This window comes from Petaurus breviceps, unplaced genomic scaffold (assembly GCF_028583685.1).
Source record: "Petaurus breviceps papuanus isolate PSGF00001 unplaced genomic scaffold, PetGlider_PUasm1.0 174, whole genome shotgun sequence".
NCBI classification, from domain to species: domain Eukaryota; kingdom Metazoa; phylum Chordata; class Mammalia; order Diprotodontia; family Petauridae; genus Petaurus; species Petaurus breviceps.
The window spans coordinates 30,007,634-30,079,722 of NW_027185761.1; the positions used below are offsets into that span (position 1 = coordinate 30,007,634).

At 37.6% G+C, this 72,089-nt stretch overlaps 1 long non-coding RNA gene across 1 annotated transcript; it reads right to left on the reverse strand.

Annotated features, from left to right (window-relative positions):
- Nucleotides 1-2,387: 2,387 nt before the first annotated feature.
- On the reverse strand, nucleotides 2,388-40,641 carry LOC138158098 (uncharacterized). Its single transcript, XR_011167552.1, has 3 exons — nucleotides 40,239-40,641; nucleotides 7,452-7,526; nucleotides 2,388-2,641 (listed from the first exon to the last, which is right to left on the reverse strand). It is a non-coding gene; the product is annotated as an uncharacterized lncRNA (long non-coding RNA).
- Between the last annotated feature and the right edge of the window lie 31,448 nt (nucleotides 40,642-72,089).

Consider the following 72,089-nt stretch of genomic DNA (forward strand, 5'->3'; position numbering starts at 1 on the left):
TGAGGACTGGTGCTCTATTCACTGCACCAAATAGCTGCCCCCTACATGTTTCTTGAATTAGATTAAATTGAAATTCCAGTGGTAGAAAGAAGACCTAAATTATTATATGGTCCTTATCTCAATCTATTAATTACTATTTGAGCATGTTGACCTTAAAGCGATTAACCTTTTTTGCCTTTTGTATTTAATGATTCAAATAAAATTATTTCATCTACTGTTGTAGAAATAAAAAATAATATCCTAATCATGAAAAAAATAATCTGACCAGTTGTCCCTTATTGCTAACTTTATATTATACCGTTCGTTTCTGAGACTGCATCCCCTTTCTGGCATCCTTGTTTCAGCTTTCTTCTCTTACTTCAACTGTCTCTGGAGTCCTTGTATCTTATCTATGGGTTTGTTTTCCAAATATCAAAGTGAATCTACTTATCTGTTGAGTAAGACCCTTATTTCATATTACTACCACCACCATGGTGGTAAACAACCCTAGAACAAGCACATCAGTAGTTTCGTTAATATTAACACATATTTCAGTATAAAATTCTTTTTCACTCCTTATTATGAAATATGTCTAGCCATATATCTAGCCTATCTCCCTATAATGTGCCCTGAGGATGGTGTCAGAGTATTTGTCAATTTCAAGCCTTAAATCTAAGTATACTATGACATCAGCATTCTCATAATCAAGCTGTCAGCCCTGAAAAGGGAAAAGAAAGAAATGATCTTAATATGTGTTGACCTGTGTTTATGACAGAGCTTTTTAGAGATCAATGCTTCCCTTTCTTAAATAATTAAAAAAAAACCATTTCTTTACTAAGTTAAAAAAAGTGAGGATCATAGAAATAGAGCTAGAAAAGACTTTTGAGACCATCTCATCCAACTATCTTATCTTACAAATGAAGAATCTGAGGCCTAGAGAGGATACAGGACTTGTCCATGGTCACACAGGTAGTAAGTGGAAGAGGAAGGATTTGAACACAGGACCTGACTCCAAAGACAACACTTTTCCCATAAAAACTGGCATAAAAATGGAAGAATAATTTCTTTGTTTTTCCCTGAACTGAGATTACACTTACTAAGGGAAAATCTCTACCTTTAACTAACATCTACCCAGAACTAGGAATTGTGCTGATTAGAAGAGCTGGAAGGATACCTTTTTTTTTTTTAAAACATATTCCTCCTCCACACCAGCTGCCTAGACTATTTCCATAATTCTGAAATTTTATTCTTCACAATTAACTTCAACAACACCACTGCCCAAATATCAGGTTTCTTTAGCAACAGCATCCAATGTTTTAGAACTTGGGAAGATGAGAGGGATTTAACTCATTTCATAAGAAGAGCCAAAACATAGTCAGCTTAGGTAATCGGTGTTGATAAGGGATGTTTATGCATAGGGGACATCTTAGCTGGCATCATTAAGGATAGGAAATAAAAACAGGAAAACTTCCAATATGTAAAATCTTACCAAACAGAATTCCTCAATGAATCTATTTCCTTGGCCTCCATTTTCAGAAGAAAAATGCAAATAAAAAAGAAAATTTTAAATGAAGAAGTGCATGATAAGATATGTAAATGTAATAGAGAGTGGATATTCCATATATGTAATAGGACTTAACTATCTATCTATAGTTAAGATATATAACTATCTATAATTTATTTATATGTATAAATATATTTAATATATGCATATGTGAGTGCATACTTTGGAATGGTGTGAATATGTTCTCCAGGGTTTGCTATTTTGGAAGTTTTAATATGGCATCAAATCCTTAGTCTCTCTATGCTCTTGGGTAAGTGATTTAAATTCTCCAGTCTCAGTTTTCTCATTAGTAAAATGAGTACAATAATAGCATCTGTCTCATAAGGTTATTGTAATAATCTGATAAGATAATATAAATGAAATGCTTTACAAACATAAAGGTAATATCTACATATCATCTATGTTTATAACCTGTAGCATCAGACTTTGATAATGAGCATTGATGTTCAAAATACTAAACCAGGACACTTGAATATCCTCAGCCATGAACCAGTCATGGTGGAACATGCCTGTGATCCCTGCTGATGGGGAGGTTGAGGCTGATGGCTCACTTGAGCAATAGAATTGTGAACTATAGTATTGCTAACTTATTCTGATATTTTTACTAAATCTGGCACCAATGAGGGAATCCTCTAAGAGGAAGAACCCACCACACTGCCTAAGTAGAGGTGAAATGATCCTGGTGGGAAATGACCAAAAAAAGGTTCCAAGGTTGATAAGCAATAGATAGGGCTTATAAAAGGCCATACCATTAGCCTGCGGGAGATAGGGAGACCCAATCTCAAAACAAAAACATTACAACAGAAAGAATCATTAAACATGAAAGCAAGTTTTATTAATGTTACAATGCTGCCCTTAATTGGGCAAGAAAACAATCTTCTCTAGTTTTGGAGTATCTTCCCCATTCTCCACAACTTTTCAACAATTACTGACAGTGGTTCAGCAATTATATCTACCTGCATCCTTTCATAAATCACTATGTATTTAATCCGGTCTTGGTGGCTTAAATATAATTATCACGTGAAGTTAGATATGCTCTTATTTTGGGTTTCTGACCTCTTGTTGATTTTTGTTCTTTTCAATTCATAGATCATTCTCCTTGAAATAGAAAAAAGCAAACTATGAGTTTTGTAGCTCAACATTTTTCCTGTCATCCTTGATTGTTATTTTCTTTCCATTCTGAGTAACAGTACAATCACATTTGTTATCCCCCCTCCCACTGGCTATATGTTTTTTTTTTTAAGAACACATCTATTTCCCTCAGTTTTCTTCATCAACCTCATTTCACTTGGAGATTTGTTTTTCCTAATATTCTTCTTATAAACCACAGAATGCTTTTGTGTTAGTCTTCAGCTGCAAGTCCTTGCTTCTATTACTATACCAATCCTTTATACAGCTAAATTTCTTGATCAATTTCTTGCATATCCCAAGATATGGGCTGCATGGGGTATTGGGGAAGACTAGCATCTGTGGTATGAGGGCTTGCCCAGTCCTTTTCAAGGCTGTTCCTCCACCTTTTGTGTCCACCTGATTCACCCAATTCTCACCTGGGACCCCAAAACACTGAAGCATATTCAGCAGCTGCAAAGTGTCTTAGAAGATGGTCTAAACCAGGTTGAGACTAACCAACATGCTCAAACCTGTCAGTGAGTTAGGGGAGGTCTACCCCAAGCATGTAAAGACTTTCCCTGGTAGAAGGAATGGATGAGAATAATTTTTTCCAACTGCCATAAAGGTGGCTGAGGCAGGCACTGTGGATCACTTAAAATGTGGTCAGACATCAAAGACACAAAAGTCATCCACTGCATCCTAGGCCATCACTAGTCATCTTGATTTTTTTTATTACTGCTAGACTTCAATGATTCAGGAAGAGAGAGTAATGCTGACAACTTTGTTTAACTCTGTCTCACTTCAATTCAATTCAAGACATCACCCCATGTTGACACTGGTCCTCTTCAATAACTAAGGACAAACGACAACATCCAAGTTGTTTGATCAATTCCTTGTATATTGTAAGATATGGATTAACTAGAAAGATCAAGTGTCCTTGCTCCTAAAAGAATTTTGTTTATATAAATAAACTTAACTCTTCATTCATGTAAATAAATATTTTGACAAATTATCAGAAATATTATGCAAATGGCTCTCCATGTGCAATTCTCATGGACAGGGATCTCCCTTCCACAGTAATCCTGATATGGGCTCAGCAGATCTTTTAAGTTTTTTAGTATGTACTTTCACTTCTTTCAATATTCTTTCTTATTTCAATCCTTCTGTTTCTTTTTATAATTTCCTCTTGAGAAACTGAGAATGAATTTTGCTTAAAATAAGACTCTGGCATGCAAAATAGCCTTTGTGAACAACCCTCTTTAGCATGGTCAGGTATGGAGAAAATCCAGCTGAATAAATTTAGTCATTTCATTGTTTCATTTCCAAGTCATGATTTTTAGTGATCCTCAGTAAGTCAGACTTTTTTTTATGAGTCCAGCAAGACACAGGACTTACTTTTTAAGCATTTGAATCTTCAAATATGAATGGCATTTTTAAATGCTATAACCCTGAGCGAGTATAGTTAGTCTATGATATAGGTTTTTCATTTATTATTTCTTCATCTATAAAATAAAAGGGTTAGAATCAGAGGTGGGAAACCTACAAACTTGAGGCCACATATTGTCCTCTAGATCCTTTTGGCTGAGTCAAAGTTTTACAGAAAAAATACTTTTATTAAGGGAATTTGTTCTACTAAGTTTGAATTCATTCAAAGCGTCATACTTGAGGAAAAAATCAGTTTGTTTTTTTTTCATTATTTGGGAAGAGGCAAAATTGAAGCAAGTTTTGTTTTGTATTGTTTTCATTTCATGACCACAGTGATACATGAGGCCAAGACTAAAGCCTATGCATTGGTAAAGGACATCCTTTTTATCTGAAACACTGACTTGAATCTCGCTATGAAATGTCAAGAGAATTTTTATAGTCACTCCTCTTTATTGAAAGGATAAACAGAGAACTGTGGCAAATAGCAAAATACTCATTTTGCAAAAACACTTATTTATTACTTCTCAAGTCTTCACATTCATTGTTTTATGAAGTTTTGTTTAAGATTCTCATTTTCTTCTCATTTTGGAATAAGCACTAAGAAAAGACTTGTGTTGTTTAAAATATGTGTTTAGCTGCTGAAAAGAGACAGAAATTGCTAGAAACATGAACACATACAATGACTCATCCATCATTTATGGGGGTGTTAACCTCCACACTTCTTTGAATAAATGGCATATATGGTATTGTACACTATATGGTAAGAGAATCTGCACTTCATATCATAAATGTTGTCTTGTCCTTTGATTCATGTATCTTCTTCCATGTCCAAAGTTCTTTTCTCTTGTAATTCTAGTGTTCTATATATCAGGATTTCATCAGACTTTTTAAGTTTTCTTTTGCTTTTTTGCAAAGATTTTACTACTTGTAGTCAATATTTTGCTTTCAGATTATCAGAAGGAATCAACTGTCAACAAGAGAAATTGTAATAGATCAATTTCTGAGCTTAGAGCTGCTTCTAATTTATTATCTGTAAGGGCCCACAATTCATAGGTGGTCTGATATCCAATCAAACTTTGTGTACAGAGCATGGCATTAGACACTGTGGGGAGACAGGTAGCTGCCACCTGGAAACTGAAGACCTAATAAGAAAGGAGTAAGCCCATGGGAACAATCCATTCAGAAATGAAGCCAAAGGCAAAGAAGTGAGTGCATAGGGAAAGTGCCTGAGGTAGCATCAGAAAAAATTGGGTCACCCTAACAATTGCCAGGGGTGTAAACTAAGGTAGATATTCTAACCTCTCAGTTTTGCTTTCTTCACCTCTTAAATGCAGATGGGGGTGCATGCTCTGCCCAGCTCACAGTATATTATGAGAGAAGTGCATTCTAAAGGCAGGGATGCTATTTCATGCTAAGCTAATATTATGCATAATCAATCAGAATTTATTTTACATATTATAACAGTAAGACTCCTTTTACCTCTTTATATTCTTAAAACAGTCTAGAGTTCATGCATCTGAATAAGTAAATTTCCCTTCAAAATTGTCATATTGGAAGGATGGATAATAATTACAAAGATGGAAGCATTAGTACAAACATTTTTGGAGCTCCTTTCTCAGAATCAGGGTATGCAGTATACAAGAAACTCAATCTTCCAATTTTACAATTGTCTTTTTTTTCCCCAAAATTCATTACCAATTTTTAATCATTCCACTTTATTCCCAAGATGAATATCTTCTGAATATCTCCCCAAATCATGTCCAGGTTCAAAAGATAGCCAAGTGCCATTACTGAGGACATTTGAACCTCAAACTCAAATCACATCCACCTCCCAAAACCTGAATGAATAAGTGAAAATTTCTGGCCAATTTTTTCTCTCCTCCTACTTCCCTCACTCATTCTTCCTGTCTGTCATCCTCCCTCTTCCTAATCTCCAGTTTCTTCATTTTTCTCTCTTCTCCGAGGCTTTGGTAAATGGGGGGGGTGGGGTGTCCTCTCCCTGGAGGTCTTCAAGCCAAGACTGAATGACTGTTTGAGGGGTGAGGTATGTTGAAGAAGGGAAGCTTTTTTGGTTTTGTTTTTGGTAGCCACTGAGATGTCTTCCCCACTCTGAAGTTTTCTAACTCTGTTATTCATGCTCATTATTGTTTCTCTTTGTGTACCCAGGATACAAGAGCTAGTATGCATTTGGGATGCGACTAGAGCTCAGGTTTTTCTGCCTGCAAGGCCAGGGCTCTATCTCTGATATTCCACTCATTTCCCATGGTATATTAATCTTGTTGGCTATCCAACTCTTGCTCCATTTTTCTCCCTTCCTTCATTTCTATTTTTATAAAAAGAATAGTCTACATTCACTGACTATATTTCATCAATCATTATATCCCCAACCTCACCCTTGCCATCACTCGAAATTGATTTTCAATGCTTGAAACAATTGTCAAGTCTTTTCTTAGCCTCCAAACTTTTTTGAGTATTTTGTAAAGGTGAATATTCACCTCTCCCTTGGTTTTCATGACTGTTCTCTCCTGATTCTGCTCTTACCTGTCTATCTACTCCACTTCAGTCACTTTCATTGATTCATTTCCCTTCTCTTCCCATATACCACACTCCAGTCTAGATATGCTCTCACTCTTTACTCACTACCTTGATGAACTCATTCTCATGGCTTCAGTTATCACACCAGAGTAGGGATATAGGCTAGCATAGGGGCAGGATCTGCTATTTTATCTGTATAAGGAAGCCCAGATAAGGAAACTTGTTCTACTAATGAAGTCAGACACCGCTTTCTTAGATAGTTAATCCAGGATCACTGAGAAGATAGGTGACTTATCCAGGGTCACATAGCCAGTTTGAAATAGAGATGGGATTTGAATTTAGTTCTTCCTGATTCCTAAGACAGCTTTATATCATTTCAAAATCCTCCAAAATCCATCTCTGTTGACAGTTCTTCCATGAAGTCATCTATAACTCCCTTCCCCATCTTGGTTGGCTGAAAAGGATTTTCCCTGTTAAAATTTCTTAGAGTGTTTTGTCTAGCCTTTTTTTTAGCCCTTTTTCTGTTTATTTTGTACAATATGTATCACTGTCCATCACTTTCCATGACTTCTATTTCAATGTTTTGTTTTCCAAAATGTTTAGTAAAATTTAGTCTTACATTTTAACTGAGAAATATTTAAACTGATTTTCCAGCACCATTTGCAATTCAACAGTTAAACTGAGCTCACCAAATCACTCCTCAAACCTGCATTTTGTCTCAATTACTTATTTCTACTTAGGTCCCAATCACTGAGGCTCAAATCCTTAGTCATCTTTCATTCTTAATTCTCCCCCATTACTCCCATGAAAATCAGTTGCCAAGTCATTCTGATTTTACCTTTAAATATCCTTCTTCTCTTTCCTTTACTGGACTCAAAATCCCCATCAGAGTTCATGCGTGGACACCTCTCACCTGGGGTAATGTGAAAGAAGAGTGTAAGTAGACTAGTCTCCCTGCTTCCTCTGTCTTCCTGTTCCACTTTATCATTCTTACAACTACCAAAACTGATCATGAGATTTCCCTGTTTGGAAGACTACTGTTCTTTGAATAGGAGAATTAACATCTTCCATTACTTGCAGAACAAGATTAAAACTTCCCAGGTTGGGCTTTATGGCCTACACCATCCATTGATAATATTTCAACCTTATATCATCCCATTCTTTCTACACTCTACATTCCAAATTCTCTATACTACTAATTCCTCTTATCTCACCTTAGAATCTCTGGTCTACATGAAGACTTGAATATACTCCCTTCACATTTCTCACTTTTGAAATATCCCTTTTCCTTCAAAATCCATCTCTATTGATACTTCTTCCAAAAGCCTTCTATAACTCCCTTCCCCTTCCTGCTTGGCTGAAAAGGAGTTTCCCTATTAAAATTTCTGAGAGTATTTTGTCTTGGTCTCTTTTGCCCTTATTCTATTCTATTTTGTCTTAATTTTTTTTGGACATGCCTTTTCTCCCATATTAGGCATGCTATTTTTCATATTTGTATCCTGAGCACATAGCATCTTATACATAGAAGTTGCTATATATATATATATGTATATATATGTATATATGTGTGTATATATATATGTATATATATGTGGAATTAATGTGAATATACCGAAGGCTAGCTCTACAAATTAATTCACAACTAATAATCTTGGAGAAAAGCATACTGGTGGGACAATGGACCAATTGAGACAATGGCATTAGACATTTACCCTCGTCTCCTCAAGACCCACCTAGAACTCTTAGGAGGAGATGGGGAACTCATTCTGGGAAACTGACGAATCACTGGAAGTTGTAGTTGGAATAAAAAGCCCCCACATCTCACTTGAGCATGAAGAATACATAAAAAACATGGGAAAATGTAGATGAATTGATGAAAAGCGAAGTAATCAGAGCCTGGAAAACATATAAAAAATGACTAGATACTAATTAGAGGGAATAAAAAATAAAAGTAAATTTTCTGTAATAATAATGACTAAAACATGATCAGAGGATATATGAAATGATACATGTACTTTCACTCACTGAAGCCATCTCATTGATAGGTAATATTGCATATTCTGTAAGACACATTTGTCATGTTGGTTTACTGGAGCTGGTATTTTTCCCCCTTTGTTGTAAAGTAAGGTAAGGGGAAGTAAATAGGCTATGTTCAAAATTTATTGTGATTTAAAGACAAAAGGGAAAATTATAGTATGATTGCTTTAAATAATCTCATCTAACTCTAATAGGACATTTATTTTAAAATGTCACATCAAAGTATACTTAAAGTCCATAGAGTCACCATCAGTTTCTAAATTTCTGATAGAACTGATACCAATAGATTTGGCTTCAAAGAGTAGTATTCTGGTCATCACTGGAAGTGTAAAATCAGAGTCTAGTCAACCATCTGTTCAATACGAAAAATCCTATGGTTCTATGTCATAGAAATGATTTCTGTATTGGTTTGGAATTTGAACTAAATAACTTTTAATGTCCCTTGTGATACAAAATTATATGCTTCTTTTAATCAGTAGCTAGCTCGCATAGTGGTTACAGTGCTAGACTTAATTGTGAAGAGATCAGAGACTAAATCCTGCCTCCGATATCTACTAGCTTTATGATCATGGACAAGTCATTTAACCTCTCTTAGTCTCAGTTTCCTAATCTGTAAACTGGAGGAGATAAAAGCATATCCCTCACAAAGTTGGTGTAGGGATCAAATCTGTAAAGTTCTCATAGACTTTAAGTGCTACATAAATATTAGCTGTCATTATTTTTAATATCATCTTTGGGATTGATTATACTCTTCCTTATATATCAGATACCTTATTTCTCTTTCTTACTTTCTAGGCTTTTTCAACTCAGTTGCTCATTCATACCTGTACCAAAGAGTATACATTTACAGAACTAAAACTCATTTCGTCCTAATTAGCACTTGGGTAAAAAGTATAATTGAGGAGAGAGTTGACAGTCCCACCTAAAATAATGTCTTTTATTACAGATTACCTGAAGATGAATTTGCCTTTATTATTCATGGGGTCTATCCCCTAATTTCCCTCTGTAATTAAGAGTCAATTATGTCAATTCACACCAGGGCATGTTTAAAAGTCTTTTCTGGCCAGCAGTTTAAATTCTTCAAATAGAAAATCAAAATCATTCTAATTTGCCTGCCTCCCTCATGAAGCTAAGTCGTAGCATAATGAATAAAATTAACAGGTGTTTTTCCCACTTGCATGCCATAAATTATAATTCATCCTGCGTAGGGATCGTTTTTTCTCTTTGCTGTCAGTGCCCTCATTTGTCCTGTAAAATAAAGAAAAATGTCCCTGTGACTTTCCTTAGAAAGGCTTTTGTATCTTGACCTATGAATGTTATGTTATCATCCAAGCCTCCAGACCTTCTATGTTAAGAATCTTCAGAGAAAATTCCAATGCAACCTCTGCAAAATATTTTAAACCTGCAGGAAAATGTATTGCCAGTTAATGAAGATGTGAATAGTTTCCCATCCACACCCCCCCCTTTTTTTTTTTTTTAACAAATTACAGCTTTTTAATCCCATTTGAGAGTTCTCGTATTCTCTAGTCCTACACAAAGGATAAAAAGATGCCACATCCATTTTTAGAAGGCTCTGTAATGTCATATATCCCCCTGGAAATGCTCTCAACATCACCTCCTCTCCTCTCAGACTAAACAGCCACATGGCAGAAGTGGAAAATGGCAGTAGGATCCAGCTCAGCACAACCTCTGATATCTGATCTTTCTTCTTTGGACATTTGGGGCCTATGTACGCTGTTTTGGCTACAGATCACAGATCTGTGAAATAATTATCTTAAACAATGTTTTATGAGCCTCAGAAGTATCTTCTACCTATGAAGGATTCTATTTGAAGCTGTGGTACAGCACAATGCATTGGGGGGAAAGAGACCACTATATTACCTCACCCTACCAAAACGAATAAATAATGGCCAGGGCACTAGTCCTAAGCACTGCTCTTAACATGCTGGACTTTATTATTTTGATTTGTAACCTTGGACAAATGATCTCTGAGCCTCTATTTCTTTTTCTGTAAAATAAGTCCCTTCAAACTCTGCTATTTTGTATTTGTTGTTATTGTTATTTAGTCATTTTCAGTCATGTCTGGTTCTTCATGATTCCATCTTGGGTTTTCTTGGCAAAGATACTGGAATAGTTGGCCAGTTCCTTCTCCAGTCCATTTTACAGATAAGGAACTGAGGCAAACAGGATTAACGTGACTCTTCACCAGAGTCATGCAACTAGTAGGTATCTCAGGCTAGATTTGAACTCAGGGAGATGAGTCGGTTTGACACTCTATCCACCACACCATCTAGCTGCTGTTCTGTGGTTATTTAATTATATAATTGTTGTCTAAGTCTATGCCAAAAGTTCTGAGATAGAAAGATCACAATCTCAGCTACACAGGCATCCTGGAATCTACCCATCCTCAAAACTTAGAAGGCAAAAACAAGCAAAGGGTAAAGTTCATTATCCACTTAATTTAAGTACAGTACCTAATAATGAAAGCCCTAATATCACCTGAGTTCAATGCATGAACTTTCAGGTGATGTCACTGTATTATTAGTTTTACTTTTTTGACTTTCTTGTTTTGCTTTCTTATAATTGACCTTTCACACTGTGTAGATAACTTGTAGAGGCTTATAATGTTAAAAACACATAATAAAAAGTGGTGTGTTTGTGTGTGTGTGTGCACTTTTCTTCATGTCAGTTTCCAAATCCCAGCTGATGGGACATTTATTACTTGTCTCAGTAGATGAGTTTTATCACTGAACAGAGACAGCAAGGTGTTTCTGAGAGCAGGCCTAAGTCTTTCCATGATTCTCATCCCATTACTTCTAGTTAGACCCTACTGGATGATTTTAAATACTTTTCAATCTCATCTGTTTTTATGCCTTTCAAATATTCATGGGCTGTCATTATTTCCTCTATATTTGTCCCTGAGTTCTTTTAATCTTTTCTCATAGGTTGATCCTCCTATTCACTTCATCATGGTTTTTTTTTTTCCTTTTTTTCTGAAGACATGTTATAAAGGTATAAGGGTCCTTTTCATTTTTCTTCATTCTGTGGAATAAATAGGGTTCATTTATAATAGTTCTCTAGGAGATAAATCACTGAGATCAAGAGGTGCTGGAAGGTTTTGACAGTGCATTACTTGCCCTGAAAAAAAGCAGCTTTTTGGTTTCAGGGCCACTCTCCATCTCAGTGGTGTCATTTCTCAGTGTCCATGATGTGGATTCCTATGCCCCAGTTGATAGACAGTTTGGAGGACTGCCCAACCAGTAAAAATGAGTGACTGTAACTCTATGCTCCAAGGCAAATAGTGGTATAGCCATCCTCAACATGAGAGAAATTGTATACTTAAGGAGAATAGTAAGTGTGCAGTTGGTATTTTCTGGCATAGGTACCTTCAGTTACCCAAAGCTGCTTAAAGTTTAAGCAAATTAACAAAATGGTAAAATGTAGGAGTTTGAAGCATCAATTATTCTTTCTATCTTTTGGTAGGGTTCAAAACAGAGGTTCTCAACCCAGGGTCCACAGAGTGCTTTTTTTCCTTAACTTTTTTTTTTGCTTTTTGGAGGGCAATTGGGGTTAAGTGACTTGCCCAAGGTCACATGGCTAGTATTTGTGTTAAGAATCTGAGGCCTGATTTGAACTCAGATCCTCCTGACTCCAAGGCTGGTGCTCTATTCACTGTACCACCTAGCCACCCCCTTTTCTTAACATTTTGATAACCATTTCAATATAATTGATTTCTTCAATAAGTCGATGTATTTCATTTTCTGAGGAGTCCATAGCCTTCAATAGATGGCCAAGGGAGTCCATGGTACAAAAAGGATTAAGAACTACTGGACTACAGGAAGGTAGGAATTTAATCGTTTGCTTCTTCTTGAGTTCACAGTTCAATGAGCCCTATTCTTTATAGTATCAATGATCAAGGTACCTTAGAGGAATGTTTAGTATAACCCTCTCATTTTAAAGGTGATTAAACTGAGATCAGCAGAAATGAGGTGATTGTCCAAGATCACATATGTAACAGGTGGCAGAACTAGCATCTGAACATGGATCCTCTGAGTCCTATACAATGACTTATTGCCTCTCCCCCAAACATGCACCCAGGTCAAAGGTCTCACACAAGTCAGGATAGTTACTCCATAACTACTCCCTCAGTAAATTAAACATTACCCTTACTTTCAAATTGTTTAATTCTGAGATATATTTCTTTGTATGCTGTGGATGCTGTAAAACTTATATGGACCTAATTTGGGGTATATGCCATAAACCAAAATGAATGATCTCCAAGTAAAGATTATTGTTGTTGAAATTTTAAATGCAAGTGAGATACACTGACTTGTCTATACAACTGACTACCATCTCTAAAACATATCTGGGAAGATGGCTGAGAAAAGGCAGGGACTTGCTTAGGCTCTCCCAAATTCCCCTACAGACAACTTTAAATAATGCCTTAAAATAAATTCTAGAGATGCAGAACCACAAAAGGCTGAAGTGAAATATTTTTTTCAGTCTATGACAGCTTAGAAGGTCAGCAGGAAAATTCTGTTTCACTTGATTGAGAGTGGAATTCAGTCCAACATAGGCCTAGCAACCCAGCAGCTTGCTTTGGGAGCAAATAAATTGGCAGCAATACTTTCCAGAATTCTCAAAATACAGACACAGGGGTCCAGACACCTGATCAGAAAGAGATTACAAGGGTCCCTTTGCTGGCATTAGATAAAAGACTTGGTTGCATTGCACATAAGGGGCACAGTCTTGGGTCACAGTTGCAGGGCAAGGAAAAGAACTAGAACGCCAAGCTTTGTAACCACACTGTAGCAGAGACACTGGTTACAGTTCCAGGGGGGGAAAGAGTGTTTGTTGTCACTCAGAGACCAAAGTACTGGCCAGGAGAGTAGTAAACACACCTCTTTTTACATCATACCCCCTTGGAAGAATTGAAAACTTATAGACCCTCTAGAACTAGCTCTGAAAATAGCTGAACACAAACTTGAAGATTGATGTAATGCCATCTATACCCTTAATAGGAATAGAAACTTTAATGTAAAGTTAAAAGTCAAGAAATGGACTGGAAGAATGTGCAGCAAACAACAACAAAAGAACCTTACCGTAGAAAATTACTATGGTGACAGAAAAGCTTAAAAATGAACTCAGAAGAAGAAAACAAAGTACAAATTTGTATAGACAAAGTCTCAAAGAAAAAAAATGTGAATTGGTCTCAGGCCTCAAAAGAATCCATGGAAGAGCTCAAAAAGAATCTTAAAAATAAGAGAAGTAGAGGATAAATTGGGAAAGAAAAGAGAAAATCATTAAAAAGGAGTCAATAACTTGATAAAGGAGGCACACAAAAAATACTGAAGAAAATAACACCTGAAAAAAAACAGAATAGGCCACATGGTAAAAGAGGCATAAAAATCTGCTAAAGAGGAGAATTCATAAAAAAGCAGAATTGGCTGAATGGAAAAAGTTGTCCAATATTTCATTGAAGAAAAAAGATCCTTAAAAAGGAGGTATAAAAGCTCACTGAAAAGCAATTTCCTTAAATCTTAGAATTGGGCAAGTAGAAGCTAATGACTCCATGAGATATCATGAAACAATTGAGTTTTTTTAAATGAAAAAATAGTATAAAATGTAAAATACCTCATTGGAAAAATATCTGAATTGGAAAATAGATTGGGAAGACACAATTTAAGAATTGTTGGACTATCTGAAAGCTAAGATTTAAAAAAAACGACATCATCTGTCAAAAAATTATCAAGAAAGAGCTCAGGAGGTCTGGGTTCCATAATTTTCTATCCATGAGATTTTGAGCAGTCACTTCTCTCTAGGTCTCAGTTTTTTCCTCTATAAAATGAGGGAATTTAACAATGACCTCCAAAGTCCCCTAACTTTACTTCTCTGCAACTTCTATCAATGACTCCTAAGTTTGCCATCTGGGGAAGCGGAGAACAAAACTGATCATTCTTCCACACAATAATTTTTCAGGAACTTAAAGACAGCAATGGTAACAATGATTATAGTGATGCTCCCCTAGCTCTTCTGTTATACAGTTTTAATTACCCCTAACTACTAGGTAGCTAGCATTGGGTTTGGAATCAGGAAAAATAATTTTCCTGAGTTCAAATATGGCCTCAGGCACTTCCTAGCTGTTTGACCCTGGGTAAGTCACTTAACCCTATTTTCCTCAATTGCTTCATTTATAAAATGAACTACAGAAGGAAATAGCAGACCATTCTAGTATCTTTGCCAAGAAAGCCCAAAATGGTGTCATGAATAGTCAGGCACAACTGAAATGACAGAACAACAACAGGTGCTACTTTTATCAACCTCAAATGGGATAATCTCCAGGAGCTTCATTATCCTGGCTGCCTCATTATCCATCTGCCAATATGATGTCGAATTGCTCAATAGAATGTGAGTTCCTTGGAAACAGAGAGTGTTTTATTCTTTGTGTTTGTATCTCTAGCCCATGGTACAGTGGTTGGCACATGTTTATTTAATGATTGCTTAATAATTGCTTATTGGTTGATTGTCAATGACTTTCCTAGAATATAGTGCTCAGATGGCCCAATGATATGTCCTTGACTCACTTGTTCCTTACCCTATTGGGTCTATTGTCTAAGATTTCCCCTCTTCCTCAAGGAAAATGGTTAGACAAACAAACAAAAACACAATCTTAGTATCAAATGGAAAAACAAAAAACATTTTTGAATTAAATAAAAATCATGGGAAAAATTATCAAGGAACACTGCCCTTATATTGTAGAGCCAGAGGGCAAAATAGAGATTGAAAGAATTCACCAATTACCTCCAGAAAGAGAGCTGAAAAGGAAAATTTTCAGGGAGATTATAGCCAAATTCCAGAGCTCCTGGGTAAAGGAGAAAAAATTGCAAGCAGCAATCATGGAGCCACAGTCAGTATAACACAAGATTTTGTGGCTTCTACAGTATAGGATCAGTGGACTCAAAATATGAAATTGCAAAGAGCAAAGGAGTTAGGATTACAAAAGAATCATTTACCTAGAAAAACTGAAAATAATTCCTTCAGAGGAAAAAATGGATAGTTAATTAAATGGAGAACTTTCAAGCATTTCTTATGAAAAGACCAGAGGTGAATAGAAAATTTGACTTCCAAATACAAGACTCAAGAGAAGCATAAAAAGGTAAACAAGAAATGGAAATGGTAAGGGATTCAATAAAGTTAAGCTGTTTATATCTCTACATGCAGAAATTATACTTGCAATTCCTAATAATGTTATAATTATTATGGCAATTAGAAGAAATTTACACAGAGGGAACAGGTGTGAGTTAAATATGATGTGATGATACCTCAAAAATAAAATGAAGGGACAAAAAAGAGGAATGAAAGGGGAGGAAAGTAAAGGGAAAGATAGAATGGGGTAAATTTATGTAAAAGATGCATAGAGGTAAAGATGGAGACAGGGTGAAAAAGAGCCCTTAAACTTCACTCTCATTAGAATTGGCTCATAGAGGGAATAACATACATTGTTAGTTGTGTATGGAAATCTATCTTACCCTACAGGGAAGTAGGGGGGTGAGGTGACTGACAGAAGGGAGGGCTGATGGGGGAGGTTATAGTCAGCAGCAAAACACTTCTGAGGGCAGAGAGGGTGAAAGGAGAGAGAGTGGGATAAAGGGGAAAATAGAATGGTGGGAAATACTCAGTGATAATAATTGTGAAAAAAAGTTACAGAAAGTTTCTCTGAGCCTAATTTCTCAAATATGTAGAGAACTGAGACAAATTTATAAAAATAATAGCCATTCCCTAATTTTGATAAATGATCAAAAGATATGAACAGGCAGTTTTTAGATGAATCAAAGCTATCTATGATTATATGAAAAAATATTTTAAATTAGTATTGATTAAAAATGCACATTACAGGGCGGCCACGTGGCTCAGTGAGTAAGAGCACCAGCTCCAGTGTCGGGATGACCTGGGGATCGAATCTGGGCTCCAACACTTAGCACCACACCCAGAAATAACTGGCTGTGTAACCTTGAGCAAGTTACTTAACCCCGATTGCTCATTTAAAAAATGCACATTACAACAACTCTGAGATAGCACCCCATACTTATCAAATATGCTAACATCTCAGAAAAGGAAACCAACAAATGTTGGAGAGATGTGGGAAAATTGAGGCATTAATGTACTGTTGGGAAATGGTATATTGATTCAACAATTCTGTAGAGCAATTTGGAACTATGTCCACAGGACTATGAAACCATGCATAACTTTTGACCAAGTAATATCACTACTAGGTTTGTACCCCAAAGAGATTAATAAAGAAAATGAAAAGGATATATATATATATATATATATATATATATAATATATTTATAGCAGTTCATTTAGTGGTAGCAGAATATTGCAAATTGAAGGGATGCCCATCAATTGGGGAATGCCCCAGGTTTTAGTCCCAGCCCTATAACATACTATGTGCCAAGAGCAATCATTTAATTCTAAACCTCAGTTTTTATCTTCTGCAAAATTAGGATAAGGGCATTAATACTCCTTTCATCACCTAACACACAGAATGGGTAGAGGCCCCAGCCTGGATTCAAAAAGACCTGAGTTCAATTCTGAATTTAGACACTTACTAGCTATGTGAACTTTTGCTTCCTCAGCTGTATAATGGGAATAATAATAGTACCTGACTGCCAGGATTGTTGTGAGAATCAACTGAGATAAAATTTATAAAGCACATAGTATAAGGACTGGTAGATATTAGGTCCTTAATAAATGGCTGTTTCCTTTCTTCCTCCAAAGGTAGCTGTGAGTATCACACATGAAAAGGTATATGAACATAACCTGTACTCACTAAGTGCTATGAAATCTCAGTGCTGCTATTATGAAATATGTTGACACTGCTATGATGAACGTGTAACTGGAATCCATCTGCTCTGCCTCAGCATTTGTCAGGGTTGGGCCATGGGAGGGGAAGAGAGTGACACATTCTTTTTATTTGAGTAGCAGGTAGGTAGGGGTTATAAGAACCTTAATGTGATTCAGAGCTATGAGACATATGACTGACTTATTGAAATGGCAATATCTGAAGTAATTTACATTACTCAGAAGAAGAAAGTGCCATTGCCAGGGTGAAGAATGTAGCAGAAACATAAAACATGGTTCATCCTGAGATCTGGAAAGAGGAAGAGTGGCATGATGGGGAGATCAGTGGATCTAAAGTCAGATTATGTAGGGTCTCACCCCCAGCTCTGGCACTTACTATCCATGTGACCTTTGGGAAGTTCATGGACTCCACCTGGGGCTCAGTTTCCTCATTTCAAACATGAAGGTGAGACTTAATGACCCTGGAAATCTGCTGAACTCTAAAGCTATGCTGTAGTTTGATTTTAATTCTTAACAGATTTTTAAAGAATTATGAGGTCCACAAAGAAAATGAAACCATAATTAGTCTTCCTCTCTCCCCCTTAAGCTTTTTATTCTCAACTGTCTAGGTCATATTTTAAAAAGTGAAAATTACAACTGCTTTGCCTTGTAAATTTAAAAAAAAAAATAGACTTTCTTCTTTTCTGTTTTGCTGTGTTCAAGGAAGTACTGTGAAAAAAGAGACCTTGTGCCTTTTCTCCCACCTGCATTGCTTCTATAGAGCTCACGGGTCCATTGTCTTTCTGTGATTTCTGTCTCTGATAGGTCAACTCTTTTATGCCTTAGGTAAAATAGTGTTAGATATAGAACAGACTAGGCTGTTATCTTGTGAGTTTGGAAAGGTATGGAAAATGATCCACTGTGAGTCCAGGAACATGAGTCCAGACTAGAGTTTATGGTCCTTCACCTTAGCCTCAATGAGCAATCCAGACATAGATTAATAGATTGACCCCCAAAGCCAAGATACTGAGTATTATAAGACAAGGGACTGATTGTGCATTGATCTTGTGGAATTCAGAAGTAAACTTGATAGGGAAAATGTTTTGTAGCAGTCAAGTTTGATCCCGTTCTATTCAGGGACCAGAGTGGTATATGGGAGAGCACCCCCAGATGATGATGGGGAGGAATTTTTGTTTTTTTTGTTTGGTTGCTTTGTTTTGTTTTTGCTGTATGTTCTCAGTAACTAGCTCTTTGTAAAAACTGAAAAAAAAATAATTTAAAAGGATTGTTTCTCTCACAATAATCTAGTGGGGTTGGTAGTACAAGCATCAATAATCAATAGAGGGGTAGTTTGTACCTCTTAAGTGCAAGTATTATCCACATTTCACAAATGAGGAAACTTGATTGATTCTTATCTAGGATCTAAAAGTCCCTCATTAATATGTCATACCTCCTCTCCTTTAGTGAGGCTTTTCTGAGGCAAAAATCTGAGTATTTTTACTATATTTTGAGAGGCCCAGAAAGACCTATGGAAAAGAGATCTGCTAGTGGGCTGTGGGTCCTTTTTGAATCACAGGAATATTTATTAAGTTTAGTGGCATACTAAATGTTCTATGCAATACAGAAGTAGAATAATAATCAGAAAAACACCAAGTATTTATTAAGCAACTATTGTATATCAGGAAACAAAGAAAAAAGATGAAAATACTTCTTTTAAGGGTTTACATTATTCTAGGAGAGACAACATGTATGCATATAAGTATATGAAAGATAAATAAAAACTATATAGAGTTAAGGAGGTAGGAATTAGTCATTAACAGATCAAGAAAAGATTCACAGAGATGATGGCACATGAATTGAATCTTGAAGGAAATAAGGGATTCTGTGTGGTAAAAGTGAGGAAAGAAAGCCTTGTAAGGAGACAGCCAGTACAAAGGTATGGGAATGGGAAATGAGTTATATACCTGTAATATTTGAAGAGGGGAATAGAGTGTAGGCTAGGCAAGACTGGAAAATTAGTCAAGGAAAGCATGGTAAAGGTATGGTATGGTTGTTATCCTTTGTTCTTGAAGAGGACCAAAATAGCATCACTATGTTAGAGTCAAGTTACAGTGTGCATTTTTTTTGAGCTACTTGAATTCTGTTTTGCTCATAGAACAGCACCTTCTCTGATAAGGGCACATCATGCTAGGTGGACCTGTGCCAATGGCTCACTTGTCCTACAATCAATTGCAAAGTTCTTAGGACAGACCTTGAGTGTGTCTTTATATAGCTTTTTCTGACCACTGTGTGAGTGCTTGCCTGTTATGAGTTCTCCATAAAACAATATTTTTTGGCAAACATACATTTGGCATTCAGACAACATGGCCATCCCATCAGAGTTGCAGTCTCTGTGGTAGAGTTTGAATGTTTGGCAGTTTAGTTCAAGCAAGGACCTCAGTGTGTGGTATCTTATCCTGTCAGATGATCTTCATAATCTTCCTAAGACAACTCAAATTGAAGTGATTCAGTTTCCTGGCATGTTGCTGTCCATGTTTCACAGGCATACAACACTGAGGTCAGTATCATGACTCTGCAGACCTTCAGTTTTGGAATCAAATACTTTTTTCCCTACCATGATTTCTCTTTAGAGCATCTTAAACACTAAGCCAAATCTAGCAATGTGAGTCAACCTCAACATCATTGTGTACATCCCTAGAAAATATTCTGGCAATATAAGAGAACTTAGCCACAGAATTCAAAATTTCTCTATTTATTGTAACCAATGCCTCCAAGTAACAATGCTACAGTGCTAGTTCATGCGGCACCTGTGGTTTGGTTATTTTTAGTTAATTATTAGGTGCAAATTAGCACAAACTGAAGAAAATTGACCCATACTTTGTTGCATCTCAGCTTCAGAGGCTGCACTGAATGCACACTTGTTTGCAAACAAAAAATGATGCACCAATATTCCCTCCTCTTTGGCCTGGGTTTGCAACCTTTATAAGTTGAAGAATTTACCATCAGTATGGTAGTTTATTTGATGGCATGTTCATCTTCATTGAAGGCATTGACAACATGGCTGAAAACATCATGCTGAAAAATATGGGAGCAAGCACACAGCCTTATTTCACTCCATTGGTGACTGGGAAAGCATGAAAGCATCATTCATTATCCAGAACACGGGCAAACAAGCTGTAATGAAATTTGCATACAATACTGATGAACTTCTCCGGGCAACCAAATTTAAACATAATTTTCCACAAGCCCTCATGACTGACAGTATCAAAGCCCTTGGTCAGATCTACAAATGTATACAGACTTTTGTCTCCTCTTGGCAATTCTCCTAGAGTTGTCAGGCATCAAACACCATATCAACCATTTCTCAGCGCTTTCTGAAGCCATACTAGCTTCACACATTCTTGATCATCTACCACGTGAAGGAACTAGTCTATTAAGGAGAATTCTGGCAAGAATCTTGCCAGCAATGACTAAAAGAGAAACATCCCACCCCCATAATTGTCACATGACATTCTATTTCCTTTACCTTTATAGAGAAGGACAATGGAGACATCCTTGAACTCCTGGGGGATAACTTTCTCTTGCTATATAAACTGGAAAATTTCAGTCAGCTTCTGCATGAGCAATGGACCCCCCCACCTTGTTAATCTCAGCCAGAATAGATTAGCACCAAGCGTTTTGCCACAGGAAAGGAGAGTAATGGCATGCAAAACCTCTATTCAGCTGGAACTTCAGCTAGGGAGGAATTGACTTCAACCTGAGGTAAACAGCCAATGGCTTTAGCATTGATTGATGATGGTCTGTGGAGAACATTATGGAAGTGTTTAGCTCATCACTCTAGGATCTAGTCCTTATCTCTAATCAATTTGACTCAATCAGCACTAAGTAGCTGAGATGTACCACAGGTCTTTGTCCCATAAATAGCCTTCAGGGCACCATAAAAGCACTTTGGATTGCTATTATCAGCATAAAACGGAATTTCATCTGCTTTCTTACCAAGCCAAAAATTTGGCATCTCTATAAGTTTTGCTTGTACTTTGCTTTTGCCCCCTTAGACATGTTCATATTTCATCTCTACTGGATTTTGTGTTGTCTATAAGGTTGCAATATGTTGTCTATAAGGTTGCACTATATATTCCATTTACTGCTGGAGAATAGAATTATCTTTTCAGAAGTTTTTCTACATTTTGTGTACTTTGACCACAGGGTGGGATCCCCACCTGCTAAGTAATTAGTCCAGGGCTGGGCAAGCAGACAATTTTGGGGGCACCTTTTCCAGCCCCTTCCTCATACCAGAAGGTAAGCAGTGTAATCCTTAAAAAAGGCTTCTCAGAGACCCAGAGGTGGCTGAATGCCACTGCTACTTATGTCTTGAGCTGCCTGCACAGAGTTGTGACTATAGTTTCCAGTATATCTTCACCTGTTGCTTCATCACTTGCCTGTCACCACAGGACTTTGAGATAGGTAAAAGTGATATGGGTGTTGTCTTTTTATTTGTAAGTTGCATTTAAGTGAGGCAGAGTGGCATGAAATCAGCAGCCTCACTTTCTCTTCTAGAATCATTGCAGTCCAGTGGCAAGACAAAGTCAAGATGACTGGAGATGGATCGAAATGCAGTGGATGACCGCGGTGTTTTCAATGTCTAACCAAGCTCTAAGAACATCTAGCACCTGCTTCAGCTGCCTTCACAGCCATTGGAACAAATTGTTCTCATCCATCCATTCCATCAGGGGAAGTTTTCACATTCTTGGGGTAGACATCCCCCTAACTCACCATCGAGTTTGGATTACCTTAAACCTAGTATAGCTTACCTGTGCTTAAGGGAAATGACTTTGGTAACTTGTGTACAATTAGATAGCTAAGTGGCACAGTGGGTAGAACACTGGGCCTAGTATCAAGAGGATTCAAGTTAAAATATATCTTTAGACATTTAGTAGCTGTGTCACCCTGGGCAAGTCATTTAACCCTATTTGCTTCAATTTCCTCATCTGTAAAATGAGCTGGATATCAAAATGGCAAACCACTTGAGTATCATTGCTAAGAAAACTCCAAATGGGATCATGAAAAGTCAGACATGACTGAAACAACTAAATACAATAAAAATAAAACTATTTGTAGGATAGACCGGAAACCTCTAAGACCAAGACAATATATTTGTGCATATATTTCCTTTCCGATATTCGCTAATCCTCCCAGGATACTCCCTTCTCTGTCTGTGCGTCTATACAGGTTTCCTCCTGGCTGAAATGTACCCCATCCTCACCTTTACCTCTTACAGTGCATAACTTTTTTGAATCCTCAGACCAAATATCTTCTACATGAGGTATCTTACAGTCTCCCCTATCTGCTAGTGACTGTCAAAATTATTTGAATCCACCTGTAGTGACAATGCAATATTTATAGCACCAACGGTGACTATAAATATTCCCATATAGTGCTTGATCACAAAATATAGAATATCCTCCATATTAATGACAGAAATTAAGCATTTATTTAGATACCAGAAAACCAAATCCCAAAACCAGTAAGCTGATTCTATCATAATAGCAAAGAAATTAAGAAGCCATAACAACACAGAGAGCCACAGCATCCTTTAGCCTTCCCACAAACCAATATAAGATCAATATTAACTCACAAACCTCTCTCTATCCTTGCCTGAGTGTCCTTCCTCTCCCACATGTCTCTCTGGTTCTGACTCTCACCTTCCTTTGGACTCTGCTCTACCCTTCAGCAAACTTCTCCCACTACAGGATCCATGTGATTACATTCAGCCTATTAGGGGGGTTACTTTCAAAGCAGAGAAAGTCTTCAAACTCCCCTAGGCTTAATAAGGGGCAGGGAAGATTTTCAAATTCCCATTACCATTACTCAGCCTTAAATATATTTTGTAGTTATTTACATGTGTATGTTATTCTTACTGATTTAATGCAAGATTCTTAAGGCAGGGACTATTTCATTTTGTCTTTAATGCCTCCTCCCAAGCTCCCAGAACACGGTTAACATTTGTCTCGCTATGAATATAGCCTCTCCCCATAATGACTTATTGATTGATTTCATGAAAAAAGGAATTGTTTCATTTTGGTTTTGTATTTCCAGATCCGATCACTTAATAAGTGGTAAATAAATACTAATTGATTGGTCGCTTTTGATTTTCCTATTTTCATCTCAAACTAGCTGAGTTGAGGATTAAGGAACAGGATGAAGAATGAAATTTGAAGGACAATGAAAAGAGAATTAATATTTGGCTTTATTGTCTCCCTTCAAACCACCTTGAAATATGACCCCACGTTAAAAAAAGACATTAAAAAACAAACACTATTACATAATAAAAAAAATTCTCCCATTAAGAAAAGCGTTTGTCAGATCAAAATTAATGATTTTCAGCCAATAACAATGCCACTCTTTAGTTGTCAAGTTCACTAAATTTCAATTTAACTGAGCCACTCTGTCTTCCATATCAGATGAACAGACAGAGATGAATTAAGGAGATGCACAGTCTGTATAGACTTGGAAAATGTGAACTAGATTTGAATTAATAGTGGTAAATGTTTTGATCTTTCAGACTTCTCTCTCTGCTAAATGTCTCCTCAAGAGTTATTATCTTTCTTAATTGCAATGTTGACAGCATTATCAAAAGTTATTTTAGTCAAGTGCTGAGGTGTTAATTTTCTCAATAAAAAAATCTCAGTTAAAATGGCACATGTACTGCAGACCCAAGTGGTCCACTGTGGGTATAGATCCTTTTGTTTCAATTCTGTTTGGCATTTAAAGTTCTTCACAATCTGGTCTCTTCCTACTTTTCGAATGTTCTTATGCTTTCCTTCCCTACACACTAACATCTCCAAACTATGGTCTAATTGTAGTTCTAATAAGTCACTGAATCTCCTTTCTGTATACCTTTGAACTGGTTGTCTCCTGTGTCTAGAATGTTCTTCCCCTTCCCCAGACATAGCTAGATGGCACAGTAGATGGCCTCAAGCCAGGAAGACCTGAGTTTAAATTGAACCACAGACATTCCCTAGCTTCATGAAACTGGGTAAGTCACTTAAATAAGTTTTCTCCTCTATAAAGTGGTGATATTAATAGCACCCATACCCAACAGGATTATTGTGAAGATTAAATGAAATAATATTTATAAAGCACTTTAAAGTGTCTGGAATATGGAAGGCACTTAATAAATGTTAGTTTCCTGACCCGTTGTGTCTTGGTTTACCTAGACTCTTACAAGACTCAGCTCAAATTCTATCCTGTACAGGAGTCCTCTCCTGATCACCACCCCCCAATTACTAACACCTTCCCCTTCCAGATTCCCTTTCATATATGCTGTGTACCTCTAGGGTATACTTAGTTATTTACATGTTGTCTCCCCTATTAAAATGTAAGCTCCTTGAGGGTAGAGACTGATTTTTCTTTTCTTTGTATCTATAGCATTTAGCAGAATGCCTGGTACATACTAAGCCTTTAATATATGTGTTTTAGCTGGCTATGAATCTTGTTGCCTCTGACATTTCACCCACATATATCATAAAAACACTGTTTCTAACATACATGCTAAATTGATTCTCTTATCTCCCCTCTAGCCTCAATGCACATCATAGTCTGACTTTAAAGAAACTCAACCAGTGTTGTCTAAAAGATTAATTTGTAAGATGTGTAAGGGCTGGCTCTGATTTGGACTAGGCTGGTCAGATACTTTGGAGAACTCCCCTGAAACTTAGATCAGCCGTTTTATTAGCGATCTCATCTTTCCCCATTGAAAGAAGTAGCACATAGTTGACCTACCTAGTTCTGGGGTGCATTCTTTCTGCCACAAGAAGAGAAGAATCAACTGTTAAGCACAGATTGAGTATATGACAACTCCTGTCCTCAAACATATGTAATAACAAGTCATCTAACCACACTGGGTCTCACTTTCCTCATCTATAAATCTGAAGAGATAGGACTAGATCATCCCTCAGTCTCCTTCTAGCTCAAGAGCTACTAGCCGTTGAACCTAAACCTAGACCTAGTTAGAGATAAGATTTAAGCACGTGAAGTAGCATCGAAAAATACAAGTTGTTATTGTTCAGTTATTTTATTTGTGTCTGACACCAATGATCCCATTTCTTGGCAAAGATACTAGAGGGGTTTCTCATTTTCTTCTCCACCTCATTCTACAGAGGAAGAAACTGAGGCAAACAGAAATTAAGTGACTTGACCAGAGTCACAGTAAGTAAGTAAATATCTGAGGCTGGGTTTCAACTCAGGTCTTCCTGACTCCAGACTTGATGCTCTATTCACCTTGTTTCCCTAATAATACAAAAAGAAAAATAATTAATATTCCAAACCCCAAAGAACTATAGTATTTTTACTTGTGTATATATTTATGTTTGTATGGAAATATATGGTATTGGTGTGGTTTGGAGGACAATAGGGTTTAGAGCTACAGAAACTCTGGCAGAGGGCGCTGTAGCCCTCTCACCCATTTCCCTTAATAATTTTAAGGCTTTATAAAGTCCCCTTTAACCATGCCCCCCAAAGATGCCTCAGTACCAAGAACCATGCATCTGGGTAAAGACATCAGGATAAGTAGAATTTACAAAAAGGTATCCTTTCACTATTTACTGGCTCCTTCACTTTCCCATACAAATATGCCCAATTCTTTCCCCTCATTCTTTAACTTTATCATTCCTCTTGATTCAGCTGTCCCTTCAAGTATTACCCTATATCTTTTTTCCCTTTAACAGCCAAACTCCTGACAATGCCATCTACACTTGCATCTGCATTTTTTTCCATATCCAAATAACTTCTCAGTACCTTATAGTCTGGCTTTCTACCTCACCAGTCAATTGAATCTGAACTCTCCAAGGTCACTAATAATCTTAGCATAATGAAAAGAGGCTTTAGTTCATGTGTCAGAGATCTCATGTTCATAACCTACCTCTTATACTATATCTATGACATTGGACATGACTTCTCCATGCTCTAGCTACTTCATCTGTAAAAATAGAGCTACAATAGATGTTTTTCACATTCTTTCTAGTTTTAAATCTATGATTTTTATTGCTAAATTCAAAAGTCTGCCTCAGTCCTCATACTCCCCAACTCCTCTGAAGTTTTTGTCATTCTTGGCTAACTCTTCTCTTTAATACTCTTTTATTAGTGGGTTTTCATCATACGCCTCTCTCCTGGTTCTCCTCCTCCATGTTTGACCATTCTTCTTTTTGAGGTCATCATCCTGTCACCTAACAATGAATCCCTCAAGACTCTGCTTTCTCAAATTCATAGTCTCTATATCTCTATCTTTCTCTGCCTCTCTCTCTCAATCATATGCCAAAATCCAACACTGTCTATTTACAGATGACTCACATATCTATATAACTAGCCCTCCTTTCTCCCCGTAACTCCATTCTCATATCACCAGCTACCCTGTTTGACATTGATAACCAGATGTACTGTGAGCATCTCAAATTCAATTTGTAGGAAATGGAACTCATTATACCTCCTCTCCTCAAATTCCCACAATGCACATGCATGAATACCACACACACACACACACACACACACACACACACACACACACACTCCCAAACTTCCCCATTTCTATTGAAGACACAACCATTCTAGTCATCCAGTTCACAATGTAAAATCCATGCTTGACTCTTCCCTCATTAAATGTTCAAGAACAATTTATTCAGCAAGCTTTGTTTTTTCTACCTACACAACATCCATCCTCTTCTCTCCATTCACATAGACACCACTGTAGTTTGGCTCTCATCAACTCTCACAAACACTATTTCAAAGGCCTCCTAATAGACTCCTGGTTTCCAGTTTCTCTCCTTCTCAATCAGTTTTCAATGAACTATAAAAGTAGCCTTCTGCAAGTACAAGTCTGACAAAGACATTCCCCAGATTAAGACACTTTATTTCCTCCCTATTTTCTATTACACCTGGCCATGTAACCTTGAGCAAGTTACTTAACACCAATTGCTTAGGGGCGGCCAGGTGGCTCAGCGAGTAAGAGCACTGGCTCCAGTGTTGGGATGACCTGGGGATCAAATCCGGGCTCAGATACTTAGCAACACACCCAGAAATAACTGGCCATGTAACCTTGAGCAAGTTACTTAACCCCAATTGTTTTTTAAAAAGTTAATAATTCTACTGGAATTTCACAATACCCAAGAAATCATAGTGACTATCCTTATAATTGCCCTTCACACTATGACTAGGGTATAGTAAGAACTCTGGTTGACTGAAGGCTGTAATTTGATTTATATGTTACAAGAATGTCCTGCTGTATCTATCATTGAGAATCTAAAATTTGACCACTTTCAAAAGAGTTTTCCAAAAAAGAAATAATGTTCATATCATATCTAGAGAAAATGAGAGTTGATGCATAAAATTTTACCTGACATTTATTGACATATGTATGTATATGTGTATGTCTACATAATATACACATGTAAACATACATATATTTGTTTGTGTTTGATGCAGTTGATATCTCAGTGGACAGAGCATCAGGCCTGGAGTCAGGAATACCTGAGTTTAAATACAGCCTCACATACTTCCTTAGCTAAGTAACCCTGAGCAAGTCACTTGACCTCTGATTATCTGTCAAAATAGATCCATTGGATTCACTGGAGAAGGAAATGGCAAACCACTCCAGTATCTTTCTGAAGAAAAGCCTAAATGGGGTCATGGAAGGTTGGGCATGACTGAACAATAACAATATATGTGTGTATAATATATGTGTGTATATATGTCTATATGCTATAGATATAAAAATAGCAAATCTTAAATTTGTAGTCAAATAGGGAGGAAGGTAAAGGGAATAAAAATTTATATAGTACCTTTATTATGTACCTGAGCCTATGCTAAGAGCTTTTTACAAATATTATCTCATTTGATCCTCACAATAACCCTGTAGTATAGAGGCTATTACTATCTCCATCTTAAATTTGAGGAAACTCGGGCAAAGAGAGGTTAAGTCATTTTCTCAGGGTCACACAGCCAGCAAGTCTGAAGCTGGATTTGAACTCAGGTCTTTCTGACTTCCTGACAGATGCAGCATTCAATCCACTGTGTTGCCAGCTGCCTTACAACAAAGAAATAAGATTAAATGGAGCTCAAGAAGTATGATGTATCAATACTTCCTATGCCATGTGCCAAAAGCTAACATAGATAGTAACAAGAACACTTGGGGCAGTTTGCTGGCACAGTGAATAGAGAGCACCAGGTGCTCCTGGAGTCCTCCTGGAGTCCAGAGGACCTGAGTTCAAATCCGGCCTCAGACCCTTAAAATTTACTAGCCATATGACCTTGGGCAAATCACTTAAACCCAATTGCCCTGCCTTCCAAAAAGAAAAAAATAAAAAGAACACTAGATTCACAAGGACCTCAGTTTGAATCTAGGCTCTGTGAGGACATTATCATCATCAGCTGTCATTATCACTACCCTTCCATCACATTATTTCTGATGTTTATAGCATTTTCACATTTGCAAAATTATTTACAAGGAACATCTCTGGGCCTCAGTTCCTCACTTGTAAAAGAAGGACTAGATAATGCCTAAAACTCCTTCCTAGACTGTTTTCTGTTACTGACTTAACAGAAAATTCTTCTATATTGAGTTCTAAGTAAATCACTGAGCCGAGACTTAATTACAAGGGGAAAAACAGATATGAAATGAAATTGTACAGCTATCCATTGTTTACTTTTCAGGCTGTTGTTTGTTTATAACCTCCTTATCCTTCTTCCAATTATCAGCAAAGACCATATTCCTTCCAAATCCATTTGGCTTCTAACTACAGAGGACTGAATGAAAGTCTAGGGAACTTATGCAGCACCAAATGAAGGCTCATGATATTCTGAATTCCTCCCAGAAAGAGCTTCTTAGACTTTCTTTGGTTTCTTTCATTTAACTTTGCCTCCTAAGTTTTAAAAACAGCTTCTCCACTAAATGAAATGCAAAGGTCAAGTCATCATTATGAAAAAGAAAAGCTGCAGCTTGTAACCTAATTACAGTTTCAGAGAATCACAGATTTATGGTTGGGATTTTTTAGTTTATCAATGTTAAACCTGTCATTTTACCTTTGAGGACAGTGAGGCTCAGTGAAGTTAGTTGACTTACTCAAGGTCACATCAGGAGTAATGGCTGAGCTAGAGTGTAATTCCAGGTCCTCTGATGCCAAACTGAGCACTCTTTTCACTCTATCACAGGCCATTGGATCTTAGGATAACAGTAACTAAAACAAATGTATACAGTGATTTAAACTTTACAAAGCACTTGAACATTTATTATCTTATTTGAGCTTCACAACAAGTCCATGAAGTAAAAACTACAGACGTTATTTCAAAAATACACATGTGGGAACTAAAACTCAGAGGGTTTAAATGGCTTACCCATGGTCACACAGCTAGTAAATGTCAGAGATCAGATCTTCCACAATGTCCACTACAATACATTATCTTTCCAATCTGGAAGTTATAGGAGATTGGGCTAACTGTACACAAAGCTCAACTAATCTGCAGGATTTTCTTTTTTTTCCTTTTTTGCTTTTTGGAGAGCAATTGGGGTTAAATGACTTGCCCAAGGTCACATGGCTAGTTTTGTGAGTGTGTGTGTGTGTGTGTGTGTGTGTGTGTGTGTGTTGTGTCTCAGGCTGGATTTGAACTCAGGTCCTCCTGACTCCAGGGTCAGTGCTCCATTCACTGCACCACCTAGCCACCCCATCTCCAGGATTTTCTTAGTATTGTCCTCAAAATGATATATCGTTCTTTTTTTTGCTTCTCCATTCTTTAGTAAATTAGGTGCCAGAGACCCCATCAGGGCTTTTAGCACCGGAATTGCATATGCACGATCAGTTCAACCACAAGGCAACATCATGTGTGAGAAAGTTTTCCCACAGAAAACTGGGTCAGGCTTCTCATTCCAACACATAAGACAGGATGTGAGTTTCTTGAGGAAAGGGACTCTTTCATTCTTGTCCATATACCCCCCAGCACTTGGCATCATGCCTAGCAAACAGCAGGTGTTTAATAAGTGCTTGCTGATTGACTCTGCATGAAATAGCTAGTCATGGATTAGGCCCATTGTAGGCAGATTAGATGGCTATGTCTAATACTCCTTCTTGGTATTAATACTTGTCTAATACTTGGTATCTTTCCATCTGCATGGTATCCCCCATCGGAACATGAGCTCTGTGACAACAGAGGCTTTGTCTACTGCTATCCCTAGAATTTAGCACAGTGATTTGCATATAGTAAGAACTTAATAAATGCTTCATCTATTTATTCATTCGTTCATCTTATTGCCCCCACGACAGAATTGAAACTTCTTATCTGACATCCAAGGGTCTCTGTAGTCTAACCATAACCCTCCTTTTCCAAACTCAGTTCCTGCTGCTCTCTGCCATCTACTTCCCCTTAACATTCATATAGAGCTTACTTTGTTCCAGAAACTATGCTAAGCATGTTACAAATATTATCCCACTTGATCCTCACAAAACTGCTGGGAAGTACATGCTATTATTATTCCCATTATACAGATGAGGAAACTGAAGCAGGCAAAGATGAAGGGACTTGTTCAGGTCACAAAGACACTATGGTTCTGAGGCTAGATTTGAACTCTGGTGTTCTTGACTCTATCCACTGCACTCCTGGCTGCTGACTGTTCCATCTAGACTGCCCTCCTCAATGTCCCTAAGCACACCTGATCATCCTTCTCTTACTTCATCTTCGGCTGCTTTTCCTGCCTGCAATGCTCTCTTTAAACACTCCTTTCTCTCTTATTTAAATTTATTTTTCTTCTGAACTTAAAAATCACCGAATAAAATGGGTGCTTCCATATACATAAATCAGAAAAAGAAGACAGTTCCCTTATGTATAGTTTATATGTTTGTATGTATGTGTATATGTCCACGTATAGACATGCATGTGTGTGTATCAACCTATAGCTTGCAAAGGTGCCCTGCATGTCTGGACACATCTTTCTGAGCATGTTTTTTATAGTTCACTCATTGCATCTGTGTACTTCATGCAACTTATTTTTTGCTTCCAATTTTAGTCAAGAAATAATTTTGAATTAGCACGGTTTAATAGCAATGGCTTTCTGAGCTCTAATAGTCATTTACTTGTTGTTATGCTTTTCAATAAAGCATTCTGCAGGGAGAAAAGTCATGAGTATCTCCCAGGCTCCAATGATTCTGTCCTCACTTGCTGGCTTGAATGTCTTCCTCATAGAGGTGACCCCATATTGACCATTGTCCTTGAGAGTAAACTGCAAATTTTGCAGATTTATGATCCGAACTCCTTCCAAGGAAACCCAACTCATAAAGAGTAGTTGCTGGACAAGAAAAACTCCAGGGAAACAACATGAGTAGACCACCCTCTGGCTGGTATCATTCTATGGTTTCCAGTGCCTAGAATTGATTACAAATTATGCTACATCAGAAAGGGTGAGAGAAAGCAAGTTATTTCAGCTTGCTAGAAATGCCAGTTTTTACAGCCTCAAGTAATAAAAATACCAGACATCTTGCAGTAATGTGTTCGTCTGAGCCATAGCCAGGCACCACCTGTGGTCCCCTTGTGATGAAAATGAAAAGATAAAACCACTATCGATTTGCTATTTCCAAATATAGTGAAGGAAATGCTTGGAAGCATTTAAATAGTCACTCTACAAATATATGGCAAAGTGTGGTTGAGAATATGTCATACAGGTACAGGATTCTGTGGTTTTCTACTCAATTCAGCACAGATTTATTAAACTTGCAAATGCACTATTCCAGGCACAAGAGATACTAGAGGCAAAAATGAAGTCATCCAAGCTTCCAAGGATCTTAGAGCAACTAGGTGGCATGGTGGATTCCGGAAGACCTGGGTTCAAATTCAGCCTCAGATACTAATTATGTAACCTTTGACAAGTCACTTAACCCCTGCCTACCAAAGTTTTCTCATCTAGTAAGTGGGGATAATAAAAAAATAAACCTTTCAGGGTTGTTGTGAGGATCAAATGAGGCATTATTTGTAAAGCTTTGCAAATGTTAAAGGACTATACAAATGCTAGTTATTACTACTACTGCTGCTGCTGCTACTACTATTACTATTACTACTACTACATTCTACTAAAATGTGACTTAAAGATCAAAGGTACAGGAGCTGAAAGGGAACTTAAAGATCAGTTAGTCTAACCCTATCTTTTACTGATGGGGAAACTGAGGTGCACAGAAATCAAAAAGTTTTCTGGTGGTTACAAAGGTAGTAAGCAGTACAGATAAGTTTGAACCTAGATGAGCACACTCACACACATACATACATACATACAAATGCAAATATATCTATCATTCTTAACCCAGTATGCAGTGGAGAAGTCACCTACCCAAGCATACTTCCATTGGTCCCTCTTCATATAGTCATGAAGGGATCAGAAAAAGCCTTAAACCTTGAGGTGAGCTTTGAAGGAAACGGGAACAGAAGAAGTAAATAAAGGATGAAAGTTATAAAGTAACTGTGGAGTAGAGAGTTAAAATAATTTCCTCACATGCACACCGGTCTGAACTTATATCTGATTACAAATTCAGTGTTCATTCCCCTCTACTATGACCCAGCATTTGTGGGATTGTAAGCTCTTAAAGTACAGTGAGCATCTCAATAATTTCTCTTCCCAGAGTATAGCATGATCTGTACCTATTGGCCACTCAATGGTCCATTGCCTTGGCCTACTCACTTGGAAAGTTAAAAGCATTAAATCTCAGCCACAAGGGCTTTTTCTTTGTCAATGACCAGCTTCATTTTGAATTTGTGGGTGGTACTCATCTGATTTAATAGTCACAACTTCCAGAGTTTCTGTCATGTCGTTTCAACTTCCAAAATAATACAAATTTTAATTTGAGCCTTTTTACAGTAAAGCTCAACACATGAAGTACAAGCCCCTTTTCAGCAGCACCAGCCACAAGCTGGCTCATTTGTAGCTGTACTCAACCTTGACTTCATGTCCACTATCCTCCAGAGCTAACAGCAAACAAGGTCACTTCCCAAAGTCACCTTATCTGCTTCCTGTTCCTGATTCCCAGAGTGGTGTGCTCTCCCTCTGCCCACACCTTCCTGTGCTCATGGTGATGTTGCCTAGCTGCAAAAACCCTGAGACATACTACCACATCTTTATGATACTTGAAACATAATAAGAAAATTCAACTGTTTGATTTAAGAAAAGACTGGCCCAGCGGGGCATGGAAGAGGGGGGAGAACTGTTGAAAAGAAACAAGCAATAAGTTGCAAGTTGGGGGAGGGGGGAAATGAAAACTAAAAAGATACCAGATCTTATTGTTTAAACCTCACTTGAGACTTATTTGACAACTATCAGTAGAAAATGACAACGTAAAACAATGTAAATATCTGAAAAATTCCAATGCTCCATTTCCCTTTGTGGAATATTTGCAAAAAGAAAATTACTTTTGATTATATAGCTCCGTCGGAGTCTACTTTCTTATTTTGGGGGTAATACAAATATACTGCTTTCAAATTCTGGCTACACAATCACCCATGGTGCAGTGCTGAATAATAATACTCCACAGAAATCATCTCCAATGCCTGCAAACAATGTGACCAAGATACCCACTCACACCAACCATCCATTGGTTTAACAGCAAGGGGTCAAGGTAATAAAGACTGAAATGAAATCCAATTACTGTTCCACTCAAGTTGGAAATCCAAATAATAACATATTGTTACAGAGAAAGGAAAACAAAAGATAGCAAAATGAGGCTACTTCCAAAGTCCTGAAATGCGGTTCTTTGTATACTATCATTTGTAACTGTTCAACCCCAATTTATAATGAAATTACATCAAGGTTCTCAACTGATCCCAAGAAGATTTGGAAAACAATATTTTCAAGCAAGTGGGGAAAAATTGGTTAGACTCACTAATAACAAGAGAAAGGCACATTAAAACAACTTTGAAGTTATATGGCAAATTGCCAGAGGTTGGAGGGACTGGAAGGAAAAATAAGAACATTCACACATTACTGATTCAAGAATTCTTGAAAACAATTTGTCATTAACTATTCATACCCATTGACTATGCGATCCTTCTACTAAGCCTATATGCTAAAGAGATGAAAGATAGAGAATGGTTCCCAGAGAAACAGAAGGTCATATGTATGCCAAAATATCCATAGGGTTTTGGGGGGCAGGAGGGAAGCTACAACAAAACACAAGAATCAATGCAGATGCCCATCAGTTGTGAGATGGCAGAACAATTTGTGTTCTGCAAATGTAATGACATATTTTGCCATTAGATATCACCAATATGAAGATTTCAGATAAAGATGATAATATTTTCATGGGCTGACAGAGTAAAGAAAGCAGAACCAAAAAAACAATATCCACAAATAAAGCACAATTGTGAATTAGTTCTACTATTCTGAAGAAGAATTTGTCATTAAATTATTCATACCCTAAGACAAAGCAATCTCACTGCTATTCATATATAACTAGGAGGTAGAAGACAGAAAGTTTCAGATAGAATGAAGGTCCTCAATTAAAGTCATATAATTTGAGAATTACAAGGGACCTTGATGACAATCTAATCCAACCCACATATGAAGAATGATTTTTATGATATACTTGAAAAGTAGTCAGTCATTGTCTTCCTGAAATCCTTCAGATTAAGTAATTATCTTCTAAGGCACCTCGTTGCACTTTGGGTTAGCTCCAGTTGGCAGGATATTTTACCTTTGATCTCAAGCCAAAATTTACTTTTTTATATCTTTCACTAATTGCTCCAATTCTGGAACTAAACATAAATCTAATCATTTTCCAAATAATGACCTTTCAAATACTTGAAGACAACTATCATGTCAACCCTGAATCTTCTCTAATTTAGAATAAAAATCCCCAATTCCTTCAACCAATCCTCACATGACATGGACTCAGGGACCTTTACCTTTGGAGTGCCTTTCCTTTCTTGCTTACCAAGTGGAGCTAAAAACTGATCAAAATATTCCAGTTGAAGTCTAATCAGGGTAGAGTACAACGGACCTATCTCACTGTTAGCTAATATTGAGCTTGCAGACAACCAAAAGGTCAGGAAGACTAGAGTTCAAATCCAGCCTTGGACACCTACTACTGTGTTTCCCCGATAATAAGACACTGTCTTCTTATTTTTTTTGGACAGAAAAACACCAGAGGGCTTATTTTCGGGGGAGGGCTTATTTTAATGAACATTGACAGCAATTTTAATAAACAGGTAAATGTGAACAAAAAAAATGTACCTTTATTCAATAAGCAAATCACTGGGGAAGAACAGGATGACACGCTCACTGCTGCAGCTCTGATTGGATGCCGTAATGTAGCGTGTAGCGCAGGGGATCACCTTCACTACAGTAGGAATCTCAATAGGGCTTATTTTTGGGGGAGGGCTTATTTTAGAGGAATCTTGCACAGTAAGGGGAGGGCTTATTTTTGGGATAGGTCTTATTATCGGGGAAACACGGTAGCTGTGTGAACAAGTCTCTTTCCTCTGGTTGCCTCAGTTTTCTCAATTGTAAAATGACGATAACAATAGCATCTATCTTACAAGGTTATCATCAGGATCAAATGAGCATTTATAAAGCATTTATTAAGTGTTAGCACAATGCCTGACACATAGTAGGCACTATATAAATGTTTATTCCCATTGTCCCTTCCCTAAAATGCAAAGGAGTCATGCATCTCCCATTTTATGCTTGGGACATTGATTTTTGGATCCCAAATTTAAGACTTTTTTTGAATTTTATCTTTTTTATGTTTAGTCCTGTTAAGAATTCTTTGAATGCTTTGAACCCTGACACTATCATCCTATACATAAGCTATCCTGCTACCTTTATATGAAATGTAAATTTGAGGAGTACACTTTTTTTTTCAACAAATCAATGATAAAAATGTTAAAGAAGAAATACACAAGAACAGATCCCTGGAGTATTATACTACAGACTTTCTCCTATGCTGACATGGAATCATTAATCACTACTCTTTGAGGCTAGAAATTCAGCCAAATCATAATGTATCAGATTGTATTAGCTAATCTACATCTATCTTCCCCACAGGTATAATTCAAGTCACTTTATCAACAGGTTTGCTAAAATATAAGTAAACCATAAAAATGTGTGTGTGTGTGAGTGTGTGTGTGTGTATATATATATGTATATATATATATATATACAGTAGTATTACCATCAGGTAATAGTTTCATAATTCTGAAAAGATAGGAAAAAAGCTTAGTCTGGATTGATTTGGTCTTGTTGAAACCATGCTACTCTTTCATCATGATTTTGTTTTCTAGATGTTCAACAACCATTTCTTTAATGACTGATTCTAAACTTTTCCCAGAAACAGAAATCAAACTTATGGGCATATTATTTTCAAACTCTATTCTCTTCCCTTTTTTGAAAGTCGGGATAAGAGTTTCCCATCTCCATTTTTAGTGATTCTACTATTTTTTAAATAACTTTTAAAATAGTAATAACAATGGCAAGTCACTATGCATCTATATGCCTCAATCATCCCATCTTTAGAATAGGAGTAATGATACTTTTCAAAAATCATAGTGGAAGGTGTATCAAAGGTCATCCAGTACAATCTTCACCCGAACTGAATATTACGCCAGTCTAACATGCTAGATGATCTGCAAATGAAAGAGAAGCTACTACTTCCCAAAGCAGCACAATCTTCTTTTGGACAGCTCTAATTGTTAGGAAGTTTTTCTTTCTAGCAAATCTAAGTTTGTCTTTCTTCAACATCCATTCATTGATTCATTACCATGAATGGAAGCTGTTAAAGAGTATAGATTGTTAGGGGCAGCCAGGTGGCTCAGCAAGTAAGAGCATTGGCACCAGTGTCGGGATGACCTGGATCAAATCCGGGCTCAGATACTTAGCACCACACCCAGAAATAACTGGCCATGTAACGTTCAGCAAGTTACTTAACCCCAATTGCTTAAAAAAAAAAAGAGTATAGATTGTTTCACTCTTTGTGTTTTCATACCCAGAACCTATTAAAGTGTCTGTCAAGTAATAGGTGTTAAATAAATACTTGTTGTTTATCTTCCCTAAATCACTCTCCCTGGTGCTTGTCATAAGTCTAAGTCAACTCTCATGTCCTCTTATGGCTTCATTACTCCAACTCTAGTTTCTTCAGCTGATCTTCCTATGTCTTGGCCTGCAGTCCTTTTACCATTCTGTCACTCTTCTCTGAATGAGATCTAGTTTTTCAATGTCTTGTCTAAAATGCCTTATTTAGGGGGCAGCCAGATAGCACAGCAAGTAAGACACCGGATCCAGTGTCGGGATGACCTGGGGATCGAATCCGGGCTCAGACACTTACCACCCACCCAGAAACACCTGGCCGTGTAACCTTGAGCAAGTTACTTAACCCCAATTGCTTAGGGGCGGCCAGGTGGCTCAGCAAGTAAGAGCACCAGCTCCAGTGTCGGGATGACCTGGGGATCAAATCCAGGCTCAGATACTTAGCAACACAGCCAGAAATAACTGGCTGTGTAACCTTGAGCAAGTTACTTAACCCCAATTGCTAAAAAAAAAAAAACAACTCTATTTAGACCTAATCACTTTTCTGAAGAAGTGATCTGACCAAGGTAGAATACCATATAACCATCAACTCCTTTATCTTAGAGATGATCTCTCTGAATAAAATCCAAAGTCATCTTGGCTATCTTCAGCTGCCACATTTGTTTTTCTCAACCTGAGGTTAGAATTCACTTCAGACCAAAGATCTTTTTTATATAAACTTTTACCCACTTAAGTATTAACCATCCTTTACTGATCAGGCTTGTTTTATTTAGTACTTTGAGTATCTCCTTATTGAAATTTATCATCTTATAACTCATCGTTATAATTTGTTGAGACCAAAAAAATTCACACCCCAGTGGTCTTCTAGTCAGACTACATCGAAGTAGATTTTCACCCTCTAATATCTTTCACAAGTGATCATGTAGCTCCATTTGATTATTATTATTAATAATAATAATAATAGAAAATTATCCAGAAGCAATAGAGAACTAACAACTTGATCAATGAAGTAAATAAGCATTTATTAAGTCCCTACTGTTTACAACACCTTGTGCTAAGAATTTTTCAAATATTATCTCATATTTTTCTCATAACATCCTAAGAGAAAAGTGCTATTATTATCCCCATTTTACAAATGAACAAACTGACTTGTCCAGTGTGATACAGCTAGTGTCAGAGGTTGGACTTGAACTCAAATCTTCCTGACTGTAGATTCAGAACTCTATCCACCTAGCTGTCTCATAAGAAAGTTCTCTCAGGAAGTTGGTCCTTATAACAATCTGAAATCTGCTTCTGCAACTCTGCCATAATTCTTCTAGTTCAATGTTCTGGAGTCAGGCAGCAACAAAACAAACAAAAGCTAACCATACCTACAAATAAATATTCACAAAACTTGCCCCTATTCAAGTCTTATCTTTTTCATACTCACTAGTCCTTGTTCCAGCGGGTTAGGTATTCCTGCTCTACTCCTTGCTACGTGTCCTCCACATACATGGTAAATTAAACTAGATTGTCATCTAACATACAACTCTCCTTATCCACAAGGATGATATGAGGAGCTTTGCCCAAGTTTTAACTGAAATCCACCCATATGATAACTACCACATCAACCTAATGTATCTGTGTGGCAAGCTTATAAAAAAGAAAAAGATATCAGTTTATGATGCCATGATCCTTTTTTGACAAAGCCTTGCTCACTCACCTCCTCCTCTACCTAGAGCATTGTTTGCCTCTATCCTTTGCTCATTTTGCTCCCCAACTTGTATTATTTTTATCTATGTTCATGCTGTATTACTTGGTCCAGGAGAAAGTAAGTTCCTTGAGGGCAATAAACTGTGTATTTTTTAATCTTTGTGTTCCAAGGACCAAGGCCATTTACTTTCATATAGTAGCTTAGTTGATGTCTATAGAATATTTACTTTGGAAATATTCACAAATGTTTATTTATCTATGAGTGTGATCCAGATCCTCCCCAAGAGTTCAAATCAATCTCACTTCCTATAATATGAAAGCTTCACTTTTCTCTTTAAAAAAATCTTATCTCTTTCCTGTCCCCAGCTCAGTAACCAGTTTCCTCTTCTCCAACAGTGTTCAGAAACCACTAAAGAAAGCTCAGCAATCCTATCTGATGTTCTTTCAGCACTCAGGGACATTTTTCATCAGGGTATCAAGGCAGGGGACTAGCAATGTGATGCAGGACACAATGTCATCTCTTACTGGGCCTTAAATAGTACTTTTGATACTTGTCTGTGTCAGCAAATATATTCTAGTTATTTTGAACATCTGTAGTGACTATCTCACGCTGAGGTTAATTCCTATTGAGATTCCACCAAAAACTATAGAGAAATAGCAATGTATAGTGGATCTAGCACTAGTCTACGGGTCAGAAAGAACTGGTTTCAAAACCAAACTTCAGACACTTACTGGCTGGAAACCTTGGGCAAGTCACTTAATCATGCTGTATGTACCTCAGTTTCCTTACCTGTATAAAGGATAGGTTTGGACTAGAGCTCCTTGAAGTTCTCTTTCAACTCTATCATTCTATATTCTTTCTTTGCTAGCCAGGAGTCTAAAACATACCTTCAAATGCTTCCTGTCAAAGATAACACAATACACAGACAAAACAAAGAAACCACAAGAGGACAAAATTAGTCTGAATTGAATTCTTTCTCCACCAATATATAGCAACTTCTATACATTTACCTTCTAGCTGTTATTCCTGAGAAGATCACAGCAAATTCCCAGGCTGTACCATGACCCTCCAGTCAATTTCTTTTCATGATTGGGGAAATCTCAAAAGGAAAGCAGACATCCAAATGAACTTCCAAGGCAAGTGGCTATAGGGCAGAAACAGAAGAGAAATTGGTTTCCTCAGTGTGAGTTTCTCACAGTCCAGTCCTCTTCAAAGAAATGAGAGTAACTGAATAGCTTCACTTCCCTTGAAATCATCCCTGTGCCAGGGTCATTGTCAAAAGAGCTTTCTACCCAGTGAATGGTGGGTTACTAGTCTCACCTCAGTCACCAATTTTCTATGTGATCTGGAGCAAATAGCTTAATTTTTCTGTAAAATAAGGTTTGTGTTACATAATCTCTAAGATCTCTTCCAGCTCTCAAAAATTCCATGACTCTATCTCTGCCATACCAGGCAATTTTAATTAGTTGCAGGTCGAATTACTTTTATTGAAAACAGATGGCTGGTAAACTGCCCCATCATCCCATCAGTATTAGAAGTGCTTAAGACATAACGCAGGCAAAAAATAAAAGAATTATTTGCAAGGAATTTCCATCACCATCTCCCACTTGCAGGTTCATGATTCATTCTCTTACTCAGTGTCAAAAATTGCAACTGGTTCTCTTGAATAACACATACCTTCAGAGGGAACAAGAAAAGGCACTAGAGCCTGCCTGAAAACATGATCCACAAATGATGTCTTCAAAATCCAGCCACTCAGAGCTTAGATTACTTGGTAATCACTTGAGTTTTAGATCCAGATGAGGAGTTCTACATCTGCTATGACACACAAGGACCTTTTAGTGGAGCCACTATGGCCCCCTCACAAAAGTATTCTGAAACCTTAAGAGTTGGTGATGCTGCTTTATATAGCCAAAACAAATGGAATTGCTTTGGCGGAGGGAAGGAAGGGATGGTCTTCTAATCAGTCATGATATTTAGAAATGTTTGTCCCAATGAAAGTATGCTGTATAAGAGTTCTCATGACAGAATAACATGGTATAAGACAAAGATGTCAAACATGTTGCCAATGGGCTGCATGTAGCCCATGACATTACTGAGTATGATCTAAACCAGATTAAAATGTGCTTCCTACCAGATTTTAATCTGTCAGTATATTTTTAAAAAGAAATGTATAGGGGCGGCCAGGTAGCACAGTGAGTAAGAGCACCAGCTCCAGCGTTGGGATGACCTGGATCGAATCCCGGGCTCAGATACTCAGCACCACACCCAGAAATAACTGGCCGTGTAACCTTGAGCTTACTTAACCCCGATTGCTTTTTTTAAAAAAGAAATGTATAAGCAGAGCAGGTGTGCTTTTTCTCAGCCAATATGGAGTTTGCAGCAATATTTATGGATGTTTTAGTGGATCCTATTTCTATTGGAGATTTACATCACTGGTACAGTAGATAGAGGGCTGTTCCTAGAGTCTAAATTGCAGTCTAACCTAACACTACTGTTTTATTAATTGATATTAATAATGATTAATGTTTTATTAATTCTCAATCAACCTTCTAAAAGTAAAATTTATGGAATAATTGTGGATCTGGATTGGGGATTTTAGGAGATCTCCCTACACTTAGGAAACTACAGTTTTGATTAAAACAGAAGTCTCTCCTCATTATCATTATATAAAGCATTTCATAAGATACCTTTCTGTACTTCTGTCATGATGGTAATGGTACAGGATTCATCATGGTATGGCTGGCCCAACCTTAGCCATAAGTTAGTTTCTATAGGTAAAAAAATGGTTGGGGGGGGGTAGCAAGAAGTCATTCTGATCTCCATTTTTTTAACTGGATATGTTATTGAATTGGTAAATTCAAATCCTAATGAAGGAACTTCTATAAATGCAGATCAATGACTTCTCAGAAACTTATAGTCTTAAAGACTTACTGGGAGGGACAGAGCCAAGATAGAGGCATAGAAGCAGGAACACTTCATGAACTCTTCCCATAACCACATCAAATACCTATGAAAAATGACTCTAAAAAATTTTAGAGATAGAGAACCCACAAAGTGACAGAGAGAACCAAATGTCCCACTGAAAGCAGCCCAGTAGGCCTAAAAGAAGGGTCCATCACAGTGAGCTGGGAGCAGAGCACAGTCCTGCATGAGCTGCATATTAGCCTCAGGGCAGGCGCAACCAGAGGCTGCCAGATCAGACTTCTGGAGAGTGAAGCATCAGCAGCTGTGGCAGTTTCCAGGCTTGTAAAAATATAAATGCCAAAGAGCAAGTAAAAGGTCAGTGTGGAACTCAGTTGGAACTGGGGTGGACATAAGAGTGTGGTCCAGCCCCTGACCCTGGAGCAAGAAGAGGCTGCATGGCTGCTTCCAGAGCTCCTGGCCTGCAGAACATAGGGGAACCAAGCCACCATTCAGAGGGAAATCATTCTCGTTTTAACCTGCTGTATCAGCAATGCCATATTTACAATGCCTATGGAGATTACAGATATGCTGATATAATTATCCATCACAAAATACATCATGCTTGCCATATGGGGGAATAAGCTAGAAAATTTATTAAGATACCAAAAGACTGAGTCCCAAAACCAGAAAGTGAAAGCCATCAGAGTAGTTATGACATTGGCACAGGTAGGTAAAGTAGAAAGCACCCACATTTTCAAGCCTTTAAAACAGAACAGGCTACTTCAGGCAAAGGTCCTCCTTTCCCCACTCACAGCAACCACCCAGCGTCCAGGAAGCATGCTCCCAGTAGCTCCGGCCCCTGGAAGTCCTCAGCAGGAGTCCTTAGCAGAAATTCTGGCTGACTCAAAAAGGGCTTCGCGCTGCTGCCACGGCTGCCTCTGCTGCTGCTGCCGCCGTTGCTGCCACCGCTAGCCACCGCAGGAACTCTAGTTTGGCTTCCACTTCCTCTTCCTCTGCCCCTTCCTGCTACATCAGCAAGTCCAATGGAACATGGAAGATCTTTAAATCCCATAACCCTTACATTTCCATTACACCTGCTTGAATCTGGGTCACTGGAGGTCCTGGGGTATGTGGCCAGTAGGCCAGAGCTTGTGGGGGCTGCAGAGAGGGCACTCAAATAAAAGCTCTGGAAGCTGAGAAAACCCCAGGGATTTGGGACAAAGCTCTACTCTCTGGAAGCAGAGTTCCACTGTGGCAAAGAGCTCAAAAGTCAAGTAATTGACTGGCAATATGAGCAAACAGAGGAAGCAAAGCAAGCACAGCCATCAAAAATAAGATTACTTTTTTGGAGACAAAAAGGATCAAAGCATGGAACAAAGTAAGAACTCCTGCATCAAAATCTTACAAGAAAAATATAAACTGGTTACAGGCCAATCAGGTAAGAGAAGTAGAGGAAAAATTGAGAAGAGAAACGAGAATGATACAAGAAAATCATGAAAAGAGAGTCAACAACCTGACTGAAGAAAACAACATCTTAAAAAATAGACTAACTCAAATGGCAAAAGAGGCCCAAAAAAACAATGAGCAGAATGCCTTAAAAATTTATCTTATCCATTTTCCAAATGGATAAGAAATTTCAAAAGCTCACTGAAGAGAATAATTCCTTCAACATTAGATTGAAGCAAATGGAAGCTAATGACGTTTTATGAGAAATCAAGATACTATTAAACATATCCAAACAAATGAAAAAATAGAAGGCAATGTGAAATATCTCACTGGAAAAACCGCTGACCTGAAAAATAGATCCAAGAGAGATAATTTAAAAATTATTGGACTACAGGAAAGCCATGATCAAAAAAAGAGCCTAGAAATCATACTTCAAGAAATTTTCAAGGGTAACTGCCCTGATATTTTAGAACCAGAGGGCAAAATAGAAATTGAAAGAATTCACTGCTCACATCTTGAAAAAGATCCAAAAAGAAAACTCTTAGGAATATTATAGACAGGTCCCAGAGTTCCCAGGTCAAGGAGAAAATATTATAAGCAGCCAAGAAGAAGCAAGTCAAATATTGTGGAAACACAATCAGGATAACACAAGATCTAGCAGCTTCTACCTTAAGGGATAAAAGGGCTTGGAATGGGGTGGCTAGGTGGTGCAGTGAGTAGAGTACCAGCCCTGGAATAAGGGGGACCTGAGTTCAAATCTTACAAAAACTAGCTGTGTGACCTTGGGCAAGTCACTGAACCCCAATTGCCCTCAAAAAAAAGCAAAAAGGGGGGGGCTTGGAATGTGATATTCCAGATGTCAAAGGAGCTGGGATTAAAACCAAGAATCACCTATTGAGCAAAACTGAGTATAAGGTTTCAGGGAAAAATATGGTCATTCAAGGAAATAGAGAACTTTCAATTATTCTTGATGAAAAAGCCAGAGTTGAATAGAAAATCTGACTTTCAAATACAAGAATCAAGAGAAGTATGAGAAGCTAAAAAGTGAAAAGAAATCATAAGGAACTTATCAAAGTTGAACTATTTACATTCCTGCATGGAAAAACAATAATTGTAACTTATGAAACTATTCTCAGTATGAGGATAGTCGAAGGGAATATAAATGTATGTGTGTGTGTGTGTGTGTGTATATATATGTATATATATATGTATCCATACATATATATATATATGTCTATATAGGAGGGTATATGTGCATATGAATGCATAGGTGAGTGTGTGTATATATGTGTACATGTATACATAAAGGGCAAAGGATCAGTTGAATATGAAGGGATGATATCTAAAAAATAAAATTAAGAGGTGAGGGAGGAATATAATGAGAGGAGATAGGGAGAGACAGAATAGGGTAAATTATCTCATATAGAAGAGGCAAGGGAAATGTATTACAATTGAGGGGAAGAATAAGAAGGCAAAAGGGAATGGGTCAACCTTACTCTCATTGAATTTGTCTTAAGGAGGGAATAACATCCACACTAAATTGAGTATCCTACCCTACAGGAAAATGGGGGGGGGGAGAGATGATAAGAGAGGGGATGATAGAAGGGAGGAGGGTAGTTAGAAGCATATACTTTTGAAAAGGGACAGGGTCAAAGTAGAAAATAGAACAAGTCGGGGACAGGATAGGATGGAGGGCAATATAGTTAAGTCTTTCACAATATAACTACTATGGAAATGTTTTGCATAACTACACATGTACAACCTATAGTGAATTGCTTATCTTCCCAGCAAGGGTGGATGATGAGGGAAGAAGGGAAAGAATCTGGAATTCAAAGTTTTAAAATCAAATGTTTAAAAAAATTATTTTTTTTTACATGCAACTGGGAAATAAGATATATAGGCTCTGGGGTATAGAGATACATCTTGCCCTACTGGAAAGTCAGACGGGTTCGGGGAGGATATAGGAGGGAGCAGACTGGGGGAGTGTGTATTCAGTGCAGTTGGTGTTTTAGGGTGATGTGTGGTGGAAAGATGGGGAGAAAATTTGTAATTCAAAATCTTGTGGAAGTGAATGTTGTAAACAAAAAAAAAATTTTTTTATAAAGCAATCAGGGTTAAGTAACTTGCTCAAGGTTACACAGCCAGTTATTTCTGGGTGTGGTGCTGAGTATCTGAGCCCAGATTTGATCCAGGTCATCCAGACACTGGAGCCAGTGCTCTTACTCACTGAGCCACCTGGCCACCCCTAAGCAATTGGGGTGAAGTAACTTGCTCAAGGTTACACAGCCAGATATTTCTGGGTGGGTGCTAAGTGTCTGAACCCGGGATACGATCTCCAGGTCTTCTCAACACTGGAGCCGGTGCTCTTACTCGATGTGCTACCTGGCCGCCCCAACAAAAAATTTTTGTAAAAACTTTTGAAGTTGCTGGGCTTCAGAAGGGCTAAATAATTAGCTCAGTGTTACATAAGCAGGAGCATATATGAGACACAAGACTTAAATCCAACTCTCCCTAACTGACTCTCTATCCACGATACCATAATGTCTCTCCTGTTTACCATTACATAAATTCCATTAGTATTTGTTTTTATTGTTTTTGTTCAGTCATTCAGTTTTATATTACTCTTTATGACATCATGAACCATATCACTTCAATACTGTCCATGAAATTTTCTTGGCAAAGATACTGGAGTGGTTTGCCATGTAATTCTCTAGTGGATTAAGGCAAACTTACCCATGGCTAGTGTCTGAAGCCAGATTTGAATTTAGGTTTTCCAGACTCTAAGCCCAAGTGTTCTATCCACTGTTCCATCTAGCTGCCTTCTAATTATTCATTCTAATCATACGATGCACCATTTCTCTTATCAAGGACTTCCAATGCTACTTCACCCCTCCAAATTCAGTGCCCTGGGGCAAAATCCCAGTTGACCCCCTTTATTCTAGAGCTGCTATTTATTCCATCCTTTTAGGAGGGAGGAATAGGGTAATAAAACTCATTTCTGATTCCATATCTCAGAAAACAGTCAAGGAACTGAGACTGAAGTTTCCCACAATCGATCAATCAACAAGCATTTATTAAGCACCTACTATGTGTCAGGCACCACGGTAGGTGTTGAGGATATGAAGGCAAAAATTAAATACTCCCAGTTCTCAATAAGTTTACATTCAATTGAGCCAATGTTTTATCTTGAATTAGAATTCTGAGTAATAACCAAATGGTTTAGAATGTTTTTCTGGGCTTGTTCTTTTTTGTCCCAGTTTGTCTTATCAGCTCCCTGAGAAGAACATGGGATTCTAATAGATCCTAATTTCTCAGGGAAGAATTTCCCTACTTGTGCATGCCATCACTTTGGCTATGGGTTAAATTTCTCTTGATTGTTTCCTGTGCAGTTCCCTGCAGAAATCACACACTCGGAAGAGAATTTCCACATGAGAGATTATTAGTAAAACAACCTATCATATTAGAGAAGAGTGGGTGCTGACTCAAGGCAAATGTGGGGCTCATTTGTCTGACTCTCCCAAACTCACCTGAATTTGCTTGGGAAGCCTGATTTATGGTAGGCAGAGAGGAACATTTTGTAGTTAACAATCTCTAATGTACTCAGGAGAAGGAACAGGTGACTAATATATTAACAATTAAGCTGTTTACTAAGAGCAATGAGGTAATATGTCTGAGCTGTAAATCTTAAACTCTAATTGATTACTTGATTTAGTACTATTATGGAAAGACCCCTCGGACAGAAAACATCTGTAATGGAAATAATGATAATTATTAGTACTAGATAGCACTTTGGTGTTATCCCCCGTTCTTTCACTGCTATCATCTCATAAGAGCCCTCACTCCTTCCAACAAACCCAGGAAGACCTTCCTCCATGATGAGAATTCTTATACAACATTCCCACTGCAACCTTGCACCTTTCTTGCTAACAAAAGCAAAACATGGAAATGCCCATTTATTTCTCAGGTTTAAACGGTGACCCCAAGAGAGAAAGATTTTCAGTGGCATGTCTTGGTAAAAATTTAACTTAGGTGGGGTGAGTGGGAATTTGAATTAGGGTGCCAATATTCAGATGGAACACTTCCTCCTCAAGGGGTTAAAATTAATTCCCAGGATACTCCAATGGGTAGTCCCTGTGCTTGATCATCAATGTTCTGTAGAACATAACTCAATCTTACTCATTTCCCCAGCTCCATCCCTAAGCTCCCATCATCATGACCCCTCTCTAAGAGCTATCCCTTCCCCACAGTCCCCATGTGGTACCCAGACATATCTTTGGGCAATGAGTCACCCTCTCTCCCAGGATAACTGCATCTGTTGTCTCCTAAACTATCCCTCAATACCTTTTGTGCCATAGAACTCCACTATCCTGTGGCACCATTGTGACCTACTTCCAATAAGGCCCCACATGAAAGACTGACATTATAGTTCTGTGTATCTATATAGTAGAAAGTTCATTTTCCCCTAAGATTCAGTAAAACCATAATTCTCATACCTTCTTTACCTCTTGTGTTAACAACACAGAAATTAATAATAATGGCAACATTAAAATAATACCTACTATGTACCAAGCATTGTATGTACCAGGAACTGTGCTAAGTATTTTACAAGCATTATATTTCATTTGATTCTTACAACTACCCTGAAATATAGGTTCTATTATTATTTCCATTTTATAGATGAAGAAACTAAAGTAAACAGAAGTTAAAAGACTTGTCCAGGGTCACACAGCTAGTATCTGAGGTCAGATGTGAACTCAAGCCTTCCTGATTCTAGATCCAGCAATCTATCCACTGCACCAACTACCTGACTCAAATTAGAACTAAAACAAACTTTAGAGATTACCTAATCCAACCTCTTAATTTTATAAAGAATGAAACTACGGCCCAAAGAAATGAATCAACTTTCCCAAGGTTGCATGGCATGAGCAGAAAAGCCATAATTTGAACCCAGATTCACAAGTCTTAACACATGGCTCTTTGTAGTACCTCATCAATTCTTAGTTTGTATTTGATCCTAGAGGCAATAGGTAGCCACCAGAATTTATTAAGTTGATGAGTGGCACGTTTGCATTGGGAAAATCACTTTGGTGACTGAATGTAGGATGGATCAGTCACTAGAGAGACGGGAGGTAGGCAGGCGCACCATACGATGATTGCAATAATCCAGGTGTAAAGTGATGAGGGCCTGCTCTAAGGTGCTAGCAGAGGCAAAGGAGAGAAGTGGTTGTGTTTGAGAGATGTTGCAAAGGTGAAATGGACAGGCCTTGGCAGCAGTTTGGATATGGGGCAGTGAGAAAGTGGGAAATTCAGGATGGCTCCTAGGCTGTGAGCCTAAGGGCTTGGAAGGATGGTGTTATCATCTACAGTAATAGAAAAGGTAGGAGGGGTGAAGAGTTTTGTGGGGAAAGATAGAGAGGCTGGGTAAGAAAGGTAGAGAGGCTGGGTAAGAAAGGTAGAGATGAGAATCATCTGCATAGAGATGGTAATTAAATACATGGTAGTGGATGATATTACCAAACAAAATAGGATGGAGGGATAAGAGGAAAGGGTCCAGGATAGAATCCTATTGGGTACCTGCAATTAGAGGTCATGGTTTGAATGAAAATCCAGCAAAGGGTAAGTTAGGTGGGTAGAAGGAAAACCTGAAAAGAGTGGTGAAAAGAGGTCAACAGTGTCAAAGGCTAAGAAAAGTCAAGGAGAATGAGCACTGAGAAAACACCATTCAATTTGGTAAATAAAAGATAGCTGGTAACTTTGGAGAGAGCAATTTTGGTGGAATGATGAGATCAAATGAATTTTAAAGTGGTTAAGAAGAACAAAAGTGGAGATACCCATTGCCCTTGGCCTTTTCAAGTTGCTTAAATACAAAGGGCAGATGACATATAGGATGATAGCAGGGATGGAAGAATTAAGTGAGGGATTGTTTTTTGGTTTGTTTTGTTTTTTTTCATTAGGCTGGAGGAGATATGGACATGTTTATAGACAGTAGGGAAATAGTAAATAGACAAAAAGAAATTGAGGAGACAGGTGGAGTAAACTTTTGGAAGCAATGGGATGGAATGGGATCGTGTGAGCAGGCAGAGAGATTAGCTTTGGTAAGAAGTAATACTACCTCATCAGGCGAAACAAGGGTGAAGAAGGAAGTAGTGGCAGAAGGCATATAAATGATATGAGAGAAATAGGAAGGAAGAGGGAGCTCACGGCAAATGGCCTCAATCTTTTTCTGTTAACTATGAGGCAAAGGTTCCCAGAAGACAAGAAGGGGGAAATCGTGGAAGGTTTGGGGGGAATTAAAAGGTTTGGAAGTGTCCCCATGGAGAGTAGGAGAGTGAGTTAATGGGTAAGATATAGCAGGATTGCCTAGTAGCAGTGACAGTCCAATTGACATTGCATCATATAAATTTAGAGTGGATTCCGTCAGAATGGCAGATTTTCTCTACCTCTGTGTATAGGAGTGAAAGCAATCAATGATGGGAGTGATCCAAGGCTCCTGCTTGGCAGGGTGTATATGACAAAGGGGTTGGGTGTTCAAGAAAAGAGGACTATGTAGCTTTAAATTGCTTCATCAAGGGGTCAAAATGTGGGAAAGGAGAGAGAATGACTAGTGCAGGAGAGATGAACTGGGAAAGAACTGAAGGATCAAGAAGTTGAAAGTCATGGTATAGATGGAGAGTAGGCTTAGGAAAGGGAAGGAAGCAGGAGAGGTGGAAAGTGAATTGATAATAGTCATCTAAGGTGATTTTGAAATTTTTTTTTCCTGATTCAAGAGCCAGTGCTCATTGAATCATGAGTCACATGGTCAGATGAGTCCTTTATTTTTTATTATTTATTTTTTTTAATTAATTTGTTTGTTTCCTTTTAGTTTACAGGATTCAATTGCACAATTCCTTGAGTTTCACATTTTGTCCCCCTCCCTCCCTTGCCTTCCATGGCGGCATATAGTCAAGTACAGGATATGTAAATACTTTCACATTATACATTAGTCAGGTTATAAAGACGGATTGTATCAGATGGGATGAAAAATGGTAAAGAGGACATAAAACCAAACAAGAAAAGGAAAAAAGATCAGGTATTTTGCTTCCATCTGGATATAAACTCAGTTCTTTCTAGTTCTTTCTCTTTATGCACACATTTCTCTCCATCATGAGTCTTTTGGAATTGACTTATGTCACTGCATTGCTGAGAAGAGTCCAGTCTATCAAAGTTGGAAATCACATATACATTGTGTCTGTAATTGTGTACAAATTTCTCCTGGTTCTACTCTTCTCACTCAGCATCAGTTCATATAAGCCTCTCCAGGTAAATATGAAGACCGTCTGCTGTTCTTTTCTTATAGCACAATAGTATTCCATAACATGCATATACCACAACTTCTTCAGCCATTCCCCAATTGATGGGCACCCCCTTAATTTCCAATTCTTTGCCACCACAAAAAGAGCTGCTATGATCTCTTTGGGATATAATCCTAAGATTGGTATTGCTGGGTCAAAGGATATGAAAGTATTTATAGCCCTTTAGGCATAATTCCAGTTTGGTCTCCAGAAAGGCTGGATCAGTTCACAATTCCACCAGCAATGCATTAGTGTTCCAATTTGCCCACATGCTCTCAAGCATTTGTCATTTTCCTGTTTTGTCATCTTAGCCCATCTCACTGGTGAGATGTGTTACCTCAGAGTTGTTTTGATTTGCATTTCTCTAATCAATAGTGATTTAGAGCATTTCTTCATGTGCTTATAGATATCTTTAATTTATTTCTCTGAAAATTGCCTGTTTGTATCCTTTGACCATTTATCAATTGGGGAATGACTTGTATTCTTATAAATTTAACTCAATTCTCTGTATATTTTAGAAATGAGTCCTTTGTCAAAGACATACGTTGTAAACATTCTTTCCCAATTTCCCACCTCCCTCTTAATCTTGGTTACATTGGCTTTGTTTGTACAGAAGCTTTTCAATTTCATGTAGTTAAAATTATCCATTTTACATTTTATAATGTTCTCTAATTCTTGTTTCGTCATAAAGTCTTTCCCTCTCCACAAATCTGACAGGTAAACTATTCCTTGTTTGACGAGACTGCTTACAGTATCAACCTTTATACCTAGATCATGTACCCATTTAGACTTGATTTTGGTATATGGTGTTAGATAATGGTCTATGCCCAGTTTCTGCCATACTATATTCCAGTTTTCCCAGCAGTTTTGTCAAATAGTGAGTTCTTATCCCAAAACCAGGGTCTTGGGGTTTATCAAACAATAGATTACTAAAGTCGTTGACTTCTGAATCTCGTGTGCCTAATCTATTCCATTGATCTACTACTCTATTCCTCAGCCAGTACCAAGTAGTTTTGATGACTGCTGCTTTATAATATAGATTGAGATCTGGTATAGCTAGTCCACCTTCCTTAGCATTTCTTTTCATGAATTCTCTTGATATTCTGGACCATTTATTCTTCCAAATGAATTTTGTTACTATTTTTTCTAACTCTATAAAGTAGTTTTTTTGGTAAATTAATTAGTATGGCACTAAATATATAATTTAATTTAGGTAAAATTGTCATTTTTATTATATTAGCTTGACCCAGCCACGAGCAATTGATATTTTTCCAATTAGTTAGATCTGACTTTATTTGTGTAAAAAGTGTTTTATAGTTGTGGTCATATAGGTCCTGGGTTTGTTTTGACAGGTAGATTCCCAAATATTTTATAATGTCTACAGTAACTATAAATGGGATTTCTCTTTCTATCTCTTGCTGTTAAATTTCACTTGAAATATATAGGAATGCTGAGGATTTATGTGAGTTTATTTTATATCCTGCAACTTTGCCAAATTTATTGTCTCAAGTAGTTTTTGACTTGATTCTCTAGGATTCTGTAAGTATATCATCATATCATCTGCAAAGAGTGATAGCTTGGAAGAGTTAACATGTATATTGAAGTCTAGTATGAGAGTAGGAATGAGCAGGAGTTAAAAATTGTGAGCCTTGTATTGAACTCATAGAGGAAGGGAGGGAAGTTACCTAGATGTCTGTAGATAACAAATAGGAAAATTTTGATCGTGTGGTATAAAGTACAAAGGACTTGGGGGTTCCTGTTGTTTTGGGAGCAGCAACTCTTAAATAGACTTCTAATTAGACAAGAGTGGGTAATGCTCTTGTGAGATTAAATCCTTCCCCCTACCCCATACCAATTCCCACATCATGCAAACAGGGAACCCTAGAAAGATAATTAGACTGGGAATCAAGAAAAAACACTTGGATCCATCCATAACTTCTCTCTAGATCTCAGTTTCTTCCCTCTCAAAATGAAGTGGTTGGACTAGAATTGGAGCTTCTTAAATTTTTTCCATTTGAAATCCTTTTTCACCTGGGAAATTTTTACACAACCCTGGGGATACAGGTATATAAAAGATGCATGCAAGCCAAACATTTGCAGATTATAAACCATAAATAAATGTATTTTAAAACAATTCATTTGTATACATATAATTTACCATTTATTAAAGATGTAAGCAAATTTGCATGCTAATGAGATGGATGTGCTTGTTTATTTTTATATAAAGAATTAAATCTTTGCTGAATATTCGATACTGCAGGACACAGAGCGTCTTCAGAGTTTTTCATAGTTGATTAATATTCTAATTTTATTGTCGTCAATGCTGACAATGCTGCTTTGTATAAATACACAGTACAAAATGGCAAAAGTATGTTATGGGCTCTTTCAGAAAATGCTGGAACTTCTGTCCTAATCCCAAACAAAATTCAGCTAACAATTTTGTATGCACAGTAAAAATACTGCAATTCATAACATACCATAGTCTCAAATTTGAGCCAAGGGGTTTCTGGGCATGTTTGTTGGCCTTGCCTGGCATGATGGCATACACAGTGCAAAGTGCACATATTGTGTGGTCAGAACCAAGGCTGCAGTGAGGTTGCACATTGCAACATGGGTAAGCATTGCCAGAAACACCTCAGATACGTTTTAAATTTGATTTTGAACTAATTTTTTGTCACTGTATGTTTAGAAACCTTTTACTGTTGGCAAATTATTATGACCCCCCCACCTTCAGCTATGCAACCCCAGATGGGGTTGCAACCCAATGTTTAAGAAGTACTGGGCTAGATAATCCCTAAGGCTTCTCCCATATCAAATGTTCTGGATTAGAATTTGATTTTTACTCACGACAGCTCCCTTAGTTAATCAGAGGAAGGAGGAAAATGGGAATTGATACTTGGATTCTTAATTAAAAATGATACTTTGGATTTTTAATCCAAAAGATTAAAAGCCAACTATATTTAAAGAATGTTAGTACATAGTAGATAAATATCTGTTAAGTGCCTACTGTGTGCCAGGAACTGTTCTCTTTTCTCTGAAAGTTGTTACTTATAACTTGGTTTTAGAAACCAAACAGCAAAGAAAGGACATTTATTGCATGGAAGATCCCTCCTTTTAAAACAAAGTTCTTGCTGATTCTTTTTCTAGTCTGATTACATAGTTGTCAGAAGTCCATCAATAGTACCAGGCATCACTATTTTCATGGCTATTTATTATGCAAGGAGTTAAAAGTCTAAGTAAATGTTCATGTTATTGCAGATAAGGTCTTATTTCTTGTCCATCGCATGCAAGATAAAATGCAAAATCCTTAGCTTGATATTTAAAGCCCTCTACACTCTGACTCCCATCTATCTTTCTAGTCTTATTTAATATTACTCCCCTTATAATGCATTTTCCATTCAATTAAATTGGTATGTTAACTAATCCCAGAATATGAACCTGGGATCCAGCTGTACCTTGTCTGTGACATCTCCCACTTCCATTTATTTGCATAAGAGATCAACTATGTCCAACCTAACATTCTCTTTCCTCACCTCTGCTTCACAGAATCCTTAGCTTCCTTCAAAGTACAGCTCAGATGACATCTCCAACACAGGACATTTCCTAATGCCCACAGTTATTGGAAATCTCTCCCTCATGTCCTGTTCTGCGCCCCATGTGTGCACTCTCCAATTTCTATTCCAATAGGAGATAAGTTTCTTCAAGGCATGGACTGTTTCATTTCTTTTTATCCCAAGCACTTAGCATGATGTTTTGCACATAGTTAGAGCTTTATAAATCTCTCCTTAATTAAATTGATTTCAAATTTTCCCCTCCCACAGCACCTAGCACAGTGCTAGGCACACAGTAGCCACTAAGTAAGCTTTTTTTTTCTTACCTGATTTTACTGAGTCCACAAACTCCTTTCCCAGTACACATTGGAATAAATTCTAGCCCCCCTCCAAATATTACTTTTCATTTTGCCTTTTAAGATAGGTCAACTAAAGAGTATTGACCCAGCTCCTGTGTGCACACTAGGTTCCTACCTCTATCCTTCCAAGACCTTATTATTTCCTGAAGTTTCCTGTTCTCTTCTTCACTTTGTTGAATTTTGAGAGAAAATAACTTTCTATCATTTATAATTCAGAACTGCATAGCCTCACAATGTCCTCAAGGTTACCAAGCAGTGCTAGATAAGAGAGCTCCCACTCAGCAATCTGACTCTTCTGCTTTGGTGTTTAAGGAGCCAGAGAAATAGGGAGGGCTTCTGCCCTTCTCCCATCATTAAAGCGTCCACATTTCCCAAGTTGGATCTGTTAGATTCAGACCTCCAGACGTGTTTTCCATAATTAAAAGCAACTGTGTTCTGAGTCTTGAAAAAAGAATCAGGCCATTGGGCATTTCCAACCTAGGAATGGGACAGGTAGGTTGGTCTTGTTATGTGTCAAGTCATTTCAAAGATTTTTTTATCTCTTCGTTTCATCCATCCATGGAAATTTTTGCACACATCACCCTACTGTGTCAGCATGCTATATCTCAGCTAATGAAGTACAACAGAACCCTTAGAATTTTTCAGGGCAAAAGATGCTTTCTAAGCTAGTAACTCAGAGAATCTAATCCTATCTCAAATCACATGCTTTCTGGGATGAAACTTAACATGAGAGCTACATTAATTTTTGGCAGGTGACCTTAACTCTTTGAAGACAACAAACTATTGCTATATCATTTTGAACTTCATCATAACTTATTGTATTTAGCACTCTGTATTTAACACTTTGCACATGTATTTTCTCCTTTGAGTCTCACTACAACCTTGTGACTTAAATACTTGGGGTATTAAGAGCCTGTACATGAGAGAGGCAGCATGGTACAATGCACAGGGAGGCCAAAGACTCTGGTTCCAGCCTAGGCTCAGACAGTAACTGGTTTCATGACCCTTTATAAGATGCTTAGTGTAGTACAATTGAAGGAATACTGATACTTAATCCAGAGGACCTGTTCACATCCCACTGGGGACACTTACTCTCATTGTGATCTCAGTCAAGGCACTTAATTATCTGGGCCTTAGTTTTCACAACTGTAAGATAAAGAGGTTGGAATAAATTGTCTCTGAGACCCCTTTCTGCTTGATGATCCCATAATACTCTATCTCCTGTGATTCCAGGCCCAAGGCATATATCTAAGATGATAATTATGGCAGACTTACCCATCTATATTATTGAAAAGTTTCAACACTGAGAACTCCCTACAACTATGAAATCACTAGTCTGACCTAATACACAGTTGTGCCAGACACTGAGCTAAGTGTTTTGTAAATATTATCTCATGTATTCCCCTTATCTATCCTGTTAGGTACATGCTATCATCATCATCCTCTTTTTATAGTTAAGGAAACTAAGGCAGACAAAAGTTAAGTGAATTGCCAAGGTCACACACAGCCAATAAGTGGCTGAGACTCAATTTTAACTTAGGTTTTCCTGACTCCAGGTCCAGTGTTCTATCCACTGAACTATGTAATTGCTTCAAGATGAAATGCCTTGGAGTGGCGCAGTGAATAGAGCACTGGCCCTGGAGTCAGGAGGACCTGAGTTCAAATACAGCCTCAGGCACTTAACACTTACTAGTCGTGTGACCTTGGGCAAGTCACTTAACCTCAATTGCCCTGCCCTTCCCCCCCAAAAAAGCAAGTGTGTGTGTGTGTGTGTGTGTGTGTGTGTATGTGTAAATGCCTTGCCAGTCATCATATAGCTTTTAAGCATTAGAGGTAGAAGTCAAACCCAGGTCTTCCTGAGTACTTCATCTGTAATTCCATGTTGTATCTATCAAGTAAATAGCTCATAGCAATAATAAAAATAAATGTATAGCTTTACAGGATGAGAAGATTGGAAGATGGACGAGACATTAAGAAACTGGACAGCAATGTGGCACGGTGGATAAAACTCTCAGCATGCACTCAGGAAGTCCTGAGTTCAAAACCAGCCTCAGATACTCACTAGTTGGATGTCCCTCGGCAATACACCTAACTTATGTCTACCTCAGTTTTTTCATCAGCAAAATGGGATAATAGTAACATCTACCTCTCAGAGTTGTGAAGATTAAATGTGATCATTTCCAAGCACTTTGCAAACCTTAAAGCATTATATAAATTCTACTTATTGTTCTCCTTATTATTTTCTTCCAGTCCCTCCACCTGCCCTTTATCTTCCAGACACAGAAATCAAAGAGAAGTTAATTCACCTGGCTTTTGCAACCCAGCCTCTAAATAACAGAGCTAAGCATGCAACATATGGGCCAGACTCCAGCTCCAAGGCTGCTTTCCCTGACCCAGGCCTCCCCTCTGTATTCTGGCCTATGATAACATTACATTTGCTATTTCTGCTTTCTTGACATGACTTGCCCTGACGGTTCCCCCTTTTTTTCTCATTCCAGACAAGCCACATGGGGGAGGGGAGGCAGCCTAGAAAATTAATCCAAAAGCAGCAAGTATAGACACTGGTGGAAAAATACAAAGGGCCAGAGCTAAACAACACCCACCTTTCAAAAAAGATGTCATTTGTAATGATGTGCCCATAATGTGTAGGAAAAAAAAAAAACCTGAATTCTACATTTGACTGCAACAGATGTAATTATATAGTTTGAGAAGATAATGTATGAAAGTACCCGAACTACTTCTCTGAAATTAGAAAGCTGTAATGCATTCAGCAAATAGACATAGAGCTTTTGGGGGGAAAGGGGGTGGGAACAGACGCGTTGCGTTTGCTTTCCTCAATCTGTGTAACGGATTTTTACATTCTGGGGGGAAAAAACGCATTGCTTTTGTCAATAGGCAAAAAGAAGACTGCACGCCTTTGATGCACAAAGCTTCAAGGAGGTGCCACTATTCTCACTGCCCCTCTCCGCTCATTTTCCAAGTGATTTCATTTCCTCAATATGATCAGCGTGAAAGGCGCCAATTAACGTGTTCCTTCACATTGGCTTTTGTGGCACTGTGAAGATGTAAGTGACAGCTGGGAAGAGAGTGCCCTTCACCAGCAGACTGACAAAAGGAAGGGAATGCAGATGTCTCACTCCTGAGCTCTCCTGATTGTCGCCGGGTACCCCATGGGCTGGCTGGATGAGCTGCCTGAGGGAAGGCCTGTGACAGATGTGGGCAGTGGAAGTTGGACACAACTCTGCTACTGTCGAGCAGGAGGAAATGCAGAGGAGACCTGGGAAAAGAAGAGAAGGGAACAGTATCTATACTAGCACCCAGGGTCTACACTAATCCCACTTGCTATGGGACATTTGCAAACTGGTGAAATGAGGTAAACAGATAACTCACAATTTATTGGAAATATACTTTTCCCTGGGGAAATGCAAGGCTGGGCATCAAGGCAAAAATTACAAATTAATGCCATATAATTGTGGGGTATTTTTGGTTTTCTTTTATCGGTTCTTATTTCAAGCAGATTCAATACTGCCACCTTGGCAGCATTTGAGTCATTGTACTTAACAATGCCAACCTGAAAAGTATATGGGTGATATTGATGAACTAGAAACAAGAGTTAACATTTTTTACATGTGTCATGGAAAGAAACTATTTTTCAGGATAGTGAGACCTATGGACCCCTTTTCAGAATGCAAAATTTAATTGCATAAAATTAAACACAAAGGGTTACAAAGAAAACTAATTATATTGAGATATAGTTATCAATCTCCTGACTTTTAAGTTTATGTATTCCAGTATAAGAACCCCTGAATTAAAGGCCTGGGTTCTTTACCAAGTAATTTAGGCAAAAATGCAGTGTAAGACTTAACTAATTAAAGTCCATCCAAATTATTTCAATCAGCATTTAAGAATCTATTATTTGCCAAATCTTGTGCTAAGTACTAGGGACTCAAAGACAAAAATGAAGCAGTCCCTGTCATGAAAGACCTTACATTCTACAGGCTGCCTTGATCCTCAAACCATTTTTAAAACTACTGTAATTCCTTAAAAGAAGTCCAACACCATCATTAGTAAGTTTCCAATTCAGTGTAGCATTGATAAAGCTGCTTTAAGAAAATAATTCCAGATATCTCATTTTTAGATGAGGCTTTTTCTAAAGCCCCTCCTTGAAGAATCCTTTTATGCTTTTCCCATTATTGCTCAAACAAAGAGCTTTCACCCAAATCTCCTCTTCCTGGAACACCTAGCAGAAAAAAAAATAAGATGCTCCCTTGATCTGTAAGGTTATAACACACACCTTTCTCTTCATCTCTTGATATGTTAACAGCTCACACATTATAGTCAAGTCTAATAGTCTTCTCATCCCACTTAAAAGATTAAGTTGGCTGGTAATATATTCACATTCTCTTTCTTAGAAAATAAAAAAGTACACTGTATCATGTCCTCCTATATATACTATAACCACCACTTTCCTTTTTAAACTATTCACTGGATATTCCCTATAACTATCCTATCTCCAATAAGCAAAACAATTTCTCTCTCTCTCTCTCTCTCTCTCTCTCTCTCTCTCTCTCTCTCTCTCTCCCCCTATACACATACACACACAAGAGCATCATATCATTCATTATTACTTAACTCATATGAGTCTCAACAGCCCATCTACACTACAAACTCCTGGAACTTTTACAAACCATAACACCAGGCATAGTTCCTGCCAGTTTGGGCCTTCTATAACTACTTACTGATAGGTTAATTAAATGTACTGTGGATATGTAATGGGGGCCTGGCACAGGCATAGACCCTAGCAGGTTTTTTAGGTAATACACCTTCTACACTGGGAAGACATTGGGGAACTTGTTGTGGAAGTGCCTTGGAGAGACTGTGGAACATGTGAAGACTTTGTGTAATTGGATCCAGTTGGCTAACCACATGGAAAGAACTTTCTTCAGTTGGCCATGGTGTGGGAGCTATCAGTTTCTTTAGAAAGTAGTGTGAAAGTACTCAGTGTCTTCAGTGCAGTGAAACTATGAAAGACTCAGAAAGGCCTGAGGCAGTGTCAGTGACCTCTGTTGGCTTCATTCATTGACTCTTTTGTCCATGATGTCCACTGAGAAAACATGATGTCAAATGGAAAGGTCTTAGGCCATTCTTCCCCTTGAGACCATAAGGCCCACAGGAAACAGGTCTTAGTCCTTTGCTTTTTCATTATATTTTTTTTTTCCATTCTAGATTAAGGGAGTGGAAACTTCAGACATTGTGCACAAAGTGAGCCACAGGAATCTGGCAGTTAGGGCTTTGTAGCCAGTTCAGGATGGATGCCTTTATTTAAAATGTTTACATTTGACTTTCAGTATCCTAGACCAGCAGAAGGATTCATCAGGCAGTCAAACAACATTTGGATATGAAATTGGTGGGATCAATGCTATTTGGAACTGAACTAAGTTTTCAACCTGCTCTCAGAAAAAGAAAGGAAGTATAGGAGAGTTTATACAGTAGAGGTGTCAGGAGAAATTTCTATACGTCTTTCTTGCCAAATCTTTCAAGTAAATGTCCCTTTGTAAAAGCTAGTTGATGTTAAGTGACTAGATGGTACTGGAACACTAGTTACTGGCTCCTGCCAAGGAGGGAGACACAGTTGACCAAGGCTCAAGCTGATGATAGCAGAAGAGAGATGGCTCAACCACTCAGGATTACCCACTCCAGAACCAAGGGCAAGGTGTCAAACATGGGGCCCCCACAACCCTCCCAAGTGTTGCCCAACCAGATTAAAATGTAATTGGGAAATATTTAACAAACAAAAATGAAATAGAACATAGATAATGATAATACATTGCTTTCTAAGTCAATATGTGGCCAGAGGGATCTTTACCTATGGTTAATGGACCCCTTTTTATATTTGAGTTTGACACCCCTGAGATAGCAGACCTGGCCCTGGGAAAAGAAGGTAGAGCACGAATGCTACAGACAGAGTACAAGCTCTGTGAGGATGAAAATTGTCTCATTGTTGTCTTTGTCCCAGTGCTTAACACATAGTAAGCACTAGATAAATACTGAATGATCAGAAAAATGAATGATGAATTGCTGTTATTATTATTAGAGCAAAAATGAGAATGCACTGGAGTCATTATCTTAATTAGGGCTGTTCAAGGAAAATGGGCTCACTGAGCATTAGACTGGAACCCAGCATTTACAGAATCTCATCAGTATTTCACTTATACTCACTCTTCACCATTCAAATCTCTATTTGGCCAATCAGGGAAATGGTTATAATGATTTCATTTCCTCACATGAATATTGTAACACTTCATTGAGAACTACAGAATTATGCAGACCCTAGAGAGAAAAGGCTAATAGGGTGGGGAAGAAGGGTTACCATTATTAGCCATTCAATGGCTAAAATATGAGTTGAGAGGCACTCTCTGCACAGAATAAGCATCCTAGCTAATCTACAACTTGTTATCCAGTCCATTCTCCTCATTTGAGAAAGTAATTAGACGATGTTAACAACTGTGTATATGGTATCCATTAAATATGTAAACTCCGCAGCCATTTAAGCAGGCTTTACCTTTTTCTAATAAAATAAATCACGTTATTAATAAACTGCTTTACACAAAGGCAATTTTCAGATAAATTACACATAGACATGAAAGCAATGTCCTGCATGCTCAATGGTAGAAATAATTTAGGTATCTAGAGATAAGAGACACTAGAAAATTAATCAAATTCAAGGACAATTGCCTCTGGTTTTCATATTATTACTTATTAAAGAAATAAAAATACTTTCAAAATCAGTTAGTTGTTCTCTGTTAGTGTAATGCTATTTTTGGTATTTCTACAGCAGTAAATATGTACCAAGCAAAATCTAACCCTCGATTATACTAGGAATATCCCTTCTTCCTTCTGGAAGCTTCCATGGCATCCAATGATGGCCATTTCTGCAAAGTAAAGAAGAGAATTACAAGTGAAGAGGAGGGTTAAAGCTGTTTTAAAAAAACTAGTTATTGAAAAATATCAATAATTTTATTTTGGGGTCCCTGAATCAGACAGCCTAGCTACATAAAGTCTCTGAATTTCCAATAAAATCCTATTCAGCTCTCCATTTCATATAGCACCTCTGGGCAATAACTGTAGTTTCCTGTAAAAGACAGTTTGGTACAATTCAGCCTGGGTTGCAGTAATAAGAATGTAAATTTTGAAGATCTTCCCTGCCCCTAGGCTAATGTGCACCTGAAGCCTGGGGTGGGAGGCTTGTTTTTCAGTAGATACAATGTAATAAGAATGTAAATTTTAAAGATCTTCCCTGCCCCTAGGCTAATGTGCACCTGAAGCCTGGGGTGGGAGGCTTGTTTTTCAGTAGATACTTCTTGATTGGCCAGTGAGTCAATAAGGTTGTTATATTCTCTGAGCCAGGAGAAGGCTATATAAGCCCTGATGTGTAGCTTTGTTTTGGGACTCACTTTGAGAAGTATTCTGTGATTTGATCTGAATTCTGGGAAGCCGTTGTTGAGAGTCCTCGGCTTTGAAAAACCCAGAATGTGGAAACCCAGATGTTGACTGGGCATGGATGTAATGGTTGGACAGTTTGGAAATCTGTCTACTTGATGTTTCTGTCTTGATAATTATGCCTGTATACTTTGAGGTTCAGGGTGCTGACCTTTTCTCCTGAACAAGGTAAATGATATATGTCTGACTGATTAAAGTAAGCTTCTTAACCCATTTTGAGTTGCTTTCCTTTAACAAAGCAGATCCAAGAACCTGTGTGAGCAGCCACCCTGCTGACGCTCGGGTGCTTGCTGCTACAGTTGCTGTTGTTATTCCTAAATTTCAATTCAGAGAAATGACTAGATTTTGAGCAGCTGCTGTAATTAAGGGATGAAGTCTGGTTAGATCTTAATCACATAACCCGTGACTTACCCAGGTGACATTCTATCCATGACACTAACTTATCTTGTATCATTGATAATAAGAACTGACATTTCTATTATTCTCTATAACAAATTAAATCTATTAACTTCATTATTTCATTTTTCCCCTCACAACTCTATGTAGTACAAATTATTTGGTCCTACTATTAGCACAAAGCCTGGCACAAATGCTTGTTAATTGACTATACATAGGGAAACTGATTTTCAAGTTTGACAGATGTGCCTTATGTCACAAAGTTCATATTCAAGTCTATTGTCTACAGATCCAATTCTGGGTCCATTGTTCTAAAGCTGTCGATACTTGGGTGTGTGTAGGGGTAGAGGTGGGGGCAGTTTAGAAGGAGGTAAAGGAACTATTAGAAAGTAAGTTCCCTGAGGGTGTGTAATGTAATACCAAGCAAAGGCAACTTCCCAGGTTCGAAATACCAGCATAGGTGCTCTCTATTTTATTCAGTAACAAACCCAGAACAGAGAAGATCAAAACATGACATCATTCAAAATACAGTATTTACTAAGTATGATTAAATAATCTCCAAGTACTACCCCACCCCAGGACTTTCCAATCATTCAATCAATTACAAAGTCTCTGTTCCAAATACTTCTCCACCCCTAGGCTATACCATAATTAAGTCCACCACAAAGCCCCTCTTCTCAAATGGAGATTAGTTTCCAAACATAAGTAAAATACATTCATTTGCTCAACCATAGAACACAAAAAGGTCAAAAGTTCCCCACCCCTGGATCACAATTGAATCTACCCCAGAGTTACATCAAGTTTAAACACAGCACTTAATACCGAAATGGAGGTCTTTTCTTCATCTTGACACGAGGCAAGTTCTCAGCAATCTTAGTTCCTGGAGAGACAAGGCTTAGCAAGGCCATAAGATACATTGCCAGTCCCTTCATGAATTTATCCTCTGTCTGTAGAACAGTCCTAGAACCCCTGAACACATTAGCAAAGCCCTCTCCCAGGATTTCTGTAAACATACAACAAGAAAATCCTTCTTCAGGGCTTCCGAACCAACAGAAAGGCTCCCAGACCCCTGCAACAACAGTACTGTCCCTCACCAGTGGACAGTATTCATTCTGTCTGCAGGACAGTCTCCAGACCCCTGCAACAACAGTACTGTCCCTCACCAGTGGACAGTATTCACTCTCTGTCTGCAGGACAGTCTCAGGCCTTCTTAACCAAATGCCAGGTTCCAGGACTTCTTCAACAGGACAGTCTTTCACCAGTGGACAAATCTGGCAAAATAACATCAAAACAGACAGACAAAGTACCAGCAAAACAGCCATGTCTCCTCAGTCCTTGGCAGCTCAGGGGGCAGGTCTCAAAAGTCCAGGGCAATTCAAAGCGGCCACCAGCAATCCTCTTAGTCTCTCTCTCTCCACGAGGTGCTGCTTCCAAAAAGAACTTCCGCCTCTCTCTTGTCTCTCCAAATCTACATCACCAGCTCCTCCCACTTCAGGACTTTCTTTTCACATCAACAAGCCCACCCCACAGGTGGGATTAACAAACTCTGGGTTTTAATACAATCAATTTGAAAACCAAGCCAATACAGGGGAATCTTTAATTGCCATTACTATCACAGGGTGGGAGCTGCTTTGGTTTAGTTTTAGATCCACAAGGCACCTGGCAAGTTGTAGGCAATTAATAAATTTTTGTTGGATTTAACTGAAATAAATTTATTTGAATCAAACTGAGGGCAGATGGTGGGTTTTCATCTTGACTCTGTTATCTTGAGATTCAGTAGGTACTAAACCTCTCAATCAATAAATGAAGTATTTTTTAAATGGTTTCTATGTGACGAAAAAGAAAAAGCAGAAATGCTGTTCTCAAGATGCTTATGTTCCAATGAATGGGGAAGAGGGAGACAGACTCTACACAAACAGGCATATACAAGATGTATATATAACCAGGGGTTCGCAGATGGCTAGCAGGAGTCTCTCCTCATTGGTGGAGGTTAGTAATCCAATACATCTTGCCTGCCGAAGGAACAAGTTGGTGGGAACTTGATAGAGGAAAAATCCTGATCTGTTGTCTACCACTTTCAAGAAAGAAGAAACATGGTTCCAGATTCTTCTTCAAGGAAAAGTCTCTGAAGGGAGAGAAATATTCTAAAAAGACAACATACTGCATCCTACATTCTATGTGCTCCTGGATTAGCATGTAAGCTCTTTGAGACCAGGGATTTTTTCATCCTTTGCATTTGTATATAGTAGGAAATTAGTAAATAGTTTTGGAATTGAAAAGATCTGAAAATATTTCTATATTTACCAGTTTTTATATTGATGACTTTGAAACTATCATTTGGCTTGTTACACTTCAATGTAAGGGGCAGCTCTATGACACATGAGGAAGTAGGAAAAGCCCTTAACAAACTGATGTCAAACTGAGGTCCAGGAGACTGAACCTAAGAAAGCATAACAAAGAAAAAGTAGTTCCAAAGAGAGATTTCAAAATGGTTAAGGAGGTTCTATAGTAGCTGGGAGTTATTGACTGCAACATTCATAGTAAATGAGCTAAGGATAACCCTAGGGCTGATAGAATGCTAATGCTATAGGGAAGTTGCCACATGATAGCAGTCATGTAACAGAGAGCAGCAGAGAGTAGCTCAAGACCAGCAGATTGTAGACAAGAGGGCAGTAGAGAGCAATATACCCTGGACAGTCAGCAGAGAGAAAAGGACAGCAGAAGGCTCTAATTTGGGGAAGTGTCTCTCTTTGGTTGTCAGTCAGGTGACTTCAGCAAGGCTATAGGAACAGGGTAATGAGATTTCTCAGCAACCAGTGTGCCCTGGTCTTGTGTGTTCTCTGTATTTCAACGCCTTGATACATTTTCCTTGGCTACAAACATTCCCTTCACACATATCCTTGCATGTAGGTTCTCTGGTCATAAGAATGTTCCCATGAATCCCTTTAATAATGTGTCAGAGTGCATTTCCTGTATATATTGGAGCAATGACTATTTCTTGTTATTTATTTTGCTATATGGGATTAAATTTTTCTTTTGAACTAATACGTCTTTTGATTGGCCTAATAAAAGTAAAACATTGGTGGTAGAAAAAAGAAAAAAAAGAAATTGAAGTGAAGAGAAGTGAAGAAAATGAATGGCCATGATATCCAGAGGGAAAAAAAGGTGGGAGGAACGATATTACAAGGACACTCAGAGATGGAGTTTTAAGATCTCTCAAGAATAACATTCCAAAAAAAAAGTAAATACCAGGTGGGACATTATTATCAAGATTTTTTTTTTTAAAAAACCAAGGTATACATCATTAACTAGTGACGAGATTTTTGTCTTCAGTGGGGAGATCTAGAATTTCACTGTCATGACACATTCCCTATGAGAAAACACTTTACCATTGTAGCTCAGTATATTCTTTGCACAATTATAGCCTTAGACAACAACATGTTAGAGGCTAGACACAAACCCTAATCTTTTTTACTTCAAGACTGGCTCTCTATCTGCTACTCCTTGCTTCCTCTCTTGCTGACAAATATGAATTCTTTTTATCTCTACAGAAACTTTATGCAAATGTCCTATGCACATATTGATGGTATCTCTGAAGAAAACATGAGAAAATAGCATATAGGATTTTTGCAGACAATTGTCTAAAGGGAATCACATCTTTACAAACACACAATTGGCAAAAGGATGTAGAGAATGCAAATGTTACTATCTGTATTGTTGAATATTAAAAAAAAACATTTGACTATGGAGTGGTCCAGTGATTAAGGAAGTGGGCCAGTCATGGAAATCAAAAGATAAAAGGATAACAGATGGAAAATGTGCATGCCAAACTGATACCCATAAAGATTGAAATGAAAACTTGCAGTGTACTAGTTTGGAGCTTTAATTGTGTATGGAAAGATATAAGCCAAAATTGCACAGGATGATGTATGGAAGGTTTGGGCTCTGCCTGCAATGGAACATAGAAGGGAGAGCCAGACTTCAAAGATCTAGCAGGATAACAAAATGTCTTCACCAAAAATGCAAATCCATCACCATAAAGGTCACCCTTCTGTATATTCATTAATGCCAATCACCAGAAAAATCCCAACATTGGGGGGCGGTGATCTTTGGCACTGCTAATGTCCTTTTGAATCCAAGTCATTTGATGATATTTCAAGCAGAATGATTCCAAATAATAAAATTGCTTTCAGTTCCATACCAGCCTCCACTTCCAAAGGAAAATGAAGAATCTTAACAGCTGTATTAAGGATGGCCTACTTCATGCCAAGAAATACTTGCAAATCACAAGAGTCATTTTATAACTTAGCCATTTTCCACAATGTTCCATATTAATTTTTACAGATATATCTTATTTCTTTACCATTTTGTTTTTTGTTAGTTCGGTAAGCTACAAGAAGTTTGTTGTTCAAGTCAAATCCTGAAGTATTTTCAAAAAAATAGAAATAGCATGAGAAAAGAGGATGATACTTCAAAATTATTTTCAGATTTATTTTTTCTTTATTAATTTGTTCATTTACTTTGAGTTTATATGATTCAGTTCCACATTTCTTTGAGTTTTAAATTTTCTCCTCCTCCTTCCCTACCCCCCCATGGTGGCATACAATCAGGTATAGGATCTACAGATACTTTCACATTAAACATTGTTCAGGTTATGAAGAAGGATTGTATCAGATAGAGGGAAAGAGGATACCAAACCAAACAAGAAAAATCAAGACAGCAGGTAATTAAATCTGCATTCAAATTCTGTTCTTTCTGGTTCTTTCTCTGAATGTAGACATCATGAGACTTTTGGAGTTTACTTATAGCCCTGCATTTCTGAGAAGAGTCTGATCTATCAAAGCTGGTTGTCACAAATACTTTGTATCTGTAATTGTATACAGATTTCTCCTGGTTCTCCTCTTCTCACTCAGCATCAGTTCGTATAAGCCTCTCCAGGTAGATATGAAGGCCATCTGGTCTTCATTTTTTTGGCACAAAAGTATTCCATTACATTCATATACCATAACTTGTCTAGCCATTCCCCTATTGATGGGCATCCTCTTAATTTCCAAATCTTTGCCACCACAAAAAGAGCTGCTATAAATATTTTTGTACATATGGGTCTTCCTCCCACTTCTGTGATCTCTTTGGGATATAACCCTAGGAGTGGTATTGCTGGGTCAAAGGATATGAAATTACTTATAGCCCTTTGGGCATAGTTCCAGATTCCTCTCCAGAATGATTGGAACAGTTTACAACTCCACCAGCAATGTATTAGTGCTCCAATTTTTCCATATCCTCTCCAGAATTTATCATTTTCCTGTTTTGTCATCTTAGCCAATCTGACAGGTGAGATGTGGTACCTCAGAGTTGTTTTGATTTGCATTTCTCTAATCAATAGTGATTTAGAGCATTTTTTCATATGCTTACAGATATCTTTAATTTCTTCCTCTGAGAACTGTCTGTTCATATCCTTTGACCATTTATCAATTGGGGAATGACTTGCATTCTTATAGATTTGACTCAATTCTCTGTATATTTTAGAAATGAGGCCTTTATCAGAGACATTGGTTGTAAAAATTCTTTCCCATTTTCCCACTTCGCTCTTAATCTAGGTTGCATTGGCTTTGTTTGTACAGAAGCTTTTCAGTTTCATGCAATCAAAGTTTTCCATTTTGCATTTTATGATGCTCTCTAATTCTTTTTTGGTCATGAAATCTTCCTCTCTCCATAAATCTGACAGGTAAACTATTCCTTGATTTCCCAGATTGCTTACAGTATCATCCTTTATGCCTAGATTATGCACCCATTTAGACATAATTTGGTATACGGTGTTAGATAATGGTCTATGCCCAGTTTCTGCCACATTATATTCCAGTTTTCCCAGCAGTTTTTGTCAAACACTGAGTTTTTATACCAAAAAACAGGGGGCCTTTCGGTTTATCAAAGAGTAGATTATTATAGTCATTGACTGCTGAGTCTCATGTACCCAATCTATTCCATTGATCTACTGCTCTATTCCTCAGCCAATACCAAGCAGTTTTGATGACTGCTGCTTTATAATAAAGATTAAAGTCTGGTATAGTTAAACGACCTTCCCTAGCATTTCTTTTCACTAACACCCTTAATATTTTTGAACTTTTGTTCTTCCAAATGAATTTTGTTACTATTTATTAGGTCTATAAAGTAATTTTTTGGTAAGTTGATTGGTATGGCATTAAATATATCATTTAATTTAGTTAAAATTGTCATTTTGTTATATTAGCTTGACCTAGTCATGAGCAATTGATGTTTTTCCAATTAGTTAGATCTGACTTAATTTGTGTGAAAAGTGATTTGAAGCTGTGTTCATAAAGGTCCTGGGTTTGTTTTGGCAGGTAGATTCCCAAATATTTTATGATGTCTATAGTAACTTTAAATGGGATTTGTCTTTCTATCTCTTGGTGTTGGATTGCATTAGAAATATACAGGAATGCTGAGGTTTTATGTGGGTTTATTTTATATCCTGCGACTTTGCCAAATTTATTTATTGTTTCAAGTAGTTTTTTTATTGATTCTTTAGGATTCTCTAAGTATATCATCATATCATGTGCAAAGAGTGATAGCTTTGTCTCTTCTTTGCCTAATTTGATTCCATTGATTTCTTTTTCTTCCCTAATTGCTACTGCTAACATTTCTATTACCAGATTGAATAAGAGGAGTGATAGTGGACATCCTTGTTTTGCCCCTGATATTATTGGAAATACTTCTAGCTTATTCCCATTATATATAAAACTTGCTGATGGCTTTAAATAAATGCTACTTATTATGTTAAGGAAGGCTCCATTTATTCCTATACTTTCTAGTGTTTTTAATAGGAATGGATGTTGTACTTTGTCAAAAGCCATTCCTGCATCTATTGAGATAATCATGTGGCTTCTGCTAGTTTTCTTGTTGATATGATCAATTATACTAGTGGTTTTCCTAATATTAAGCCATCCTTGCATTCCTGGAATAAATCCTACCTGATCAAAGTGTATTATTCTTGTGATAAGTTGCTGTACTCTTTTTGCTAATATTTTATTTAAAAAATTTACATCTAATTCATGAGGGAAATTGGTCTATAATTTTCTTTTCCCATTTTCTCTCTTCCTGATTTAGGTATCAGTACCATGTTTGTTTCATAAAAAGAATTTCTTAGGGCTCCTTCTTCACTAATTTTTCCATAGAATTTGTATAGTATTGGAATCAATTGTTCTTTAAATGTTTGATAGAATTCGCTATAAATCCATCTGGCCCTGGAGATTTTTTTCCTAGGGAGTTCACTGATGGCTTGTTCAATCTTTTTCGGAGATGGGGTTATTTAAGTAATTTACTTCCTCTTCAGTTAATCTGGGCAGTTTATATTTTTGTAAATATTCATCCATTTCACTAAGATTGTCAAATTTATGTGCATACAACTGGGCAAAATAATTCCTTATTATTGTTTTAATTTCCTCTTCATTGGTTCACCCTTTTCATTTTTGATACTCATAATTTGGTTTTCTTCTTTCTTTTTTTTATCTTATTGACTATGGTTCTATCAATTTTATTGTTTTTTTCATAGAAGCAGCTCTTAGTTTTATTTATTAATTCAACAGTTTTCTTAATTTCAATTTTATTAATCTCTCCTTGGGTTTTCAGTATTTCTAATTTGGTATTATTTGCAGATTTTCAATTTGTTCTTTTTCTAACTTTTTCATATGCATGCCCAATTCATTGACCTCCCTTTTCTTTAATTTATTCATGTATGCACTCAGGGATATAAAACTTCCCCTAAGAACTGCCTTTCCTGCATCCCTCAAATTTTGGTATGTTGTCTCATTATTGTCATTCTCTTGAATGAAGTTACTGATTGTTTTTATGATTTCTTGCTTGACCCACTCATTCTTTAGGATTTAATTGTTTAGTTTCCAATTAGTTTTTAGTCTATCTTTCCATGGCCCTTTATTGCATATGAGTTTTATTGCATCATGATCTGAGGATGATACATTTAATATTTCTGCCTTTCTGCACTGAATTGCAAGGTTTTTATGTCCTATTACCTGGTCAATTTTTGCATATGTGCCATGTGCTGCTGAAAAGAAGGTATATTCCTTTTTATCCCCATTCAGTTTTATCCAGATTTCTATCATACCTACTTCTCTAAAATCCTATTCACCTCCTTAACTTCTTTCTTGTTTACTTTGAGGTTGGATTTATCAAGTTCAGAGGGGGTAGTTTAAGGTCTCCTACTAGTATCGTTTTGCTATCTATTTCTTCCTCTAATTCCCTTACCTTCTCCTCTAGGAATTTGGATGCTATACCACTTATTGCATAAATGTTAAGTAATGATATTGCTTCATTCTCAATGGTGCCTTTTAGAAGGATATAATTTCCTTCCTTATCTCTTTTAATTAGATCAGTTTTTACTTTTGCTTTATCTGAGATAAGGAATGCTACCCCTGCTTTTTTTTTACTTTAGCTGAGGCATGATATATTTTACTCCAGCCTTTTACCTTTACCCTGTGGGAATCCCTCTGTTTCAGATGTGTTTCTTGTAAACAGCATATTGTAGGATTATGGTTTTTAACCCATTGTGCTATCTGCCTCCCTTTTATGGGAGAGTTCATCTCATTCATGTTCATAGTTATGATTACTATCTATCTCTTTCCCTCCATCCTATTCCCTCCCCTGTTTATGCTTATATTTTTCTCCCCTTCTCCCTCCCCCTCCTTAAGAGTTTTCCTTTTGACCATTGCTTCCCTCAATATTCCCTCCTTATCAGCCTCCCTCCCTTTTCCTTCCCTTCCCCCTTACTTCTTCCCTCCCTTCTAGCCTTCTCCCCCTTTCATAGCCCTTTCCCCCTCCTACTGCCTGTAGGGTATTTCTTCTTCACACCAAGAGTGACAGGAACAAATGTCTTGCAAAACTGCTCTCCCTCCCCTCCTTTTCTCTATTATGATACATTTTGTGTCTCTTCTCCATAGAGTCCTATGCTTAACTGGTTGTGTTATTCCTTCCTTGCACCAGAATCAATGAGGGAAAAGCTCATATAATACTCATCTCCCTCCCTTCTTTCCCTCTGCTATATTTTTTATGCCTCTTTGTGTGGCATAATTTACCCTTTTCCACTTCATTCTTTCCTCTTCTTCCATTTCAGTCCCTTTGTAGCCTTTAAAGATTTTTTTTATCATCATTTGGTGTAATTTATACTCATAGCCTCTACTTGTCTATAAACAGTTTGCTCTTATTAAATAACAGGGTGTGTGTGTGTGTTTTCCTTGTTTACCTTTCTATGTCTCTCTTGCATCTTGTAATTGGACATTGAATTTTCCATTGAACCTGGCTTTTTCATCAGGAAGGTCTGGAAACCTATTATGTCATTGAAT